Here is a 72089-nt window from a genome sequence, read left to right on the forward strand (position 1 = left end):
ATGTACTGTCTATAATTATGTAATTTCCTTGATAATTATTCTTTGCAACATCAATGTGCAGGCAGGATGATATAAATACACTGAACATACCATGCTAATGTCAGCGGAAATCATTGTCAGCATACTGTGTGCTCATTTTAGAATATGTCTTCTGCCTGACCCTGAAAGAGTTTACCATCTGTTTTGAAATAACGTGTTCCTTTGCAGCATGTTAGGTCATTATATTTCTAAATTGTATTTTTGCAATGGCAGAGAAAGGGAAGGGGAGAGAGACAATACAGGCCACTGTCCATGTAAAGACGAATACTTGCCATAACAAGTTCACCAGAAGAAGTCGATGTAACTAGCATGATACAAGAAAACGTCACTCCCACGGTGATTTAGTCGGTGCACATGTTTGTGATAATGAAACAATTTCAATAACGAGGTTTGCGAAATGTTGAAAACTCAGTAGCGTTTCAATCCTTGGTATACCAAATTGGTCAATATCAATCTGTAAGGGCAGAAAATAGTGGGTTCATTGAGGAGCTGACGATAGGCTATGCAGCCTGCTGTTATGACAACTGTGCATGCTTTTTTGACTGAAAATCTAAAACTGAGAAACCCGGCAATAGCAGTGTTTTCGCAGATGAATTCTTCTGATCAATTTTCACATACAGTCATACAGTGCCTGAATCTACGACAAATGTTTGCACAAAGCACTAATCACACATTAACCATATCGTAATGGTTGTTTCAATGGGGCAGAAAGTAAAGCAGGTTTACGGGGATTGAATTCAAATTTTGAATTCCTCTCTCTCTCTCTCTCTCTCTCTCTCTCTCCTCTCTCTCTCTCTCTCTCTCTCTCTCTCTCTCTCTCTCTCTCATATTTGCATTGAAAACGTTGCATGTGAAAAAGAATTGTCTTCTTTTTCGTGCATTCTGCTGCTCTGCGGATAGACCTGTTTGTTGTTCCCACTCGGATATTTTAGTTTAGCCTATATTCAAAAAAATTCAACATGTAATGGAATCTCTGGAAATGTAGTAATGTAGCTGTTATGGTCATTCTCCACCATGACCTAGAGTTTAATTAGTCATGTTTAGAACTTTCTAGAAGGTCATGTTCACTGCAAGTGAAGATATTTTAGAACAGTAATTAGAATATTAATAGAAAGTCTAGATTGTTCTGATATCTTCTGGGGAGAATCACTTCAGTATAAATACGGGATGGTACAGATTTTTAGTTAGACTGTTGAGGATCACTTCAGTGATAACTTCAAGAGTAGTTTGGGACCTTCACACTCATATTTGATTTGTTCTGTGAACTCTGAAAGGTTCTGACCAACCTCAAGCCTGCAAGCCGTAAGACTTCCTCACGCATCGGTGTGTCTGGCCTCAACTGTATGGAGCCTAGTTTAGGAATTTGTGAAATCCCAGCTGAGATAAGAATTTTTTTCTCTGCATTGTAATTTTAACCTAATTTACTCCCTAAGTTTAGTTGTTAGTTTTCATAGTTTATTCTAAACAAAATCTCTGACTTCACCGCCTTCTTCTGTTGTGACATAGTGAGAAGTCTCAACTCTACGGCAAGAAATACACTGGTAGATTACTAGGAGATGTCTATAAAAGGCAATAACTTTATGGCAAGAAATGCACAGATAGGCTACTAGGATGTACCTGGTAAGGCAATCACCAGTCCCTGTTACAAGATATGTTAATAACGCCAGTCACACGGCTTGCATATTGAAATGTATGAATATATTCAATTTACCAAAATCATAATACATGTAAAGCTTCAAGTGATAAAATATTTTCTGCTGCATCGGCAGAAATGTTTTAGTTATGTTACATTTACTTATATGCTACTTACATATGTGTAGCATACAGATAAGTCGTTTTGATTTCAGGTGGAGCTTTAGGTGCATTTTTTATTTGAAAAGAACATTGATCGTAAGATATGCCAGTCAGCAATCGAAATGTGAACAAAAACACATTCGCATTCCATCTCGTATTTACAGTAGATCAAAAGTCCCTGGATCAAACTTTTAGTGAATCTGTAATAAAGTTTTGGCTGAATTCCATTAATTTTCAAAGGAGTACATTTACTACAAATGAACGTTAATGTTAATAACAAGTATGGTATCTCCCTAGCTAGCATAAGTTATTGTTTTAGATTTAAAAACAGAAATTTAAAGAAATTGAGACATGACAATATATTGTTCATTGAACGAGGGAATTTATCCATCGATGTGTCCACAAACGAAGACCTGTTTTATCTGTAATATTTGATTCACATGCATATCAATCTAAAATCAAATAACAAAACAAGTCGCCTTTTCTGTCAGTGTGATTTGGGATGAATATCGTCCAACAAAATGCGAACATTAGAGAAAAATCTGAATTGCATTATCATTGTGTTGTGTTCACTTTTATATTCACATATATTGTGATGTGCAGGCTTATGTGAATGTACACTAGTAGGCCGAATGCATGATCATAAAATATGTTCAATCGGGTATGAGCGACCCCATAGGCATTGCAATAAAACATTTAAGGCAGACATACGACTTAAAGTTTTACTTTTGATGGAAAGGATAACGAATTTAATTTCCAGATGTCAAAGTGTGAGTAGGGTACGTTCAGAGCTGTTGATATCAGTACGATCGTTTAACATGCGGTTTCTCAACCTTGCCCGTGTTCTTCTCATGCCCCGTCACTTGTATCTGTTTGCATTTTTTATAACATGGAATATGGAGTTCACGGTTTTCAAAGCAGTGTCACATTTTCAACGCTTGGTCCTGGATGCCCTGTCTTGAATTCTACAAGGCCTTACATTGGGAGTTTCATCTTTCTGAAGTTACACAATTTCAAATAGAAAAATGCACAACAATGTAATAAACGTGTCTACTGCGCAAATATCCGTGAGGGCGCCGTGCTCTGGCTCTTTCATAATCAACAGCATGAAATTAATCGATCAATAAACAAAGTCAACGATTTACAGTCCATCGTGTCAGGTTTCTAGATATGTTCATAAGTTGGGAAAATGCTGCTATTCGCTCAATTTTCCACAAAATGGGAAAAGAAATGAAAAACAAATGGGTAAAATAAAGGTCAAATTACTGTCAATATGGGTATGAGGCGTTTGTGGCCAGACCACATCTATTTCCCTTATTCCTTGCTATTTGGATGTAACCTTCCATTCCCCACGATGGTCCTGAAATAAAACGAGCATGAATAAATTAACAAATATTGCTCTGGAAACCCAACAACGAGCATTCTGCTGGCTGGCTGTTCTTTCTTGCACTCGCCCCCCTCCCCATTCAAACACAAAACCGAAATTAATGAAGTTAATTTGGGGCTTTTCAGAAGGATAAATGGAAATTTCACCGAACAACAGCATATTGTTTGTAGTAGCTCGCGAAATTGGCTTACGGGTACGCTAGCGCCACTACTAGGACGATATAACTTTTACTTGTCGCCGCCATTGCGATCTCTCTAGCTTGTTCTTTCTTGGTGTGACCCATCACTGTCCTAACTTCCTTTTTTCCCAATTTTATCAGTGTTTGCAAGCAATAAAGTTATAAAGCTACTGAGATGATTTTGAGATGTAAACAATATTAAAGGCACAATATTTTTGTGTGGGGTGAAATATATAACAGCAGTCGTTATGACATGTGTCATCGGTCACCGTCCCTGTTGAATACTATGCTTGATAGCTTGTGCTTACGTCAGGGATTCTTTATGCGTAGCCAGCGAGGCCATCAGCGCATTTCAAAACTTACTCTGCGCGAGCTTTGGGCTCAACTCTATGAATATATTATTACGACTACAATAAAAATAATTTTCCTCGCAAATTTCACAGAGTTTATCGCGAAAGAACGCCAAAGCTATTTCCAATAAATAGTATCATCGAATCTTAGAATTTATCGTCAAATGTAGTGCATTTAACGATGCAATACGCTTGAAACAGTAAACCTACCACTGGTGTCTTATTTTCGAATCCACATTCATTTTATGCTGTCGATCGTATAAAAGTAAGCTGTTCGTCTTTACCAGCGAGTATGGTCGTTCACTTTACTGTTGTGAATGTCCCACAGAGCACAAATCTAGAATTCTGGAATTTAAATGTAAAAGGAATGTCGCATACCCCATGAATTTTTACATATCCAATAGTCTACACCTTGTGGCGTGGTTCCGTATCCAACCAAAAGCAATGCATGGTCCAACAACGTTGGTGAACACTCTGGATCATCGTAGACACCGGAGACGTAAAATTGAAATGATGCGAGACTGGCATCTACATACACAAACAGTGGTGTGATGGCTACCGCAGCCGCTAGTGCAACCTCGTCGCCAGAGGGCGTTACAAACTTAGTACCATGAGGAACCTAAAATATAAAGAACCTCATTTAGCTTATCTAATTTAGCTTACTAATCAAACAAAGTTTGTCTAATGCCAGCACTGATATTTCTTAAAAACATCCGTGCTGGAAACATTTTAAAAAAACGAAAGTTTTTCAGTACAATTATATAATTGTATCCTCAATCCTTGCATGTTTTATCAACTATGGTCAAGTCCTTGAAGTTTAATGTCCCTAATTCAAGAACAAGCTTCCGTGAAAATGAGTGCCAAAGCTTAATTTTTGTCACCTTTATAAAATATAACACAGACGATATTTTTTCAGGTCCAAACATTTTTTTCAGATTTTCCCAAAATGTTGACCCAAAACTGGAGTCTGTGTAATATGCTATCCATTTGGTCCAAAATTTTTAAAAGAAATACAGAAAAATTCATAAAATTTGGTAAAAATGTTGCACTAAAATTTTGATCGGAAAGATTACAGCACTCAAAGGGTTAAACTTCTATTTGACCGTGAATGCTGCCACTCAGTTCCTTGATGAATTTTTAAGCAAACGATTATGCAAATTTGTGTTAATTTTTCCGGCTACAGCCAAAAAAATTGCTCAGGTCTTGTCATTCCAACACAAACTATATGTACCAGATTTGATTCCAATCCAACAAGGACATCTTGAGATATCGATTCAACAGTCCGACAGACACACAAATAGACACACAGATAGACATTGGCACGACATTATCCTACGTGTGTGAAGACATGAGCTAAAAAGGCGTTGCTGCAAGTTAACAACAATAAGCGTACTAAATTGCTCTGAAAAAGAGATAAACTAGAGACATGTTGTAAATTGTTTAAAACTGTACCATTATACATTTCTGACGAGTATTGTAACTCTTCATTACTGTTACCTATAAAACATCGCTAAATACCAAACACGGAATGGAGACTCTTTTGTTTGCATCAATAATTCAAAAGTAAGCTGTTTATTTTTGCTATCCCCCGTAGCATGGTGTTCACTACACTATCGGAGGCTGTGCAGTCTTAAAACAACTCTGAGTCAGGGGAAATACCTGTGCCACCGCTGGACAGCTGGCGTTGTTGCAGATTCCCGGGCTTGGATCGTAGGTTGCCTGTTCACAGAGGCCATTAATGTTGTGAACGCAGCGAAAAGCGTTGTTGGTTACTTGTGTTTCATTTGAACAACACTGATAAACTTCATCGACGCTAAGCAAGTGTAGGTCACCTGTTCGTATGGCCTGAAAACTAGCTACAGCGTCTGTCAAAAATATGAGTTAAAAGAAAAGTACTTACTCACTTGCTTTAATACCCTTCACAAAGCAACGTCCGTAACTTTCAAATGTTTATGAATGACAAGAATGGACACATTTGTTTCGGGTAAGATCCTTTTTCGGTGAGTTATGAAATGTGACAGAAAACAAAGGAAGATGACGTGACTAAATGTAAAACTAATGACAAAAAAAGCAACTGATCAGGGTAGAGAGGCGAAGGCCTTGAATCGAGTGTTGATACCGGCTGATATCAGTGAAATTGAAAGAGATATTCGGATTCAAAATAAACAAAGAAGTACAACCCCTTTTCAATAATCTTCACTAGAAACAAGCTTTGACGATATCGACTTTTCCATTGATCACAGTATTTTAATCTTTATAAGTTGCTCCTCCGCTCATTCAATGAAAGTGTGATCAAACTCAATAGCTACCTGTGTTGAGGCTGATATAGGGAGAGAAATATTATCTTTTGTAGTGAAACTTTCCTGCTATACATGATGAAATGCACAAAAGTCACACTTCTCATCGCTCAAATTACGATACCGAAAATCACATGAAACGGATGATGACAAATTTAAACTAATAGATAAAGAATTCGAAAGACTTTGCGAAAAGACGAAATATGTTAAAGGTAATTATAATTTGAGTAAAAAAGGAATTTCTAAAAGAAATTTGAGTAATGACGGAAAAATGCTTCCGGTAACATTTGGATTACAATAGACGTCTAAAAGTATCATACGCTTAATAATAAGCACTTGATGTTTTCAGGGGTTACACAACCTTCATGTATGCAAAGCAAGTAAGTTATGTTATCTAATAGTTATTTTTATTTAAAATTTATTTTATAACTCATCCAACAGGATAAGGTACCCATAACCCTCTATCCAATGGAGCAGTAAGGAGTAAAGTGCCTTGCTCAAGGTACAACTCCTTGTGTGCTGGAGTCTCAAACTCACCATCCTCCGATAGTGAATCCGGTACCCTAACCATTGCCCCACGATGCCTTCCTGACGGTGTTGACAATTGACATTTCCTTACCTGCAATGACGAACGAGCCAACAGATCCGATCATGCCCTGGTTTCTCACCTGGTTCACGACACCTTTTGTCCTCCAATCAACACTCTCTGGTATGATTACATCAACTATTTGGTTTTTCAGAATCTTGTCTTGTTTAAATTCCGACAAGACGACTCTCGGCCTTTCATTATTCTGTGCAAAGTAGGTGAAAGTTCGTGTATTTCCAAGGTACCATGGACTCGTTTACTAATAATTGTCAGTATATGGAACATAAGCTCACTGTAAATTAAATACCTGAAGGTCGCTAACATTTTTTACAAATAGTCCTTCTGGCTCCGAATGACGCATATTATTTAACTTGAATATTTAATAAAGGTGAACAAACAAATTCTCTTCCATTTGTGTTTGTGTAACAGAGCAAGGAAACGCCCCTCGTTGATGTTATCGACCCTCGTAAAGCTAAAGCCGACAGTCTACAAAGATGAAGTAGGCATAACAACTTTCTCCAAAAGGTAAATATATGTCTGCGGGTTGAAATAGGCTGTTGGTATAACATTCCGATAAATTACACTTAATGATTTAGTGATGTCACGTGATGCTACCAAAAAGTTTAGTAATGTTGGTTTGACCGTCAAGGAAGTAAATACAACCTACGAGAACACATTACAATCTTATGACATCTCCGATAACTTACCATGTCACCAAATTTGTTCATAGCCATTACAAAGCCATTTTGACCTCCTACGCTGTCAAACCTCGAGTTATGCTTCACAATTAAATCCATATTTCTATTCCAAATTCGTCTTCTCGCTTTTTCTTCCGCAATTCCATACCGCTTACTGTGTACGTGTTTCCAAAGTTCCCACTGGATTTCACGATCAGACATGAGTTCCATCCGCGACTGTGACCGGTTGATATGACCTTGACCCATGGTCAGCAGAACAGCGGCAATAGCTAGATGTACTATTCCTAGTAACATTTGCATTATGCTAAGTTTTGGGTAATTACTGTGAAAGTAACAAATTTGTTTTTCTAGTCTGAATGGCGGCTTTGTTGTACACTATAGAGCACATACAGAGTAAACTGATTGTGACACGAATGACATTTCATGTGAGAAACATGTGACTTGGTTTAATGACCTCAGATCTACACAGTAAACAACTCAGGTAGGTGTAGATGGCAGCAGAGGTCATGCAAGTGGACGCTTGTACTCAATATTTCACCGTTGAGGGCGCCCCAAGGTTCTGAGTCGAGCGCCTGCTAATCCGCTACAAATGATAGCCCTGCCCTTCACATAGAGCAGACACACATTGGCCAGTAAGTAACGGTTGTTCCAAAATGCTAAGAGCCTTCGGTTGTATGTTTTATGTAAATGAATCTCTCTCTCTCTCTCTCTCTCTCTCTCTCTCTCTCTCTCTCTCTCTCTCTCATATCAGTGTACTTCTCGATATCAATCCCTGTTCGGAAATAAAATGTGATGATATGAAACGTATATTTGTGATGATATGGAACATAGATATTCCAGTTTGACATCACTCTGCCAACAGCAGCATTGTGTTGAGCATTATGTAACGGTTACAGTTAAGGCATTACAAAACACTCGCTCATTGGTCAGTCATACTGATAATGTCCTCATATTTAAATACCATTCGTTCGCCACAATGAAAAATCATGTTTATATCAATGAGAAATAAAAAAATCAAGTAAGTTTAATGGAATCTCTGGAAGCACCTTGCACATCAGAAAATGATACATTGCACACTTTTCAATTTTAACGAAAGCATCAAACTACATATGTAAATCTCTGACCAAATGCAAATATAAATGTCATTTTATACAAGAACTGGGAAACAAGGTAGGACCCGAACACAGGCTTGCATAGGTTTTGCAATAGTAATGATGCATACATCCGCCGTCAACACTAAACAAGTTTTCTATTTACTTTTTTATAAAACATTCGATGAAATTATGTACATGTACATGATTTCATGACATACATGTTAAAGCGTAGTATAAAAGTGTACCGTTCAACACGTCGGTAACGAAATATTAGGAACGTCTTTAGGCGGAGTTCGAGCCAGGTGACATATGTTGCAAAGTGTTCATTCCTCGAGGCTTATAAAGTCTCGGTGAGACTTTCGACTATGAAATACATGGCACAATCCACACACACATGTATCATCACAGAGGTGCATGCCGGGTATCAGCAGTACAACATTTCTGTTTCTCGTGGCCAACACACAGTGCGAGGTTTTAATAAGTCCTACGATGACAACTATACAGAAAAAAAACGTGCAGGTAAGGGATGATTACGTACACTTCCTAATTACAACCCCATCTCCATTATTCATTTTACAGGGGCCAACGAAAGAGACGGGGCTATTCAAAATTTGGTACACACAAACAAATGCTTAAAGAAGAGAAAAGTACGGCCAGAGCTTTCCTCTAGGGCAGGGCTGCTCCAACTCTTTTCACAGAAATCTGTGAATGTTCTTACGATCAAGGATTTTGTATTTTTACTGTTTTAATATTTATCAAAAAACTTATTCTATATCTGACAGTTCGATATCTGTTCTTTCATCTCCGTCAAGCTCTGTCCTCAAACCATCTTTGGGCAATATGGTGACAAATGTAAAAACCAACAATGCCAGGGCCGCAAAGGGCAGGACGACACTGATGGCGCTCAAAAATAGGTGGGCAATATTGTACCATAACTGTATGCATCTGACGAAATGCTCCCAGCACCAAAATAGCGGTATCAGGCACTGTCTGCAGAACCAGAATGCAAACGTTAAGAGCCACATGACTGGGGCCTTGAACAAGACTAACGCCCATGATACAAGGGTTCCTACGACGGAGAGCAGAAGATTCACCGGCCACAGCAGAATCACCAGGCATGTCTGTACGGCCTTGACAACTAGAATCCAACACAGCATGACAAGCCACGTAAGGATCAGCATCACCGTTGCTATCATCCCGAGAAGTAGCAACATCATCTGAAAAAAGGATGGTGGGAGTAGGGTAAATATCGCTGTGCTTTCAACAAAAATGACATGAAAACCAAACAAATGGTTTTGTATAAAATTGTACCACGAAATTGTTCTGACAGGGTGGATAGATGTTTAGCGACTCTGCCTAGTTGAACATTTAGAGCACACGCTCATGAAATAATAAGCGCTGTACACCCAAATATACAACAAAATAAAATGTTAGGCCACAAAAGAAAAGGTTTTGCTTGTCATTCTCGCTCGCGCTGGTCTCCCTTTGCCGCGACGGCCTTTTCCTTTTCATTTTCAAATGAAAAACTTACTTGTTAAAATATGATAGTGTGTTACGCACGGCAAAAAATGTAATATTTATTATCTGTTGGATCACATGAGTTCATTGTACAGTTCTGTAGAGTTATGTTATTCACGCCGGATATCAGAATTACCTATTCGCTTTTGTTTTGTTTTCGTTTTATGTTGTTTTTCAAGCTAGGAACTGGAACCTATGAGCTTAGAAATGAAAATGAAATATAAAAGTGCGTCGCTACATAATTTGTAAGAGACTTAGGATGAGAGACTAACTTATCATTTTAATTTTGCTTTCTTAAATAACGTTCCTGATTCCAGGGCCTATAGTGACGCATATCTCAGTCAAATGTAGAGCAAACCTGTGAATGTTCTGTGTGCTAGTTATCATTGATAAACAACAGAAATTGGAACTTGACCTACAAAATGGCGATGTCTTGTAATAGCCATTAGACATATATTTCTACATCATGGAAAAAGATAAGCTCGACATGACTATCATCAAAACTGTTTTACAACGAAAATTGGTTGAAGTAGCTAGCCTGATAGATCACGATATAATAAAGGTCATTGTTCTTTACCTTCAAGATCGCAATAATATCTTCTGGTATTCTCAGACATATATCTCCGAACCAAAGCTTTCTCGGAAGGCTACCCATATCATTGAAGTCATGTTCTAGACGCCAGCTCGTGTCTCTGTTTGTTGTTGAATTCACAAACTGTGTCAAATCTTTGGCAAGGTAACTGTCCGGTAACTCGTGCACCATATCCTCGTCCAAGGCGATCTCCTGCCTGCACATTGGACAGTTCATGTGCTTTCTGATGCTGGATTTGCTACTTGTTGACTCTATGCATTCTTTGCAGAAGACGTGTCCGCACGGTAACAGTTTAGGTTCTTGGTAAAGCTCCAAGCAAACAGAACAGATCAGAAAACGGTCCTTGATAGTTTCTCTTGAAACGATCGGAGTCCAGTCCGCGAGGGTCTACACATAAACACATAAACAAATGAACGACAAGATCATGATCGGTCATAAATATCAGCCGTGAATTTTAATGTAACCAAGTTTCATCATTTCATGACAAGTGAATATTATAAAATTGAATAAATTCATTCTAAGCAGCCGACATTAAAATGATGCCATATCAAATGAATAATTGATATTCATTAAAATTTTCCATTATCCATATAGTTCTGTTGCACGCATGCAAGCCAACCTGCCGTTGGCCTTTGTGTGTTTAAATTTAGATTTCAAAGCGACATCTGTGTTTTACTACATGGTCAACTAAATAGTGGCTAATAAATATGAGTTACAAAGGAAAATAATTTTATTCTAAATGGCCGATATTAAAATGATGCCATATCATATGCAGCACTCTTTGTAAATAGAGTGACATTTTAGATTCTCTCAAAGCCCGTGGTTTGCTTCTGAATCACAGTGTGGCTTCCTCTTGTTATCATTCTAAGCTAAGTCTGCCCAGCCAAGCAAGCTGGTGATGGACCCAGTGAGATGGTGGCGGGTCGCTACCCCATTGAACGTGCATACAGTAGTGCGGGTCAGACGATAGCGGGCTCGTAGTAAAGCAAGCAACGTGAGAGAATTTTGAGACATAATTAAATTATTTAAATTCACATAGCCTTGCTAATAATATCAACAAGCAGTTGTGCACAAATGTTACCACCAACATGCTCGTAATAATGCTAAACAATTGACAAAAATTACCTCCCATAAGGGCTTAGTCTTCAGAATGATGTCATAGAACAGTTCTTTCATCTTTGTCTTGGAAAACATCGTGGCAATTCCTGAAACGCTGGCCTTCTACTGGATAGACAAGATCGAATAACAATGAATATATTTAATGCAAGGGTCAACGCCTTTCTTGTCCCAATTTCTTCATCATGATTCTCTTGTCCACGCTTGGCTGCAAAAAAGAACACAGTATTTTCAAACGCTGCGTAGTTTATAACCAGGCTTGCTGAAAACGGTGAATGCTCTTAAAATTGAGCTGTAAAAACGATCCAGCGAGCAAAATATGGGAAAAAAAACGTCAAAAACATCATTTGAACTTAAGGTGACTCGGCATGTTGCAAAAACGTCAACCATGATGGAAGACTATTTGAAGAAACCTGCAAGCAATATGATCAGTTCGTTTCAGCTGATCTCAGGCTTAGCCTAACAACCTCGGATGGCGATGTATTCAACTTAATGGATGGCTTCCATTTTACGCGTCCCTAGAAAAACACGTATCATCACAAACCTTCATTTATGAGAAACTGTATTATGTCCCATTGTTTGCATGCCTAATTATACGCGCATGATACAAATAAAATAGATAATGCATGTATCTACGTGTACACACACAAATTCATACATATGGACAAATGGAATGTGAATGGTATACATATTCAGAACGGACTGGACAAACAGAAGGGATAGACGAAGAGAAAGACATACAAGAATTTAATAACGAGGGCTTGCATGCTCGATCAAATTATTACATAAATAAATATCAACACGATTGGAAATAATTCGGGAGTAGGATCTTTTAAATAGATAAAATTGAGCAAAAGTGTTAGGTGCCCTATGGCTGAAAGTTCAATATTACAAATTACCTATAAGAAAGTGAATTGTAAAAGAAAAGAAAAGTAGATGTGCTTAAATTTGCTGACAAAACCAGCATTACTACATTATCCTATTCTTCCAAATTAGTTCCAATTGTGTAAAAACTTTAAAATAAACCACCCTTGCGTGATTGAAGGTATAAAGTCACCTGTAATCTAAATATGCCCATATATAGTCAAAGGGGCGTTCCTTGGTATTCAAAATGCCCATGTGAGGGCGCTGTTTTTAAAAAGCGGCCACCCGCTTAAAATCTGTGATTGGTTAGATTTTCTCTTTCCATGGTAACTGTGGCAAAATTGGAACAGGTGACAGTATACCTTTAAAACCCCGATAGATATCAGCGCAAACAGGTAAACTAAACAGACTTCTTTTTTAGAATGACATGTTTGTTCCATTGCAAACTATTGAATGTACTCTGTACTCTATCAATACTGCACAGCTGATAAGTCTATAATTAACCCTGAAAGACGTTGACAGCAACCAGCAACGTTTCTGTCACCCACGTACTGGAAAACATATTACACTGATGTCATCTTTGTATCTTGTCCATTGCATCGTCCTGATGACTGGATTACTCAGAGTTTATTATGCCTGGCATTAAATCGCCAGGAAATTTCGGTTTTTTATGCACCACAGCCCAAGCGATGACACGTTGTCACAGTAAGTCCATTGTGTGAACCTTTGAGTGTCCTTGTGTAGCTCATTAAAGCCTGTATATTAATAGTCCTATTATGGAATGCTGTAGCTATGCGTAACGCCTGTCAAATGCCGGTTTGTAGGGTAGGGGGTATAGAAGTCATTTCCAATCATACACGCAGTTGTATCAGCTTATCAGAGAGATATGACATGCTGGCCGAGAGGTCAACAGTGAGAGGACGGTTATTATACTAACCTCAATATCCTTGACCTGCTAAAGTGGTCCACCGGGCCCTGTGCACATTTACGACCATGTATGTTGCCGTTATCACTACGCTATCTTGGTCCAATAACGGTGTGTCCGTTAAGAATGGGGCCTCGCTCCCGTTGTCCTTGGACGGTTGTGTCCTGTTTTCGTACCGATAGCCAGGCGATGTTTCTGTATGGGCGCAGCATTCAGACAGACAGATCGTCGTCAAACGGGCGACGCTTTTGCTATGTTGCGCAGGGCTAGCTTTCGAGAATGCGCAGAACTTGGTGAGACATGCCTGGCATGGCATGCGAGTCACAATAGGTTAATCGTCATGCGGTCGTTATTATAGTCAGGATGTTTTGCGTTTGATCCATGCTATTCAACGGTATCCATGCCCCATACAATTAATCGTCAAGGGAAGCCATATAAATTATATGTACGGCGATAAGTTTATTCAGCCTTTGGCAACGTAAACTTAAAGCATATTGTTGCTCGGATCAATGCTTACGCTTTGTTGGTTATGACTTATTTTTTATATAAGGGAGCCTTCATAATTTATGGGGAGGGGGTGCAATTTAAGGAACGTAAGAAGTGTAAAAGTTTCCCCAGCCCCTTCAAATTATTCATTCTAAAATATGACCCCTCTCGATTCATCCATTGTAAAATGCTACTCTCGGTCAAAATTGTTAATCTGATGCATTCATAAAAAGTATAATTATGTAATGTAACAATTATGTGCCATAAAGATGTGACGCTAAAGTTTAACAGCACAACCACACTATATGCAAAAAAGTCGAGTTTCAAACGCATGCGCATATTGCATCCACAAAGAGACGATGAATCACTGTAGTAATCAGGTGAAACAAGGCATTAACCCTTTGAGTGCTCTAATTTTCCCACCAAAATTTTGCTGCAACATTTCACCAATCTTTTGTGAATTTTTCTGATTTTTTTTGATAATTTTAGACCAAATGGACATTATATTTTATTGGCTACAGATTTTTATCAAAATTTGGGCAAAAATCTGAGAAAAAATTGACATTGGTATATTTACAAAGGTGACAAAAATTGACGTTGGCGCTCAAAGGGTTAAATGCAATCTTGTATAATGTTGATTGGCCTGCTCTATGATGTACATTGATATTTCACTCTAAAGTGAAGACGCATTCGAAGAAGTATCAGGGGCTCCTTTAGAGTTGCAATGTAAATGTTTAGACAACCAGCCAGACTATTGCGAGATTTTGAAACCAGGGGTAAGTCGATGGGGACGGCAAATCATGACCGTGAGCATTTGACATGACAGTAATATGGTTGTATGTAAAGTGTATCGGGAGGGGGCTCAAGGGTGATCGTTCCAGGTGGAGAGTGGGGAAAGGGGGCAACTGGTTGTTGGAAGGGAATTTTCGTAAATCTAAGCGGAAGTGCAGTTTCGAACAGCGTCACTTAACCCACTGAATTTAAATTATTTTAAATGAAATAGCCTACAATAGTAAATTTGCACAAACCGAATCTGCCCTCCAGGTAGGCCTTCTTTAAATACCGCCCGCTGACTCGGAGGATAAGAGTTGCAATGCCCCCTCCCCAGGACACTCAAAACATTTTCACACGGGTGTGTGCCATCCAAGTTGAAAACATCAACCCAAGAATATTCCAAATGAGTCATATTCCCAAGAATATGACTCATTGTTAGGGATTTTCTTGACAAACTGAAGGAATTTTTACCGTTACTCTACCGCAGGCGAAGTATGGGAACATTTTCTTTGTCAGTGACCCATATTTAGGTATTTTGGATGAAAAGTGACCTATGTTTAGAGATCTTTCATTGTGAAAAAGTGACCAATGCAGGTGTAACATACCCGTACACCGTTCTTTGGGAGTACCCCTTGGGCCTTTACTCTGCCAACTGATATGACAAACACTTACTTGCCTGCCAAGAAACTGCTTGCAACCAGCTCCTTATCAAAAATTTATTTTCTGATCTGGAAAAAAGGGAACTTTGTTCTGCTTTATGACAACATGCACGCTTAAAGGTATACTCTCACCTGTTCCAATTTTGCCACAGTTACCATGGAAAGAGAAAATCTAACCAATCACAGATTTTAAGCGGGTGGCCGCTTTTTTAAAACAGCGCCCTCACATGGGCATTTTGAATACCAAGGAACGCTCCTTTTACCAGATATGGGCATATTTATAGATTACAGATGACTGTATACCTTTACTTTTCCTCTGAGAAAGCGAGTCTCAAATCACAATGAAGATTTACTATTTTTACTCCTAAGAAAGGACGGAATGACGGTATTGTAGCCGATCTGTGCCAACGATGTTGGAAGTATGTGTCATCCTTCATGATGTGAGAAATCGGAATTAAAACTTTTAGTTTATGAAAGAGGAAGTGACGTAATTGAAACAAGATGACGTCACGCTGGAAAGGTCATTCTTTCTGCCACAGATGGGCGTACATATATGTGTCAGTTTCGAAGTTAATTTCACTCTTGAAAGGCAATGAGATTGACACTAACCAAAACCGCACAATCGACGTTTTATTCAATGTATTTTCATTGAACACGACATAACCTGAAATAATAACGAAACAACTTACAAAGTGTATATAAACAAGCACGCGTGTGCATTCATGTAAACTGCTACAGTGCCATGTAACAATTTTACATCAGGCATTGAATATATGATATCTGGAAAGTACAACTAAAATACGATACAATAACAAAAATACAAAGGAACAAAACTACTATGGTATTTCTGTTTAGTTTGCTTTCAGCATTTAACAAAATTTACGATTTCATAATGGTTTTTTAAATGATAGAAACTTAAAGGGATCTGCTATGACAATACTACATTGAAATCACATCATGTACATCATCACCAACACATAGTATAGCTATTTGTACCGTTGCTAGCTTTGATGTCAGTAAAATGTACTGTGAAGGTATACGAAGTAGTTTCCAAACTTCAACCCTACACTTTTGTATTTAAACGTGTAACTTATATATTCCATTTAGGTGCACTTGACGAAATGGTGAATATTTAATGGAGTTCAGCGTCATTCCTGGAAAAGTGGCGATATATTTCGGTGATGTAAAATTTAAACGATGATAGTTGACGTTTTAGTTGATGACAGACGGTGATTGTTGGCCTCATTAGGGTACGTATGTGTCAGCCGCTTCGTATACATGTGCTGCACTGTACTACTAAACCACTGCTCTGCAGATCGATTGATCGAAGTGTCAACAATGTCCATGTTATGTTACAGCATATCACATTTGCACACAATATAATCTTCCATGGTCGATAATGACACCTGGGGAAGAAGAATACAGAATGATAAATATTACTTCACGTAAAAGTGATTACATATGTTACTTAAATTTCATGCTTCTTGCAATCAAAGGACAGATCTATCAAGATCATGCTTTTCACGCTCATTAGACAAATTAATTTTACTGCATTAGCGCTGCCTCATATCAATCTCTGGATCGTTCCATTACGGTCCTAGGTAGTTTATACAATTTTATTTAGGTGGTTATATTTTGTGAAGAACTGAAAAACGTTTATTTAACAGTATTGCTTTGATAGCATTAGTTATTTGTAGTCTTATTGTACGGAAAGAATGCACCTCTTGCTTATCCTGTAGTATCTCTGCGCCCTTGAAATAATCGACCATGACGCATCATATGTCAGGGGGAGAGAGAGAGAGAGAGAGAGAGAGAGAGAGAGAGAGAGAGAGAGAGAGAGAGAGAGAGAGAGAGAGAGAGAGAGAGAGAGAGAGAGAGAGAGAGAGAGAGAACACCATGGACCTGGGTCCAGCGAAACAATGCAAAAACCAAATCCACTGTTTTTGACTTTGTATAACGATTGTCAGCTGACATTCTGGGTGTGAATTCGTAATAGAAGTCTCGCAAAGTTGAGACAACTTACGTTGTAGAAATAGATGTAGTTTAATTTTTAGTGTTGAAAGAAAAGCAATTCATTGAAAACGGAGAATACATCGGTAGAATAACCAGAACAACTGATGTAGTATGCTTTAAACGTTGGTACTATCATAGACCCTCGAGGGTCTATGGTACTATTAAGTGAATGGAAGTGGAACATGACGTAGAGGGCGCTGCAGACTTTACTGAGCCAAAGTAAATGTCTGTTACCTTGCAGCCATCAGACGCCCACTTATCACGTAACAAATCGTAGTATCTACACACTTGTAGAGACACAGCAACTTTCCCTCTGAAAACGTGATTTGCATTTGCCGTCATGTCTTGGCTTACCACTCCTGCACAGAAGGAAATTCAAGGTCGCATGTAAATTTCGAACAGCTTACAGATATAGCATTTAGGGTCCCGAAATAACATAGATTTTATTTTTGGTCATCCTGCGCACCTATTTCAAAATGCGCATTATGTCCTTTTTTTTTCTTATTTTGGTGTGTTAAAAATCCTAACAATAGTTTTGCCAAACAAACAGCTAACACTTGATCTAAATTATTCACAACGTCGGACCAGAAAAAAAATTTAGATACACTAGACTCACTTTATGTGACGCTGACTTCTCTTTCTATCCGTAAATTGTTAAAGAGTTAAAGAAAGCATTTTGCTTGCTATTCATTATCATTGCTGTGGTACAGTGGTTCGGGGAAAGAGACGAAAAATTAAAATCGCATAATACATCACTTTTGCTGACCAAAAACAAATCTTTCTTTACCTAAGGAGAACATGCACTCGGAATTGTAATGTCAGTCCTTTTACTAGCATATTATTGTCACTTTCTTGAAATTTCTACGCAAGAATAAGTTATAGAAAACACGTCATCGTTCTGGTCGGCATCTAATCCTACCATCTTTTTTGTTGAAAACAATTAATTTCCCTCGATGACAAAAATCCAAGAAAACCAAGATTTATGGACGATTTCATGTCATTATTTTACTTGATCCGTATCCCTTTTATATCTTCGTATAGTTGAAAGGCAAGAACAGCACTTTTCAGAAAAATACTTTTTTAATGGAATGCAGTCACTTTCCCGCGTCTCTGAAACCTCAACTTTGTCAAAGAGTAATATAACCTGCGTAAGATTAAAGCATTTCGAACAGTGTGAGAAGAGCACTAAATATTTGCAGTATTTTCTTGACTAATGCGCGACATGATTATGTAACAAACTGTCATGTCTTCCGTTTTTATAGAAAATTACATTCATATTTTATATTTGCCACTTAAGAAAAACTATGACATTAGTGTACCACAGTATTCTGACAATTTCTATTAATCAAATGAGATGAAATTAGCCTTAACGTTAAATCAGCTGATAGCGTAAAGCGCTCTTCGCTTTTGATGGCTGCCATGAACTTGATAAAACATAATACAATTATGAAACATAATGCGTGCATTTCAATAGGAAACTGCATCATCGCTAAGTAATATAAACTAATTGCGCAGTTGTAGAATATCTGTCTGAACCTTTAAAGTTGCTTGATAAACGCCAACGACATCCATTTTTGTTCAACTGTATACTTTTTCCAGGTAGAGATTGTTTGCAAATAAAGAAGAAATAAAACATATGCAATAATAAAAGTTGACAGAACTCAGAATCAGTTAGGAATCAATTTGCTAAAAGCGCATGTTCAGTTTCGAAGATACACGATTCAATGTAAGGTATAGAAGCAATCACTTGTCTGTCCAAACAACAATTTAATGTGATTCAGAAAACCAAATATTTAAGCTTCACAATTAGGCCATTCAAAGAAAATTCTTTGTTTGCCGTCCTTTGATTTTTGAAAAACCTACCAGCTAGCCAGGAAAGAAACAAACAACACAGGTGTATAAACATAAGCTCAATTTTTATTCGGTTTCCTTTGGAAAAATAATATTTTTATTTGTAATGGTGTTCACATTTTGTTTGTTTACTTAATTTTCTCTGAAAACCTACCAGCATGCGGACGGCAAACAAATAATTTTATTTACATCGCCTTACTTTAAAATGTTACAATATTATTACCACATGGCATTGAAAGTGTATATCAACCTTGTCGCTCAATCTTACCTAACTCCATGGCTAAAGTGTAACTTGCAGCGTCTCCCAAGGGTCCAATTACAACTTGTCTCATTCCATCATCGATGTTGAGCGACTCGTTCCAAGCCAATGATGTGTTGAACTGGTAGTTATCCGAATGGATGTAAAGTAGCAGTGCAGCCGTTGTTTCATTGGTAGCCACCGAAATCAGCATGACCGAGTTGTCGGCTGGGACGTTTACTTCCAACATGTAGGTCTGGGTCCCTGCTATTTCAAAGTCGTGAAAATTCGCCCATGATTTTTTGCTTGGCTCCCTTGAATCGGTTGTGTCGATTGGAGATTCCTTTGCTATGGCAACTTCAAGGAGACTATCGGGATCTGTAGTTTGAACTGCTGACACAGATTGACCAGACTCGTACAACATTTCCAGGTAGAATATCGGCGATTCCAGAAAGTAACTTTCACTTGACCACACAAACGGGTTTCTTGCCAAGGCAACGAACTGAAAGTGTACAATAACTATATAAATGTCGATCTCAACAATCGCATATTAAATGTTGACTGTTGTCACAGACAAATAGAGAAACAGACTAGCATCGGGTATTGTTCAAGGCGTGAAGCGGTTACGTAACCCACCATGTTCGCCTCGCCTCTGGTAGCTCTCGCCTCACTTTTCCGAAGAGTGCCGACCAAGCATCCTTCGGTAATTTTCGGATTTTCGCCAATTGTTACGCGAAGTATGTTCGGCAAAGTTGTGTGTTGTTGTTCTTGTCGTGTGTTGCTGAGCGGAATTTGCGTGCTGGCGAAAACGGGAGTGTTTTGATCTTCGGGAAAGTGAGTTTTACCATTTAAAAAATTCCTCTCATATTTTTATGAATATATAATGAGTGTGTTTGAATCAAATTTGGAAGTCTTTTATCGATACTGGCTGGTTTTGTTCAATAGTTTACGGTCAGACATACCGTCTTTTACACGTTCGTCGTGGAAGGACATGTTTATGAAACTGCTGGCGTGTTATGTTTTGATTGGCGTGAAGCAGTGTTTCTGCCCTGAGAGCTCACAAAGTAACTATGGTTGCTACGCGACTGGCAGCACGATGCCATCTCGTCGTATTTTTCGCATAATCTCGTGCAATTATCAATCACAAACAAAGTCTCCAAAAAGTTTAACACCTTTGAAGCTCATTTTAATATGAAAAGTCCATAGTCTACCGAGACGACCATGGAACAAAAGGCATGCCGCGTTGCTAGTCTGTTTCTCTATTTGTCAGTGCTGTTGTACTCCATGTCCAAAGATATGAATCCGTGAATGTAATACTAATATTGCAAGTACTTCTGGCACGATATCTTAAATTATCTGAAATGGCTATTTCCTGACAGCATCAACACATTGTATAATTTCCTGGTTGTCAAATCAAATGTCATCGTTGCATAAACTAACGGTTTGTTTTTGAATGAAGGAGTAAAAAATTGACTGGGGTCTAAAATACAAATCATTACGATGTTTTCAGACGTTGGTAGGAACTTGTACTCTTAACACGATTGGAACTAAATTGGGATAATTGGATTGGCAGAATTTCTCAAGAATTTTAGAAATTTCTCTAATTTTACACCATATTTGCTTACCATCTTTAAAATTTTATACACAATTTGCGATGCTGTTGAAATCTTATGTGTAAGAATCAGTGCATGATAGTATCTAATGCAATTTTGTTCAAAACATATGAACAATATTCACATTTGGATGAAAATATGAGAGTTTGTCTGTAGTTTCTTCATTACTGAAACACTAGTAATAATGTCAGTTTGTCATTTTTCCTCGACCAAAATGAAGCTTTTCGATTAATTTACAGTTAAGTCAGTCAGGGTCTTTTAAAATGTGCCCTGACTCAATTTTATGTTTATGAAGCCTTAAATTCATGAAAAAGTCAGGGGCATTTCAAAAGTGCCCTGACTCAAAATTCGTCAATTAGAGAAATTTTAAGCATTTTGCCTCGTTTCTTCAGTACATTTACACAAAAATGAACTTATTTTCATAAAAATGAATCCGATCATAAGAGGTATGCAATAATCGTTGTGTTTTCGTTGTTTTGTCCGATGAGAACAATATTTCAAATTTTACACTATTCTATCATTTTGTAAAATTTCAGCTGTAAAAATTTCGATTTCGTTACATTTTCGTAATAATTACTCTCATCCAATTTTCCCAAATTAGTTCCAATCGTGTTTCTTGCATTAAATATGCTTGTAGGAAATCATCCAACCGTTGAACAGATCAAGGAAGGTCCATGATATTGGAACTTTCATTCTCTATGCATCAGTCCAGATCATAGTGAGCGTGTATCATAAATGAGGAGTTACCTACTCGACAAAACCGAACAGAGCTGACATTAGAGGCCCAATAAAAATAAGGCCTGTAGTCAGAAGAGAACCTGTAAGTACCTGTAAGTACCTGTAAGTGTATCGAATAAAATATGACGAATCACATGGGAAGATGAATGCCAGACTGCGAATGCGTTGAATTAAAAGTTGCTGCAGCGAGAATGCGTATAAAAGCGCAGACTGAAAAATGGATTTGATTGCACAACAAACACGTATAAATATTTTACCTTTGTTGACATTGGCCTTAACTTATCTTCAATATCTAATAAACTCTCGGGAACTTTCAAGGTGCCATATTTCGATACGACCTGTGTTTCAGCATGTATGGATGTTTCAAACTTTATAAGTTGAACTTCTATGATATCTGTCTGATAGGTTATTCGAGATTGTCCCGGTAACACGGTGTTCAGTGCAGAGGAGAGGGTTGAATTCAGAGCGATGAAGGTTTTCCAGACAACGAACTTAGCTTCTTGGCCGGACTCTGTCTCTTTGGAAATCATTTCAGACTTCATTGCAGCGTCAAGGGCCGAGAAAATATTGTCAGCTGATTGGATTAATTCTGCAACAGATAGAAAAGACAACTTACTACAGTGATTAGAGGATGACCCGCCTTGTATGCACTCTACACAACTATTGAATAACTTTTATATGAAGTGATATCACCAATTTATACTTTTTCACACATAATACAGACTTGTACCCGTATTCACCCATGCATGTCTTTGCATATATAGATAGATCGACATGCATGCAGACAGACAGACAGACAGAACACATACATACATGCATGCATGCATGCATGCATGCATGCAATACATACATACATACATACATACATACATACATACATACATACATACACGCATACACGCATACATGCAAACATACATACATACATACATACATACATACATACATACATACATACATACATACATACATACATACATACATACATACATACATACATACATACATACATACATACATACATACATACATACATACATACATAGTGAAAGAATGACATTTTGGGAATAATTGAAATCTTAATGTTGGTCATCAGCACTAAGCGCCTGTTTATTACTCAGAGAGACCTTGTGATCTAAAACTATATTGCTATTTTACCGAAACTGTAGGCCGAGGGAATAAAAATTGTCTCCAGCATACAAAATTATGTATATCTATGGTTGCACCTGAGCCTTTGTTGTCTATTGGCTCGTCAATTCAGTTCATGCGCTCAGATGCTGTCTGTTTCTGAGAGGCTTGTCATATCGCCCAGACCACCTGCAAGCCGTTTCAAAGCTGCAGACGCATCTCTGAACATAGTCACGTGACCGGGCCCTCGATTGTGAACTATTAGCCCAGAAAGACTGGGAAAACTTTCCTCTGCCGTCACTTTTTCGAGCCAATGGGCACCAGATATATTATATTTCCTTGTCACGTGACTTTTGGCGAATCAAGGCACAGAATGTGCATGCAACGTGTTACAATGATACGTATTGTGGCACTAGTAATGGCACCAACATGATCGATTATTACATACTTACCCTTTACTATCGACGTTGCTGTTTCTATGGTGACTTCATCTTGCTTTTCTTCAAATGCAGATGCGATCTTAATCAATGTATCGGCAATTTTTATCTGCAAAGTCGTTTGAATATGATGACAATTGTCAGTGAATGATCGAACAAAACATAAAAAAGTAAATTGATTTTGACAACTTTTATCTTTAATTAATCTTAATGATTCACACTTTTACCGGGCCTTCCTAACCAACATAGAAATGACCTTCAATACCCAGGAACGATATTCAATACCGGTAAAGATCGCGCAGTTTCATCCGTTGGCACATTTAAGCTTTGGAGTGCTGTGATTTTTTCCCACCAAAAGCAACATATTTACAAATTTTTATGATTTTTTCCCTAATATTTTTGACAATTTTAAACCAAATGGACATCTTTTTTGAAATTCATTGCCTATAGTTGTTGATCAAAATTTTGGGAAAAAATTGAAAAAAAAAGACTGTCTGAGTTATATTTGATACAGGTGAGAAAAACTAACAAGGGCGCTCAAAGGGTTACTGTCAAAGAGGGTGAACTTCATAATACCCTTTACTATATCTTAGGCCACACAACACCGACTGAGGTACCAATAAGCTGTCAAAGTTTCGATGATATGTTGTCAAAACGAGTCTTAGATACCTGTGTTGTTAAAGACAATTCTCTTGGGTGATTGTAGGATGATACCGACTTTGTGGCGATGGCTCTCTGCAGTATGCCCATTCCGTTGATGTCAACGTCGTGTGACGTCGCCTCGAGAAGTCCCTCGGTTAGAATTTCACGTATCTGTTCAGAAAGCGCTGCATCATTAGTACAATTTACACCGGGGAAACATCTCACATTGTGCGTAATGATTCATCTTAGCCTTCCACTAATATTACCCGCTGTTTTATCATAGTCTGCACTGTACAACACAAACCAAGATACCATTACGCAAATTGACCTTAAGGAAGTTATTGATAAGTTTTTTTACGAATTGAAGTTATAATATTATCTTTATAATAGTATCGTAACTCTGATCTATGAACAACCATTAAGCTTATACAGTTACTAAAGGGTTGTCCACTAACTCTGTGGAGTAGTATGATTGGACATAAATTGCATTTTCGACTCTTTTTGAACTCTAGCTGCAGATATACTTGTTTAACATGCGAGTTTTACTTCCTTAAGAGTTATACAGTGTCAAGTTGTATTGGTTCTGGCTAGAGTTAATCCATAATATTCAAATGTTATTGAGAAATATTTAAAGATGTCTAGCATCAGTCAGCAACAACGAGAAAGTTACTTTAAAACTGTTTTCTGAATTAATAATCACCTCCGCTATTTTAGTAATGCCTTCTTCAGAGATTATCTGGAAACATATAGAGAGATGAAATAATGTTGGTAATGAGCAAAGAGACGGGACAGCTCCACTAGCTGTAACTCTTGAAATTTGTTGACCTCAAAATATCTTCCCATTCTCTCCTGATTTTCTCTGAATTTTACCCTCTGAAAGGATAACGGGACTTTACAGCATTAGGAAACCTTTCCTTATAAACATTTGACAAGTAAATTCAAATTTGAACGGTCATTTTGTTTTCCCGCCATTTTCAGAAATTGGTAATATTGCTAAAGAAACAGAACACAAAATGTCACAGTTGAAAACATTCACCCATACGCATTAGTATCCACGGTATTTCCTTTTCCGCACGGGCTGCGATTTAACGTTTGGACAAACATTTAATCGCGGTGTACACTTATCGTCTTCAAAATTGCACATACACTCCCAGCAGGTAGTTAATAATAAGTGTATACACAAAACTAAATTAGTACACTATCACAACTTATTTTCGCTTGAAAGTAAAAATCATAAAAATAATGCCAGAAGATACAGCTAGTGCGGCTTTAAAGGAGCCCTCTGCATTATTATATCAAATAACTTTTCCAGCGCGTCGTTGAACAACAGTTAACCCAGAGGTATGGCCACCATTACCGTCGTCATAACACTCTGTAGGTACAACGGTAATGTAGCCAAAAAAACCATATTTTCGGTAGTTTTTTACGGGAATGAGTACGGATAACGAAAAATATGTTTTCGCCAAACCCTACATTTCACATTTATAGTTTTCAATGGTGTGCACTTAGACGAAACACCTTATAAATAGCCTTACCTTGTCAGATGTCATTTGATTGACATTATTTGACACAAGGAAGATAAAGCCGACGGCTTGGGAGGGGTCTTCTTCCAGAATACGTTTCAAGGTAGAATCATCCGATTCCAGATTCTCATGAACTGTCACGACGTTTACTGGGCTTTCAACCTGGACCTAAAAGAGTATGCAAATTATGACGTTGTTGTGTATGTCAATGTTTAGAGTGTCGCAAATTTCCCTGGAACTGTAACTATGCATTGACCTTTAGAACAAACCTGAGTCCCTTTGTACACTTTTCAGCAATATCTAGACAATATATTTTCCAACTCGCTGAGATACTTTTACTAATACGCTGAATGGTCTTACATTATTGCTAGCGCTAGTCTCATAAAATTTCGTTTAAATTAAAATCCCTTTGTAAGAGAATATTCATGTTTATCTTATCCTATCGAAGCACCCCTGAAATAACTGCAATATATTTTTATACATTATATAATCCGTCATTTCTTCAAAAAAGTCAATCTATTTATATCGGACCATACTTTGATATTGTAGTGTTGCGCAGTACACTCTCCTGTGTCATCGCATATCTTAACCATTACATCAATTAGATAGTTGTTGGAAGGATTCCCAAGTATTAAGTGCAAAGCTGGAGTTGTAGCATCCTCCCCTACGTGGATGATTTCATACGAGCCGATTGGGATCGTAACATTGTCTCGAATCCACACTTCATAAGTCATACTTTTGCATATTGGGCTAATTCGCCAGCCAGCGCACTCAACGATGAAAGAAGTCTCAAGAGCGATTCCTGGAGAGACATCGAAAGAGAATATTTATTTGTCAGTTGTGAAATTTTGAAAAACCGTAGTTCTGCAGAGATTTTCCTGTTTGTAAACATCGTTTAGCAACAACTCACAAGATCAGTTTTTTTATTGGTGTAGACTCTCGCACATATGAAGGTGGGGGAATCGCAAGCGTAGCGCCGAAGGTGCAAGCTGGGTCCCCCACCGTCATGTATGTGAGATACTGCACCAAATAAAAACAGAAAAGACACAAGGGACTGTCGACAATCCAATCTGAATGGTGCATTCTTTGTACTTAGCAAAACTAAAGTAAAATTTATCCGCAGCGTTATTCAACCAAACATTTGGCCAATTTGAATATTGTATATCCGCTAAAGGTGCTATAGTATCAAGTCATTCCTTCAGTCTGAAGATACGTATCAATCGGTTTAGTTCTTGTATGGACTATTTGTTTTCAGATTTCTGAGTGAGGCAGAGCAAACAGAAAAAAAACTTGTTTCTCATTACGTGCGTCAATCTAGATCAGGAGTACTATAATATTTTGAAGCGTTCGTGCTTGGAAAAATTGTAAAAATTGCAATACGCTAACACATAATGACATGTCCATAGAATCATATACACACAGCTCTGAATGGTGAAATTATTGACGTTACCTTGTGCAGCAGAAAATGTCAATAAAATTCCTCAAAGGCTGCATGCCATACCTTCAGAGGGCGATATACTACAATTGCCGCCGTATGGTGGGTACTCTGTTATGAACTGGTACCCAGAAATCCCCACTGTGCCGTCTGGCGTTTCCGTTTTACCAGTCAATACGAAATCCGTTGACATGGGTAACGTATTCGCAGCGAGTTTTATTCCTACGCCCGTCACTCCTGAAATAAAATAAAAGCCTACATAATTCCTTGTAATTGTGTGGTATCAAGGACAGTACAGAATACTCGCGGGAAAGGAAGACCCTTGCAATTCTTGTTCAAACCTCGGTATCGGGATGGTTACTCCCTTGGCATAAACCGGACATTTCCAATGCGTTAATGGGTGAAACCCGGAATTCGAATGGATCAAGGCAGTAACAAACTACGTACACAAATGCACACAGAATATGTGTATTTTCACACTGGTTTGTTTGTACCGCCATCACGCGATCTCTTGGGCGTACTTAGTCAGTAGAAGACTACGCGAGTCCTTTAAATTACTCCGGAGCAGAATCATTGGGCCAAGGGTTACATAGAGGATTAGCTTAATGTCCGGTGAACTGTCCAATAATGCCAATAGTAAACCCCAATGCCATAGGGTTTGGGACGGGATAGGGTAAGGGAAAATGTATAAGGGTCACCGTTTACTCAACTACGCTCAAACTGAAGTATTGAAGGAAATGTTGTTTGTATCTGAGGGCAGATCATATTAGTTGCATTATTGGCCCATGATGAATAAAAATCTAATGTTTTATTCCACAATAGAGTCTTAACATTACTGAAGAACCCAGTATCTGAACGCAGGGTCACAAATTGTTTATAGTGGGGATTTTTTGTTTAGGTAGTATGCGCCTCGACAGTGAAACTTAAACTTTTGATAAAACTTTCCTCAGGGAACATTTCAACCATTCTCTTTCAAAATCAAGAATAACAATCGGGGTCACGATGCAAATTTTGGTATTAAAGAAACAAATAACCCAAGGATTTACCAATATTTAAAATTCAAAATGGCCGCCATCCCTATGTTAAGTATATGAAGAAAAATACAATTTTCAAAATTCGAAAAACTAACCCTATAGAAAAGTTTTCTTACACCAAAGCTTTAAAATGAACCCCCACAAGTGGTAGATCAGAAAATAATTGTAAACGTTTGAGAGTCCTATATTATCTGTACCTGAGACGCGTTCTACCTCAATACTTACCAGTTTCTGTCTTTCCTGGGAGGTCGTCGATTTCACCATTCGATGACGACAATGTCCATCTGTAAGACGGACTTTCCTCTCCCTTGCAATCCAAACATCTTATGTAGACTGAAAGTGACGCCGAGAGAACAACCTTTGGACCGCAGTTTGAAACACAGCTACAGGTCAAACAAAGAGTAGATATTTGAGCAGTATTTTCCGAGGTACACCGTGGCAATACCAAGAATATGATGTATACAAACGTAAACATCTTCGATTTTTTTTCTAGGTTCAATATCAGAGGAAAACAATGTCAAATATGCGAGTATTACATAGGAATAGTCTCGATCGCGCTGAGGCAGAAATAGTTGGCAAAGTATCGAGAGGCGACCGTTCTACACTGTAAAGTTAAGTGTTAAAGGATAGAACACCAATTAAACGCCTTTTTGTAACACTTTTTGAACGCCTCTAGACGTTCAGAAATTTAACACAACGTGTTCAACCAACGTTCAATTTTTGAACATGCGTGTGCAGATTTTGAACGCTACGTGTTCATCAGACTTTATATTGAACACCATAGTGTTCCATATCTGAACACACGTTGCACAGGAAATGTGTTCAAAAAATTGAACGCTTTTACGCGTTCAAAGGGCTGTAACACTTTTTGAACGCATGGACGCCGTTCAACGATAAGTGTGTTAAAGGCTAGAACACATGATGCGCGCTTGTTGAACACCTTTAATTTTGGGCGTTCACAGTGTGTTCAAGCCTTGAAATAACATTACAGACCATTGATATCCAGTAAAATTATTTTATTCTAAAAATACACGAAACATTTCTAGAGTAAAATACAATAATTTACTGTAAAATGGGCAAATAAACATTGCAACTTTGTGTGTAAAGTTTGTCACAGGAAAAATCCAACAGTGTTAACACCCTCCTATCAAAAACATAAGCAATAAAAATCACCATATTGTGGATGACGTTTTATGTTCATACTTGTTTAAAATGTACAAAAATAATCTGAAAAAGCTCAAAATTTGGCATATTTATTGTGTTGAAAAGTATATGTATGAGATGCATACTCCACTTTTGTAAGATGGTTTCTTAAAGACATTTCCTCTTGTATAGACAATTGTAAATTTTGAAGAAAAAAGAAGTTAGTCAAGGCTTCTCTGGTGCACATGGTATAGTTGTCCACACTAAAGTAAACACAACATGTCAAGTTGTCAAAGTGTCACAGTAAGGCACAACATGCAGAAAGTGGGGAAAGTGGGTCCTTGGCAGGGTAAAACCTATTTCCTAGTCCAACAAAGTCCTTCATAAACAAAAAGGTTTGTTTGTTTGTAATATCTTTAAATAAACCCTGAAATAAATGGGTGACATTTCAAAAATATACTTCTCAGAAATTTAAAACATATTCATAAAGACCTTTCAAATTCTGGTGTACCCTGCTATTAATTTTTATAAAATATTTTTACCAAAAATGGTAAAAATCACCCTTAAAATGAAAAAATATACATTTCATCATAACTTGCATATATCACATTCTGGAAATCCCTAATGTCTTAAAAATGTCTGAAATATCTTTAATGTCCTAAAATAACAAAGTTGCAAATTTCTGCATAATTTGAACAATCTGAAAAAGACTATCAGTAGAGATCTTTGTCCTAAATATCAAAACTATTCGATTAGCAGTTTTGAAATAGATTTTTTAAAGATTTTTTGACCAAAAAAATGACAAAAATTGCCATGAAATATAAAAATTTGAATATTTCATCACAACTAGCACAAATTTGACTAAGGTCATTTTTAGGGACATGTTTACCAAATATTGAAGACGGCAGAAAAGTAGGAGAAGATTTTTGCCAAAGAATAGCAAAATTAGCCTCAATAATATAAATTTGCATCTTTCATCACAATTTGAACATATCTGATTAGGGTAATCCCTTGGGACCTGTAATCCAAATATTAAAGGATTCGTACAGGCTGTTTTGAAGAAAAACCTTTGGATGTACAAATTGGAGGACATTGCTGCACATCCACCTATTTAGCTGATAGCAAAGCTAAAAACCAGTGTTGAGAGACGTGTTGAGCTACAATACAAAATAATCTACGGTTTGGTAGCACGCTATGATCAACTAAATGTTACAAGGGCATAAGCTTTAAGAGACGTGAATTCTCCTTCATCAGATGCAAGGGGGGATGAAAAATTGAAGCAGAAAGTGACAGAAAATTCAGGGTGAAAATTTCAGAAAAATCAGTAATTCAGAGTGGACATTTTTACTCTGAATGGTCTGTCGCTTTCAGTTTTAATTTAAATAAGGGAGACTACACGTCTGTGAAAGCTTATTCTCCGACAACATTTAGTTGATCATAGCATGCTACCAAAGCTTGGATTAGCTCAGAACAAAAATACAGAAATTTATCAACATTCAGTTACTGACCCTTGGAAGTTTAAATCTACATTGGAGATGAACTGAGGTTCTCAAGCTTGTTTCCAGACAGCTACCTGTACACTCATCTTCTTCGTTATCTGTACCACCAGCTTCTATAACAACTCTTCGATTTTCAGTGAAATCGAACTTTTTACATCCTGAAAAATGCAACAATAGGTAATATGGCGAGATGAAACTTTAAATGAAAGATAAGGGGCTGATTAGGTTAAGGAAAAGGGGAGACTTTCATATACAGTGCTTCTCTTCAATACTGTTACAAAATATTTGCTGCTTCTTGTCATCAACTGATTAAAATAAAAAAGCCAAACTCCCATATGCTGAAACAATACATTGTATACTCTACGATGTTCAACTGATGTTTTACATGCGATTGTGTCTTCTAAAAGACATGTGTTAGCAGTGATACGCAGCAGTACTATGCAAAGCGTATCGATCGCGCTCAGGTCAAGGGTTATCGCTACAGATGTGTTTTGATGACCCTTGACCCGAGTGAGACCGATCGATTGGGTATGGCCTAAAGCACAGTACTGTAGATTTCCCATAATTCATTGCGATTTGTATCATCGGAGATACCTGAGTGAAGTCTACCATGTCTCCCATGTGTAGACAAATTCACAGACTATTTATCAAAATTTTGAAAACGTACTTTTATGCACACCATTCTTCTCAATTCTCATTTTAAATAATTTGGAAAATTATGCATAATTGAGAGAGGAGATAGCATTTTTGTGAAATTTGCCAGAGATTGTGTCCTCAGCCATACAGAATAATGTGATGGAAAGTAGGGAGACTAGTTGCACCTGTTTTATGAAACAAAAGGATATTGATTTTTGCAATGGAAGTGACAAAAGAAATTTGCATGCTAAGTTTTCTCAGAGAATGACCCCTTCAGTTCGTCATAACTTGCTGCCCAAAAAGCAAGGCATTTGTAGTACCTACAGAATGTGACTTTTATGGTTGTTTAGTGGTTATTTTGAAACTTTCACTGAAATATCTAAACGTACTTTTACTAGATATTATTTATCAATTATTCTGATGCTGCACACTAGTGCTTACATGCAGAACTGAAAAAGTTTTTAGAAAAGTAACCTTCATGGGTACAAATCAAAGAGAATTGTGGGTAATTTATTGTACTGTGTAAAGTACCACTGCGTAGTCACAGCTAATTGTTGGTATAGCAGCCATGAAAGAAAAAAAGGTTTCCTCACGTAGTTAAGCTATTTCAAGGTACAATACAATTAATTTCAAAGGACGATAATAAAGATGCTTCAAAAATCTAATACCTATTACTATTTTGGAGAGGAAACTTACCCTTTCTGGTCTTGCTTCGCACGATCACGACTTCAGGGTGCGCTTACAAGAAAAATGTCGCAACTTCCGTTTTGATGCATCATGGGATAGGAAAAGGCACCAAACTTGAACACCAAGTGTTTAGAAGTAGAACGCCTCTTGCACGCCGATGTTAAAATTAAAACATTCATGGTGGTTTTCTGATTTTCTTTTCTAATTTTTGAACTTTCAACCCGTAATAAACGTGTAAAATTATTTTGTATACTTCCTTTTTTAGAAAAAACATGCTTTCAGCAATTGTAGGCCGGAAATATTTTTCACTTAGTGTGAAATTCGTTACACCAAAATCCGTGTACGTTTACCGGACAGTGAAGCAATAGTAAATTTCATATAGCCACTGTAAAGCAAAAAGCACAAAAGACTGTCAATTGTTTCACAGTATTGTAAAATTTCTGTGATGCAGAGTTTTTGAACACTTGAAGGAGATCGTTGTTAACACATAGTGTTCAGATTTAGAACATCAATGTTAATATTATGAACACTGGTGTTAACAATATGAACACTAGCCGTTCAAATTTGAACACCGACATGTACATTTTGAACGCGTAAAGACGCGTCTAGCGTCCGCTATTTTTACAGTGTACAATTTGATTTATCGAACTACCGGCCATTAATTACCGCGGAGTCGTTCATTAATGACAGTCCTCCAACAATGCAATTCCCCTTGTAGGTTACTGCACGCAAAACTACTTTACTTTGTTTCGGATGTTTGCCTAGAATATAATGTGCGCCATTATATCTTTGCATAGAATGTTCAGATTTCATCTCTTGTTCTTGTAATGAGAGTCTGAAACACCATTCTCAAGATCATCTGGCTTTCATTCAACTATCACTCATCATCATCTTACGTCTGCTCTCTCTCTCTCCCTCCCTCCCTCCCTCCCTCTCTCTCTCTCTCCCCTCCCTCCCTCCCTCCCTCTCTCTCTCTCTCTCTCTCTCTCTCTCTCTCTCTCTCTCTCTCTCTCTCTCTCTCTCTCTCTCTCTCTCTCTCTCTCTTATATCACTTACCGTACTTCCAGGTGTAATTTAGGTATTTCTGTATGTGGGGGAAACGGAAACACTGTTCGTAAACATTGTTTTCCTGGCATTTTTTTCGCTTTATTTTAAAAGTTATCATCTTAAGATGGCCATGAGAAATGTGCTAGTAAGAACACGTAGATCAAATTTGTCTTTAACATTCAAGCTCAAGTACTTCTTTTTAATCTAAAATAAGCCAAGTTCGGACTGACTACTAACATCGAAGTGACACGGAAAGCAAACCTCGACATTACTTCGCAAAGATCTTTGCTAAGAATTGATGAGCAAAATAACGTCACAATATTCTTGTGACTCCACTCAACTGCTGCAAATCCGTCATTTCATTTCCCAATATATGGCATTAGCGGCTGAAACAAATATAAGTTGCGGTTTAATTTCTCTGAAAACAACTTGGTAAAGAGTTCTCACCGATGCACGTAGGTGGACCATCAGTCCAACTGCCATTGTGACACGTGACACTCATTGGACCAATCAGATCCAGTCCGTCGTCGCAACTGAATACAACTACCTCTCCATCCACATATGGTGCAGAGCCGGTAATACTTACATTCATCGGGACTTCTACTGCGGAGCATAACCCTGAAATATTAACCCGATAAATTTGCTTGTACAATATGCTGCACTTAATAAGATTTTGAAAATACGAATAATCTTAATTAATTTTCAGGTGGGCATGTCTTTCTCGACTGATTAAACAAACTTGCACTATCGATCGTTAGGCCTAATGTGTCGCACTATTGCTGTCAACCAAGCATAAAGGAATTAATCGGTTTAAGAGTTAACGCTATGGTCCATTTTGCATATTTCCTTTGTTTACGAATTTTCCAACATGATGACTATACATATCTAATAACAAAACAAATTTTTAAAAGGCTTGAAGAGGGGAAATCCACGCGCTCTTACCCTTACACGTAGGTGTATTTTCACTCCAAACACCATTATGACACGTGATGTTCTTTGGGCCAATCAGATGCAGTCCGCCGTAACAGCTGAAGACAACATTGTGCCCATCCAAATATGGCGCGGAGCCGGTACTGTGAACATTGTCTGGAACTTCTATGGCAGGGCATACCACTGAAACATGACATAAAATGATTGTGCTTTCCTAATTGGATTAATTTCAGCTATAAATGTATAAAAAGCACAATATCAGTGAAGGTTGTTTCGCTTCGAAATTCATGTAGTTATTAATTGTTTATGCAAATTTAGAAAAGCGGGTTAACATGTGTCCACACCGAACGAAGCCATTCAGATTTATATAAAACTGTCGACTCCTACCTAGACACTCCGGTGGCTTGGCTGTCCAACTGCCATTTACACATGTAGAATTTTGAAATCCAACCAATGAGAATCCAGAATCACAGTCATACGTCACGATAACGCCGTCGTCATAAGGTGGTGAACCATTTACTCTTCCGTTCACTGGACTGGCTGGCTGTTGACAGGTTGCTAAAAATTAAAACGTGAAGTCTGTCGCTATTTCGCATTTACTTCCATGCTATTGATCGCCACCATAGTTATAAATGTGACGTTTATTTCCAAACTGAATTATTCATTTATGCTGCTACATTTGGAGCTTGCCCCTCACAAAATGTGAGTTAGACAGTTTCTCATCACATAACTGTACACTTCCTAACTTCTAAATTCTTAACAAACTATCTTAAACACGTCATAGAAAGATTCTAACTTTCGATCGTGATCTTCATATTATGAGAGTGCTGCAGTGTAAAGCTCAGCGGATGATTCGGGCTTCATTGAACTTTACCCTTTCGCAAGTTTGAAGAAAAGTAAATTGGCCTAAAGTTTACAAGATGATCTCATGGAGACAATCAACAGAATGCACGACCATTGTCCTGAATGGCTTCCAAATCGTTCTTTTGAAAGATCGCAATGTATCAGAGTAGAGAACAATTATGAAACGTTAAGTTTATTCAAAGATATAGAAAAATATGAAATCGAAAATTTCGAAATGATAGACATGTTGACAACCATTTTGACAAAGCACATGTTTTATTGTCGATTTTGATTATTCAAAATGTATAATTGGACACTGATATTGTAAATCTGCACATCAAACTATTCTTTACAGGATAACTCTTAGATAGTTTGAAAGATTATAAAACAAGATTTATTATTTGTAAAAAGTGGATTTTCTATCCTCGTTAACTTTGCGGTGAGAATTAAGCTTAGATTTGACAACGTGAAAAGCAACTAATCTCCATTATACCAGCAGATAGTGGGCTGTATTATACAAACCTGTGTATAATTATATATGTACGAAAGAAACGAAGCATATGCAATCGAGCCATTTATGCAAATGTATACTGTCAGAATATTTGATCAGAAACTTGTAAATTTCTGACAAAAAACCCTTATCGCTACGAAAAATGAGAGAAAAAAATCTCTCGTTACTGAAAATTAACCACGATTAAATCTTACAAAATTACTGGTGGTTGAGTTTGCTCACAACAGCGTACTTTCTAACAGTTTGACAAACGCGTTTTTAACAATAAATTTTACCTTTTCAAATAAACAAGATGGTGACTGTACTTTTCTTCTTCGCAATAAAATTTTCTCCTCAGGATAATTCTTACAATATGACAATGAGAAGGAATACCTGCTGACTCGGAAAGAAGAAACTCTTTTTTTTTTTCGTTCTTACCTCCGCATTGTGGTGAATCATCACTCCAACTCCCATTATGACACGTGATAATTACTGAACCAATCAGCTGCAATCCGTCCATACAGCTGAACGTTATGGTTTCGTCATTAAAATATGGCGCCGAGCCGACGCTATTACCATTGATAGGGTCTTCAACATCGGGACATACAACTGAAAATAAAATTTATCGAGCTGTTTAAGTTAAAGGGACATTAGCTGTAACTTTTGACTAATTTTTCACTACTCTGTTTCAATGTATCAACTAAAGAATTTTACTATAATCTGATCATCATGCCTAATGCCCGGTGTCCTGCTTGCCAACACAGCCTGTGTATGTGAAATGACCATAGTTATTGTTGATAAATGTATTCTAGTCCCGACCTGCATACAAAATTTAAGCAATAACAATACAGATTATACTCATATAGAGTATATTTATGAGCTAAATATTTCTCCATGGTAAAGGGATTCAAACCAGAAACTGCAGATGATACACAGAACAAACAAAATAAAAAAAATGACCATAGTTACAGCTAATGGATCTTTAAGCAAGGGGAATTCAAAGACTTTTAATTTGATCATGTGCATTACGAGTCGTTTAAATACCTTTAGTAAATTAGTAATTGGATGAATTATTAAATCATTCATTCATTCATTCATTCATTTTTTCATTCATTCATTCGTTGATTCATTCATCTATTCATTCATTTATAGACCAATAAAATGTGAAGACGGCCATCAGGAGAAAGGCTTCATCGACCATACTTTTGATGTTTTTTCGAAAGGCTTGCTGACTGCAACACCTTCTCTGAAGTTTCCAGTGCGAATCCCAGTTTAATCTTTCGACATAATGCAATATTGTTTTTAAATCACTTAGCATTATGTGTGTTTTAAACAAAATGATCTGTAGTCGTATTTTCCTGCTTTCAAAAATATTCCAAAGATTCTCAAATCGTAGCAAATCGACTCTATATATTTTACATCGTGTGGATTGCATCATACAAGTGAAATATGTCGTTTCCTACCAAAGCACTGTGGTGGGATGTTGCTCCATTCGCCATCACCGCAGGAGATTTCCTCGACACCAACTAATGAAAATCCAGAGTCACAAACGAACGTGACTGTAGCATCATCGAAATATGGAGGCGAGCCAATTACACTACCGTTAAAAGGGGTCATCGGTTCTGCACACGTGACTGTAAAAAAGGAAGACGGAACGTCCAAGTCAAACCACCTTAGAATATGTTTGTGTTGATCGGAATCTCGAAACATGCTGAAGAAGTTTTTCAGAGTGTGTAGCTTGATTTTCGCTAACAAACAATCAAGAAAGATAGTGATGACATCATTTTCGGTAGCTACGGTAACGATATATGCTAGAGAGCTCAGGTTTCCTCTATCGAACTGCACCCTACATGCAATATCAAAATTTTATCATTCTAGAATAATTCCACTGTGTGTTGGAATTGCTTGGCTTCATGCATGATTTGGTGAAAGTATTTCGTTTATTTTGTGACACGAAACAAAAACGCCAAAACAAAGAGATCCAGTCCCTTAAAAACTGTTTTATTAGTAGCAAACAACAAAATGCTTGATAAAGCACTTGGCCTTATGTTGGGATAATTAGGAGCGCATTTTCTATTACATAAATATGAATTTGTTAAAGATATTTGTGGGCGAACCAAACAAACAACCGATTCGCACTTGTCTTTTTTCGAACTATTAGGAAATATTTGGGAAATAAAGAGAAAAGAAAAAGGGGCAGATTTCTTTCTTTATTTCCCAATATGTGTTCATATGATAACTAACCGTGTTCAACGGAAATATGTAGCCACTGTCTTGTGCATATGATAGGGCCAGTAATGCCAACTTTTGACGATTTTTTCATTAATTTTATTTTGTACATCGATTGCAACTTCTTCTAACTCTACTCTCCAAAGAATGTTGAAACACGCACTATTTAGCTTGTCAACTTAGTGTCTATATGTGTGAAATTTTATTTTATTTTATTTTTTTATTTTTTATTTTATTAATCTCGAACCAACAGGTTGCCCCAATAACAGGTTCGTTTGAAAATAAAAATATAATACAAAAACGAAAAATATATAACAGTTACAACGTAAACAAACAGACAGGAGAATTCACATAAGAAATAACCAAAAAACAGCAACACAGCGAAAGACACACAGAAAAACATCCAGATAAAAGTAATCATTCAGAAAAAAGGATCTTACATAATCCATGACGAAAATTACTGAAGTTATTAAAAATATCTAAATTTTGCTTGTTACAGATAGAATTAAAATATGTCTGAGATCGTGATAAAAATGAGTGTTTCAAGATATTCGTACGTGCTGACACTGGTCTAAAAAGACCAGCACGACGCAATGTAAAAGCAGGAACGTTAAAATGAATCTGTGCAAGGACATCTGGTACACTATAAACTGAGTGAAGGATTTTATAAAGAAAAAGAGTGTCTAAAAATTTTCGCTTGTTCTCCAATGTGGGAAGGCGAAATTCATAACATAGGTTACTATACAGAGTCCTTGAGTAAGCCATCGATGAACGGAAACAAAGATACTTGATAAATTTTATTTGGACTCTTTCTAATTTCCTTATTAAATATAATTGATGAGGGGACCAGATGGGTGAGCAGTATTCAACGTGGCTTCTGACGTAGGAGACATACAATGTTTTTAAAACTTTGATGCTATTAAAATATTTACAAGAACGCTTGATAAATCCAAGCATTTTAAAAGCCTTTGAAACAACATGGTTAATGTGCATACTCCAGTTAAGTTTACTTGTTAAAAATACACCAAGGTCTTTTACAAAGTTGGTGCGAGTCAAGATAGTTTGCTTAGCACATCTGTAAGGAAATATTTTGACGTTTTTTTTCAAAGTGAATGAAATACATGAACATTTTTTAACATTTAATGACAACTTCCATTTGCTCGTCCACTTCACAACCTGGTTGATATCTTGTTGTAGTTTGATGCAATCGGACATATCAGTAATGGCCATAAATAACTTGGAATCGTCAGCATACAAAGATAAATTTGCATTTGCAAAAATGCATTGTTATTGTTTACATTTGAATTCTAGTCTGGATTAGAATTCACTTTTTCAACAATAACAATGCAGTTTACAAACATGCAGACTGAGTTTACAAGCTGAATCCTGTGTATATCAACATACTTTGGAAGGTAGAACAAGGAATTATGGTTGACATTAAAAACAAAAATAGTGAAAAAATTATCAAAAGTTAGCTTACTGGCCCATTAATTAACATAGTACTTACTACACATTGACTGCATTTCGTAAACTTTGGGAATCTCCTGGTCAAGAAACACTACGTCACTCCACATTATCACGTTCCCTTGTTCCCTAGTAACGCCCAGTGAACAGTCCGCCATCTTTCGCATATCAGGTTTCGAATAGATGATGTAGTTCCAAATATTGAATTCGCTTAGCATAAAATGGCCGCCTTGACCGCTAGGCTGTACGTGAGCAAAACTATCCTGTCTTTGACCAATAATTAGCGACCCTTCGCCAGAAAATGTTTGATTATAGGAGAAACCCCATTCCGTCAGCTCTGTCTCACCTCCGACCAATAGCTTCAAGTTACCGGTCGCGTGAAAATACTTCATGCAAAGGTGTTGCCATTGTGTATCGAATGGAAGTCCCAGAGAGGGCGCTTGTTTGCCTTTCAACCAAATTTCAAATGGTGTGCTAACATATAATTCTTCTTCTGATGTTGGTGACATGTACGAGAAAATCGTCACATCTAAGCTATCAAGTCTCTTTAACCAAAAACACACAGTCAGATTGAAAATGAATTCTTCTTGCAACTGAAAATTTGCCATCCCGAAATCGTTCTCCCAAAATTCGACTTGCTTCTCTGATGTTGGAGTTTCAACTGAGTATTCTGAAAAGAAAGAAAATGCAGAGGTTTGACGAAAGTGATAGATTAGTTTTCCTGTGACATCACGTTTCTTTAGGTCAACTTGTGTACGGTTTCCTACTAACGACATCGTGGGAACAGTAAGGAATATTTGGCAAATACAAAAAGAAGATACAAAAGCGGTTTTTGGACAGATGAAAACCTTCCCGTCCTGGACTTAAGTGAAAATGACGTCACAATAGTTTCTTATCGTGGTTCATTCTCTAAAAAAGCAAAGCTAACAGTTTGCCAGTGTAGCGATATTGACTGACGTCAGGAACGCACCTACAGATATGGTGTCTTACCTGTGATGGCAATTGATAACTCTACATGTTTTAAAACATTACAATCTTTATATGAGTTTGTGATTGCCAGGTATATTCTCATATTTTGGTCTCTTTTCTGAAATGAAACAACTACCAACAAGTTACACATCTCCATCTTGAGATGCTTTTGTATTGCCTAAAAGGTATCGAAGACTTTAATTCAAAAAGTGGCCGGTGATCGTGCCTCACAATACGCTCCTGTCTTTTACGACACCTTATCACCGTCAACTCCACCCACGGACTGTGACCTTATTGATAACTGACTGAAGGGGTTGAAATTGCACTGTCTCATGTAAAACATACACTATGCGACATCCTCACTTGTTAAAGTCATAATACATGATATCAGTGGCGTGAAAGACCAACCAATCAATACTGACTTTGATGAATGTGTTCATTATTTTCTGTGCCCTGCAGCTCGTCAGACTGCTTTGTTCATAGTGCATGATTCCAAGCAATAAAATAAAATTTACAAAGAGTTTGAACAACTGATTTTTAATCATAGTTTCTCTAATTATGGCCAGCTTATTAGAAGTCTTGTATTAGTACTTCGATTGTTTAATATTCTTCATATTAACGTTCGCATTGTCAGGTCTCAGCAAGTAAAACTAATATTAAAATATGTTATTTTAATTTCTCATACTATTTTTCGCTGTCGATGAATTCATTAATGTCATGAGATGGTGCGCAATTTGAATATTAAGGCCTATTTAGTGATGCTGTCATTTTCGCTTGAGTTAACACGCAGTGTTTAATTAAGCATTCGAAAAGCGAACCCTTGGCCCCAATGTACTTTTAATCCCTTTGACTTGCTGTCTATCGTAAACATAAATGGAATACTCCTTCGAACGGTGTTTAATGGTTATACGGTGATCTCAGTCTGGTGCAGCCTTCCAATTGGCAGGGAATTTTACATGAAAAGTCAAATTACATGTCGAGCAAGAATGAGTTCACGAGAACAAAGCTGAAGCAGATGTCTACCTTTGTGCAGTTTACAAACAGCATTTCTCAAGGACGTGATATCACGAACGTGGCATGTCTTTGAAATTAAGTCTCCGATAATTACCGAATGCTCACTGTCTAAACGCTAATGTAAGAGGCGTTTTACTCTAATCAGCCCACTTTTCATATATGAATCGACGATACACAGTGCCCTGATAAACAATGCTCTTTATTTCTACAACGTCATCATTCGTTGAGACAAACTTCACAAAAGCGCACATTTATGGAAGTACAGCCACCACGCTGTAAAATGGTTGGATCTAGAGATTTTGTCTCCATGTGATGGTGTGTCCTACAGATTTTAGGTGCAACACTGTAACCTTGTCAATGTCAAGAATTAATTGCAAAAATGCATTGAAAGACGATACAGTGAATTTCAATTTAACGTTTCAATTGACAGTTGCGAACATAATCTGCGTGGCTCTTGTTCCGACACAACTCACTGCGTTGCAGCACAAACACAAGGTCAAACTCGCGAGAAAATTAAAATTGACGATTTCCATACGAAAGGTCTTTTGAAGAGTCACCGACTTTACAAAAACGCCTTGAGTAAATTGAAAATTAATCACTAACCTATACTGATAAACGTGTTCATTCGTTCGCTTGTTTGTATGTTTGTTTGTTTGTTTGTTTGTTTGCTTGCTTGTTCACTTACTCACTCACGGTCTTTAAGTTCTCATGTAAGTTCTTAGGTTTCTGTTTATGAAATACTTTCAACAATTATCGTTTTCAGATGGCGCCTAAAAGCAGTAAACTTGCATAGTAAATTTTAGAATGGTTCTACTCCGGAATAAAAAGGATGCGATACGTTCTACAGACTCAGTACGCCCAAATAATCACGTGATGCCGGTACAAACAAGCCCACATGTGTACTAACGCGTATGGAAATACACGTACGTCTATGCGCGTTTGCGCACATGGCTTTGTTTGTACCGTGGTCGATTCGAATTCCGGGTTTGGCCTATTGCCGTACGAGAGGGGGCAACCCCCTCTGCTGCACTTTATCAGTAAACGCTCGTTTTCAATTTTCGTTTTCGTTTCAAAATTATTTGTGAAAAAACTTCTTGTCAGCAAACGCATCCGCAGAATGCACCTCGGGGCATCAACATTTGACTTTTTCGACAATTGTAAAATAACGAGCATCTTTTCGGCCTGAAAAAATCTGCAGAGAATTCTGAGAAGTTGTAGAGGTGATAGTACAAGCTTCTTCACTACTTTCAACTACTTTCACATAAACTAGAAAAGTAAGTCTCTCTCGGTTATTCGTACAACTGCAAGGGATTTTTACAAAACACTTTACACCCCGAATGAGATCGACTCCGACAGTGTGCATAAAATTTTGTCGGATATTCCAAAACTTTCTGATGAGACCAAGCAAGCCCTTGATCAGCCTTTCACATTTGATGATTTTGCCAAATCAGTTGGAATGTTGCGCAATAATAAATCACCTGGAATTGACGGCATTCCTTCAGAGTTTTATAAATGCTTTTGGGGTGTTATTGGAAGAGATCTTTACGATGTTTTCAGTGATTCTATTCAGACCGGTTATCTTCCCTTGTCGTGTCGTCGAGCTTTGATTACTCTTTTGCCAAAGAAGGGAGATAACGGTCTTCTTAAAAATTGGCGACCTGTCTCACTTTTGTGTTCAGACTACAAAATTTTTACGAAGGCTCTCTCATTAAGACTCAAGTTTGCTCTCAAGGAAATTATTCACGAGGACCAGACGTACTGTCTCCCTGGCAGGTCAATTTTTAATAACATTCAGTGTATTCGTGACACTCTTTTTTATGCTAATGATCAACATAAGCCACTTGCTATCGTTGCACTCGATCAAGAAAAGGCTTTTGATCGAGTGCATCATAGCTATATGTTTAAGACTTTGCAAGCCTTTGGCTTTGGTGAAGGTTTCATAAATTACATCAGACTTATTTATAATGGCACTCAGAGTATTTTGAAGGTGAATCACGATCTTGCTGCTCCATTTACGTTTGGTCGCGGTATTCGTCAAGGGTGTGCTCTTTCAGGGCAACTATATGCTATTTGCATCGAACCATTGTTACATAAATTGCGGACGAGTGGTGCTTTGCAAGGGTTTTCAGCACCGGGTCCGGAGCTGAAGAAACAGTTCCTTTCTGGTTATGCTGACGATATTAATGTCTTTGTCACCTGTGATCAGGATTTTGAAGGTCTGTCACACTGGTGAGTGTGTATCAAGGTGCTTCAAACGCAAAAATCAACTTCCAGAAATCCAAAGGTCTCTGGGCCGGTAGTTGGCGACAAAGAAATGATACTCCTCTTAATTTAGTTTGGAACAGTGAAGGGCTGAAATTCTTAGGTGTCTATTTAGGCAATGACAGTAACTACACTGCCAAAAACTGGGAAGGTTTACTGGATTCAGTTGAACAGACCTTGAAAAAATGGAAGCCATATGCAAGTGCTATCTCGTATCGAGGAAGGGCGCTGATAATTAACCAATTAGCTGCATCAAAGCTGTGGCATAAGTTTTTATGTTTGCCACCTCCCGGTGGCCTTGTCAGTAATATTCAAATTCTCTTTGTCAACTTTTTCTGGCAAGGAAGACATTGGCTCCCTCATGAGCTATTGTATTTACCAGTTAATGAAGGAGGACATGCTCTCGTTCACGTCCAAAGTAAAATCGATAGCTTCCGTTTGATGCATATACGCAAACTGCTGTACGATGATCATGTATATTTACTTCATCATTATGCAAATTACTTTTTGAGCAAAGTTGGCAATCTAAATTATGGTACTAAAATTTTTGCTCTTGAATTATCGTCTACTTTGGATATGAATATTAGCAGTCCCTCTTTCTATAAGCAATTAATTAGTACATGGTTTTCACTTAATACGAAACGATGTGAGATTTCATCCAATGTCGTTGACATTCTTTCAGAACCTCTTTTTTATAATCCCTTGATTCTGCACCCTATGCAAAGACGTCCACTAAATTTAAAACATTTTTGAGGCTGGCATTGTAACTATTAGCGATCTTGTTGTTTTAGATGAGAAACGAAAGAAGACTTTACATGAATTACAGAGAAATGTTCAGATTTATTCCAGTAGAATTATGGAAAAAGCAATTCAGCTCATTTGGAATTCTATTCCACAAAATTGGAAAACTAAACTTGATCTCTTTTTCACAGATCAAAATACTGATTTAGGGGTAAAAACGTCATTTCATTTCAATATTTCAATTCCTGGTATTGATCTTGAACCGATTTCTTTTAGTAAGTTATGTAGAAAACAGACTTATTGCTTATTTGTAAATAATGTGTACAGCAAGAAGCATTTAGAAAGGCTGCCAACTCCATGGCATGATCTGTTGTCTTTATCTAATGATACTAAAGTCAATTTTGACACAGTTTATTCAGAACCTCTTAGCAGACGTGACAGTGATGTTCAATGGAGAACTATTCATGGTTGCTTGGCAACGGGACGCTACCTGTATCTTAGCAACCAACGACAGAATGCCGAGTGTCAACACTGTGGTGAAATAGAAACATTGCTTCATCTGATTGTTGATTGTCCTGAGATACAGCCATTGCATGGATATCTACATCAATTGCTGCAGGTCAATTTTAGACACTGACACAATTCCGTTGAGTTGGTATGTCATTGGGATGCCAAAAGGACCAAAAATACTCCGGCTCAACTATCAACTTTGCAATTTCCTTATGGTGACAGCAAAGATTGCAACTATTTATTGCCGCCTGGATGAAGCCTTGCCTCAACCACTACACATGTTTAAACGACGAGTCCGCCGTAGAATTACCATAGACTATAACTACTACAAAATGAATGGGAATTTAGAACTGTTCAAGGACATATGGTGCATTAACAATACTATCTGTGAAATAAACTCAGACAACAATTTGTGTTTCCAGATATGAAAGTCGTTGATTTGCTTAATTCTCTTGTCTCTTTTGATACTTGTCACCGATGTACACACGAATTTTAACTAGTTGCTGTGATGGTTTGTTTTATCTTTATTGTTTTTTCTTGACATTTTTCTGATGTCCTACTTGTGATTGTATGTAAAATTCAGTTGATTTGCTGTAAATAATTTGATTTTATATTAAAGTCATTGTGAAAAACTCAAAAACTCTCTCTCTCTCTCTCTCTCTCTCTCTCTCTCTCTCTCTCTCTCTCTCTCTCTCTCTCTCTCTCTCTCTCTCTCTCTCTCTCTCATGATATCGGGACATTTAGTACTAAGCGATGCATAAAAACAGAAACACAAATCAGAAATGATATACAGAGAACACTGTTCCTAACTGGTTAAAGAACGAGCTGTGCTGTTGATATTCGTCGAATACGAAACTTACCTATGCAATAAGGCATACGCGGCATCCACTGTGACCCTACACATCGTACAGTTTTCGGTCCCAGCAACGCGTAATTTCCAGTGCATGCGTACGTTATCCTGGACCCTTCAGCGTATGGAAAATCAGGCTGCTTGATTGGTATTCCCATGGATGGTGGTGCGGGAACAGGGCAGAAGTTTTCTAGGGAGAGACATCAAATCTTGAACAATGACCTCTGAACATCTTGTAAAAAGTGAACGCTCCCGCAGAGCTTAACCTCAATATCGAAGGATAACAGGCCATTTTTTTAAAGTTGTATTAAAATATACGTCAACAAGATAAAAAGTAGTAGCTGAAGATATTGATGAGAAGTCAATGTGTAAATGAACCACTTTTCTCATTTGCATATGATTACAATGTCACCTGTTTTGCTAGGCAACGTCGCGAGCACCCGTACGTATCTTAGATACTCCGCTCAATAACGCTTCGAAACCACATATTCCCCGAACGAATTGCGTAAAATTTAGTATCAATGAATTGTGTTGAGGCAATTTTAGGTCTAATCAGACTTATCTCCCTATCGAAGCTTTTCATTTTTTAAAAATATAAATTCTCTCTCTCTCTCTCTCTCTCTCTCTCTCTCTCTCTCTCTCTCTCTCTCTCTCTCTCTCTCTCTCTCTCTCTCCAGGGCTCGAAATTAACTTTTTACCCTGGTAGTCCACTTGGGCTACCATTTTCTGAAGTTGGTAGCCCAGAGACAATGGCTGGTAGTCCATGCATAGTTTAGTTTAGGGATACTGTACTCGTCCGAGTATAAGCCCCGGTTCAGCAACACAAAATAGCAGTTAAACTAGGGGCTTCAACTCGAGAAACCCCATGTTATGTGTCACGAACGCTTAATTTATGCTAATTTATGTACATTTTAACACTTTCTATCACTTTCAAAACGGCTTACACATCCAACGAAATTGTAAGTTGAGTAAAGAAAAACAGGAAAAAAATATTCTCATGATCTTTATGAACTGGCATGCCTTGTTACACCCGAGTCTCTCTATACAGAACGTAATACATTGATACTGATCGACAACCATAGATAAAAGACAGCGAAACTCAGCCAAGCTTAACTGACAGAACGTTTTGTATTACTATTTCAAATCAAACTGATTACACAATCTCTTGATATAGAAGTGACAGTTTTGTGAAATTTCAGCATCAAAACCCCAAAACTTGACACAAGCACGTCTTGTATGCTGCCGATCAACAGCACAGTGTGAACTGGCATGCAAAGACTGCACACGGAAAAGCAACTCAACATTCTAGTATCAAACGCTCTGCATCTTGTGAAAACAACAACATAGCAGTGAAAATTGTAATAGTCACCAGAAAAAAACTCTTCACAGATGAAAGGATAATTGCTTCAAACAAATGAAACTGCATGTTGACTGCATTTAGCTCGTCCCAAAGTGACGGACATCGCACGCCAAGTATTTCATGTCCCAGGCTTTGGTAGTCCGTGTGGGCTACCATTTCATGGACTTTGGTAGCCCCAGGCAAAAGTTGGTAGTCTGTGGACGCGGGACTACCGCTAATTTGGAGCCCTGCTCTCTCTCTCTCTCTCTCTCTCTCTCTCTCTCTCTCTCTCTCTCTCTCTCTCTCAGAACTCTTTGGGAATAAAGAGCAGAGCATTTCAACTAAATTGGTAACATTATTCACATATCGTCTAGTATGCCTGATGTGGCAGAAGTGAAGAAGAAAGTGCCTACCTGACGCTTCACAAAATAAGACGTAACAAATCCCGCAAGAGTCGTTGACAGCAAGCCCTCGAAATGAAACCGACTGTTGGGCTGTGAAGGTAAGAATTGGGTCAACTTCTCCTCCTCGTCCGACGGAAATAAGGTCACCAGATTGAGATACCCAGAGTTTCTGCCATGCATCTCCTGAAAGAATGTCCGGGGTTTCTTCCGACGCGATTGATTGTTGAGCCCCAGATTCGTGCACTGAAGTAGTGAGTCCAAAGGTGATACTATACAGTGTCTCTAAAGTTGTTCCAAAATAGATGTCAAAGCCACAACCGCATTTGTAGATTAACTGTAGTTGAAAAATCGGTGGCTGGGTCGCGGATTGTGACTGGGTAAACGGAGATGTGAACTGTGTCATAACTTGCCAATTGAGACATTCCGAATCTAAAAGAGACGAACAATATCATTTAACGCTATCATTTTGAAAGTCTCATGAGATGTCATAGGAGGCACGAGGGAAGAGTAAACAAAAAGGTAGGCACTGAGAAGAAATAGACAGGCAGTATCACAGATGCAGATTTGAATGACGTTTTGTTAATAATCTGACAACGCACAAATAAATACGATAATCGGGACCGACTGGCACACAAAAGGAATGATAGAGAAGCCAAGCCGATTGATTACGAGACTGATTATATAACTTCCTGAAAAGGATAAAACGTGGGATAAGATTTGTTCGGGCTGTGACTGGAGATGTCAGTGGTTTGACTACACCATCGCCAATTGTGATAAATGTACAAAAATTGGACAACAACCTGATGTGAGCGGAGTCATCGGGTAATCCCGCCCTCTTCTATCGACAACAGAACTCGACAGGTCGATCTGAGTCGTTGTTGTAACGGAAGGGTATGCTGTGGAAAAGCTTGACAAAGTTTTAACTTGCGGTCCATCGATGCTGTAGAGTAGTATCGAGTGGTATGACCTCAATCCGATAACATCACCTTCACGAAAATGTATCCTAGAGATATCCGAATCAATGAAGATACTAGAGACGCCGACAGCGATGCTTGTACTGGTTGACACTTCTACTTCACCGACGAAGCTATACCTCGGTCCATCAGCGTTGCGCCAAACACTTAAAAAGAATGTCCCGAATGTACTCGGCTGGAACTCCAAGGCGACGATGTTGCCGGCACACTGGAAAGAGCAACCGGCAACCACGTCTAAATAATCCCCTGCTTCGGAGTCTTCGCTGTACGACAGCGTCCAATCTATATCGTTCATTATCGCCGGGCAATTTGCACCTGTTTTAAGATTATCAGACAAATGGCATGCCAGTTAAAGCGTCATGGTTAGGGAAAGGATATTTTTGGTTTATTGCTTGGAGAAAATATCGAATCTTGCCAAATGTTTATAGGAACTGTTATCGAGGATCTAGAACGCTGGTCAAAGCGTTCCAAAATTACCGAGATTGTTGAATTTTCTGTATGAATCAATTTTACTCTTGCACAAACACTTGAGTTTTCAAGTATCGTTCCGTGACTAATTCATGTCAATGTAATAATGTAAACTATAATGTAAACTTTTCATTGTTATTCATCATTATTCCATCAATATTGGCAATTGCGTGTTTTTAGAGCCACGAACTTTACACTATATATGGTCATATACCTACAGTGTACTCGTTTCCTTAATTGCGGAAAGATAAATCGAGAGAAACCAAGGCTCTCTGTATATTGATGTTAATTTGTTTGATTTTATTTGCTCCGTCATCTGAGAAGCCATACATTTTTTTTCTATTTTTAATCGATCAAATTTGAGAAACACTAATTGTTATTAGACTTTGATGGGTAATTGCTACGTTCCTTATCAGTTCAAAAGTAAAGAATATTGATTCGTATTTTGTTTCTTATTTCTTAAAAACATTGTTCAATTTGCGCCCAAAATCAAACTAAAACGCCTGCTTTTGACTTACCATATGTAAAGTTTCAACAATGGGGAGATATGAAACAAAATAAACATCACATATCAAGACAAGATATCTGTGAAATACCGCATAGTAATGGATTAACGACATGAACACGCATAGGCTCGCTAGTGCTAAAACATTCAACATTTGTGATTTCTGTTTATGAAATTTAGCCGTATGGTGTTCAAATTTAACTGGAATGGAATATTCGTAATGGTTTATGCTTGTAACGGCTCACATAAATTCAATATTCTTATCAATTGAGTCCCTGATGATGTGTAACGTTAATTATTTTGCATATTGCTTTCAAAAACTCGAAAACTGACGGGGCAGATTTTCCCACGTAAGAATAGATACTCACCGCAGTGCCTAATGACAAGGACCAACGCGAATATCAAGAAGACGGCCATTGTTGCTTTCGCTTATAGCTTCCCAGCTATAAAAGTCAACAGGTTGGCATGGTAGCGAAGACTTACATCCGGGAACGTGAAAATGACTATTTCTACTGGATCTAGTGGTGTATCATTGAGATAGACATTGTTTCAGAGATGAAACAGTCCCATGGGATTTTCAATGATTAAAGTAGGATAAGCTATGAATTATTTATCAATAAAAGTCACGGTTTGAAGCATTAATCACATGAAATATTATTAGATTAGTAAGAACGACACACTGACCCATGCTCTTTTACTTGTCAGTGAATATATATCTTGTTGACGAGTTGCAAGAATAACCTGAGCAGCGATAACGATAAAATTATCAATTTTCTTTGTAACTACATCAGGGACCGCGAATAATGACAAAAACAGTTCGTTCAAATTCAGTCTTTGTCGAGGTAACATCCCATATCACAAAATGACTTTTTTTCGTATTGTGGCTGAAAAATACCATCTTTGATACCATTAAAAGAGCATAACAATTATCCCGCTAACATTTCAGTAGCTCCACGCACTGAGGAACAAACAACAACTAACCAGACCGTACAGATACTCAAGGTGATACTTTGGGAATTGATTACAGATCATTCTAAACCAATGATGAAGGCAAATATGCACTTCTCATGGCCGAACTTGGTGAACATTGGTTGTGCAAGCGAAAGGCATGTCTTGGGTTTAAGCTTAAAGGTACACGCTCACCGTAAATTTGCATAATGCATATATGGTAAATGGCGCGGGGCTTAGCGTACTAGCCCGTAATACCTGTAGCTGTCGGTCCTCCATATTTGATACGTCAAAGAACATGCAGACGACTCTGCTAAGTATGTCATGGCTGGTCGTGTGGAGGCGCCCTTTTTAAAAAGCGGCCACCCGCGTAAAATCTGTGATCGGCTATTAAAAAAACAGGTGACCGAATACCTTTAAGGTAGAACGAGCCTCGGGGACAGTAGTCAGACTCTCAAATTTCTACAATTCTTTTCGTACCTACCACTTTTGGGGGCTCATTTTAAAGCTCTTAGAGAAATAAAAACTTTCACCGTCTCGGTTTTTCCAAAATCCAAAATATAATTTTCCCCATAGAGTAAATACAGAAATGGCGGCCAATTTGAATTCCAAATATCGGAACATGTTGGGTAATTTGTTTCACTAGTTCCAAAATTTGAACGGTGACCCCCGATTTTTTATTATTGATTTGGTAAGAGAATGGTTGAATGTTTCATTGAGGAAAGTCTGAGCAAAAGTTTAAGTCTTTCACTTTCCGAGGCGCATACTTCCTTTAGTGATGAGAGCACGTCAGCAGATTCCACATATCTACACAGGTGCTTATTCAGAAAGTAAGAAGTGCATTTGGTATGTCTGACTTGGTCCAGATTGGGCAGGGAATACTGGTTCTTGTTGGATGGGCAGAACGATGTATAAAGAATGTGCAACCTTGGCATTTACTGAACAACCCCAGTAACTCATGCGAGTGTTTACGAAGTACTTGTGCAAATACTTATTCAGTTCTCTCGCCAGTAGCCTACTAGTGCAGCTATTTACGAAAGTCTCGGAACGATTTCCTCAGACTTTTCGGATACATTTCCAGGTACATGGATACATGAATGAGGTGAATTTGATTTACATACATTAAGGTTGAATGCGCCTCGGGGACAGATATTCGGACTCTCACACTTTTTCCATTCTTTTCTGATCTACCACTTGTTGGGTGTTTATTTTAAAGCTCTTGGTGTCAGAAACCCTTTTACCGTCTTAGTTTTTTCGGAAATCAAAAATTTTATTTTTCTCGATAGAGAAACAGAGGGATGGCGGTCATTTTGAATTTCAAATATGGGTAAATCTCGGGTAATTTGTTTCTCCAGTACCAAAATTTGCATAGTGACCCCCGATTTTTATTCTTGATTTTGAAAGAGAGTGGTTGAAAGATCTCTTGAGAAAGTTTGAACAAAAGTCTTTCACTTTCGAGCCAAATACTATCTTAAATATATATAAATGTTTATATATTCGTGTATTGATAGTTCATTTTACCCATGATGGCTAATTTACATTAACGGAATTAAACTTTTATAAAAGAGCTTTTTACCAATTATTTATAAACAAATACTTATTTACTAACAAAAAATATACATGTCACTCACACACATATAGTATGTGCGTAAGGGGATTTGTTAACAAACAGTGGTGAAGTAAACCACTGAATGTTAATTACCGACGATGACACACATTATATCTATTTTAACAGAACTCTTTACTAATAATAAGTATGTGCATACAAATGCTTGTTCATAAGTTGTGCCTCTAATAAGCAAAAGTGCTTGAATTGTTTACGTACAATATATACCACAGGACTGACTTTAAACAAATAAAATTAGTGTATTGTTTCATTGCTTTGTAAATAAATTTGTACTTTTATTTTTATATGATTAAACAGTACATGGTTTATCTATAAATACATGATTCATATTTGAATTATTTTTTAAAAGTTTGATAAAGCTTAAAACTGACTAAATAATGAATTTTCAATGAAATACCTCATAACCAAATAACGAGAATATGACGGTGATCTAAACGTTCTGTTCCAATGATGTTGAAATCATACATTTGTCAATAATCCTTCACGCCGGTGTAAGCGGCCGGAAGTGCAACTCATTGTGGTTTCTGACAGAGGAAGTGACGTACTGGTAATAAGACTACCTCACACTGGAATGTTCATTCTTTCTACCGTAGACGGCTGTACATGAATCAGACAGTCTCGAAATTCATTAAGTATCACTGTAAAATGACTCTCTAAACTTTTAAAATTCGATGAAGTTCATCAAAGGGACAATACAGCCTTAAACAATTACGGAACAACTAACGACGTGTATATGAAAAAGTACATAAGAAAATTGATGACGTTAACGACATTACCTAACATTCAAGAAAAGGGATTTAAAATACAGTATATGAACACTTATTGACCATATCACAATTAAAATATGTAAGTACGAATCACTGACTTTTTAAGTGTCTGTCTAGTGTGCAATAAGTTTAATAAGTAAGTGTATAATTATGTGACTGAATTATCTGTAAGTAAAAGAAGTTAAAAGAAACATTTGATCATGGTATTATAGTGATATCTTATCTATATATATATCATTAAAAACTACATCTGCAAATATGAATAATATCAATAACTTCTAGTTCATGTATTGTAAGTAGAAATTGATAAATTCAAAGCAACACTTTGCGCGTAAAAATAACCTTCCTGTTTGCTGCATGTGAAATAATGGTTTGTATTTTTTGCGTAAAGTTATTGCAATGAGACTATCACATTTGACACTGAATTTCAATTGAATTTCATCAAAGAGGCAGTAGCAGGGACGTTTGATAATATTTTCATTACTGTTCTTGCTTAATCACATCAAAACAATGCCTCGTTCTTCCCCTTAACATGCTGAACCTCACATTGAAATCTATCACGAAGGGACTGTGACCTAGCAATAGCAATGCATTGTGTAGTTATAATTGCAATGAGATTGCAAACCACGTCAAGGTCATCTGAACGATAATCTAGCAAAATTGATGTTTCTGATGACGACGAGCCCATCTTTTCTTGTTTTCTGTTCTAATTGTCTGCTGATCGCCCTTCTAGACAGGGAGGCATAATCGAGTCATCTAGTCATCTGATTGTAATTACATTCTCAATAAGCATTGCCTGACACCACAGTGGTACGGTTCGATATACTTCAAACAAAAAATTGTTTCGGAGACATGGTAAAACTAATAAAATATTCTGAATGCGAAAATGCAAGATCATCTCCTCAAAAATTAGCGCCTGTACCATTTAGAGTGAAATTCAACGTTTAAGTCAGAGTCGACTGCTGTCGTGAAATATAATAAACTTCTCGCATACTCTTCAAACAGTAAGCTGAATGTAAATCAATGAATTAAGGTCTATAAACGACAGAACGATGGTACTTTATCATTATTTGGGTCATCGGCTTCTTTCATCTTACAGACGATCGCATTTGCATACAATACGATCCTTTGTGGCCGATAATGACACCTGGAAAAATGCAAAAGACATTAAATCCTTAAGAATACGTATATACCGTAATTCAATGAATCGAGGGCGGCTATAAAGGACAACACGGTGCTACTTTGCCATTACCACGCTAACCTGTGTCACCAACTTCCTGCAAGTTACAAACTGCACACCCACACACACCCACATACAAACACACACACAGATATATATATATATATATATTCCAGTGTAATAGTGTGATTACAGGTGCCATAGTAGCAAAAGTGAATTTGCAGTGAACACCATAGAATTTAATGAATCGAAACAGTAAGGATAAAAACGGTTCTTGAATTTTTGATATTAAGTAATTATTGTCAGCTTGCATATTCTGTAGCAACTAAAAACCTGATAGTTTACTTTAAGGTAAGAAGAAACACCCGCTCATGTATATTGGGTCTCTCATTTAGTTTTTGCAGAGTAATTTAAAGTTAAGTTTGATTAAAAACAATGTAAAATAGCTAGCGCTATATTTACTTGACTTATTGGTAGACGTGCCCGTACTGCAATATATTTGTAAGCTCTTCTGAAATTGATCGAATTTTGTAATGACGCAGGAAAAACTCCATACGCAAAAACCCAAAATAAATGAGGTGTTCAGAGACTTTCGAAATTGTGAGAGGCAGCTAGAAATTAAGTTTTTTGAAATATCGTAATACTATCATTATGAAAGAATAGTTAGAATAGCGTATTGGTGTGTTAACATACTTATAGTACAGATAAGACCGTATAGAAGTAGAAGTGTCAACGTAACGTAGAGGGCGTTGTCTTTACTGGGCGAAACTTAGTCCAAGGAAAATAAAAAAATTGTTTCTCATCCTCGCTACTACAACTAAGAAGAAAAAAACCGCGTCAATGCATTATTTTTGCAATATGTCTAGGATGAGAAACAAAAATTTTATTTTTCTTGGACTTTAGTTCTTTACCTTGCAGCCTTCAGATGCCCACATCTCGCGCGTGGTATCGTAGTATCTACACACTTGTATGGACACGGCAATTTTCCCCATGAAAACGTTAGTTTGATTTGCTGCCCTCTCTTTGCTCACGGCTCCTGCAAGGAAAGAAATAAAGTTTTCCTGTATGACGTTCGAACATATTACTGACAAGCATCTAATTCCATTTTTGACCATTGCGCATTTAAGTTGCGCGTTGTGGTTTATACAGTTTGATGAGCTAAAAAAACTAGCTATAGTTTTTCAAAAATAACCACTGTCACATAAAATAAGTTATCAGATAAAGAAATAGACTAAAACAGACATAATGCATGAAGCTGCCTCCAACACGATTGGAACTAATTAGGGATAATTGGATCTTCATATTTTTCAAATTTCTCAAAAGTGTTGGGTACCTTATACTGAATGTTGCAATATTACAAATTACTAATAAAAAAGCAAGTGTGCCACTTAAAAAGAAAAGCAGATGAGCTTACATTTCCAGATTAAAATGACACTACTTCATCACTCAATTATTCCAAATTAGTTCCGATCGTGTTCTCCATTTTTCTCCCATTAAGAGAAAGTATGTCTGACTTTTTAAAACACTACTGTTGTGGTGAAGTGGTTCAGGGGAAAACGAAAAGAATATAAAAGGATAATCGCATCACTTTTATTAAATGTCAAGGACCATGGAAGAAAAACAATAAACATTTCTTTCTTCTTGAGCCTCTAAGACGGACACTCACTGACGTAATCTGTTATGGGTGTTGAAGTGTAAGATCAGTCCTTTGATTTGCATATAGAAGATGATTCCATTGCAGTATTGCACTCTTTCCTGAAACTTCACAAACAACTTAGTATCAATTTCAAGGGACTCCCTATCTTGAAAAGAAATTCGTTCGGTAAACTTTCAATGTGTCTAAGCAATGTTAACACGATTGGAACTAATTTGGGAGAATTGGATCTTTATATTTTTCCAATTTCTCAAAAGTGTTGGGAGCCCTATAGCCGAATGTTGCAATATTGCAAAGTACCCATAAAAGCAAGTGCATTGTTTGAAGAGAAAAACAGATGAGCTTATAATTGATTAAACTGACATTAGTTCACAATACAATTATCCCAATTTAGTTCAAATCCTGTTTTTTTCGTTTTCTATCAGTTTATCTCAAGGTTTCACGAAATGATGCAGTCACCACTTCGCATAATTGAAAGAAAACGTTTGGAAATGTACAACTGAAGGGAAACGAATGTGCTTCATTCAATGAATGTCACTTTTCTACCGCTTCGAAATCGTAACAAAACGTAAACCAAAATATGATCTGCGTACGATCAAAGTCCAAGAAACACGATTAGAACTAATTTGGTATAATTGGATGGTGAACTAATGTCGATTTAATCTTTAAATATAAGCTCATCTGCTTTTCCCTTTAACAATACACTTGCTTTTATGATTAATTTGTAATATTGCAACATTCAGCTATAGGGTACTCAACGCTTTTGAGAAAGATGAACAATATAAAGATCCAATTCTCCTAAATTAGTTCCAATCGCGTTAAGATGTTTCAGTGCACCGCAGTACTGGTCTTTGCGTCATTCTCTTGATAGCTGATGAACATGACAACATTACCATATGATGTGTCTTCAATCCCTAACGACGGGGAAATTTATATTTTTAGTGGTTATGACATTTTTTGTATCAAATGTAACAAAGAGATGTCACAGGCTAACCGGGTCATCGACTCAAGGCGATTTTGAAAATCGGCAATACAATCCTCACAAAGTAATACAAAGTAATGGAGAGTTGTTAGAATATCCGTATCTACTACAAACGTCAAATGAAGGAGAACAAAATTTTTTTCTGGGAACGGGCTGTGAGATTTTCGATGATTCAATACTTCACTCTGGTTAAGAAATCCAAATTATAGCGAAATTAACTGCTCATCGAGATAAAAATATCTTACTATTTATTTGTAAATGTAATTGTTATTTTATTACTCAAAGTCAATGCATCCAAAGATGGATTTTCATACGTTGAATAAATACAATATAGAAATAAATAAATAAAAGAACTGTGGCTATATAAATATAGAACGTCACTACAAACGATAAGCATAAGTGACAGTGGGTGAGCACCAAAAAATTCTATGAAGACACAAAAGGAAGTCGATATTGATCAACCAATGACTCAGAAAAGAACAAACAGGCACAGTGAATTGTTCTATGGGAGCGGTGATTGGAAAAGGTTGCAATCCAATTCCGGTTTAAATTATAGCATTGGTAATGATGGATGAACGATATTTGAATGAACGACCGTGAATGTTATAGACATGATATTTACTTCTTGTGTTATACTGGTGAATTGTTGAATATTTGATGAGAAGGTCAGAAAAGTAGACGGTAATTTTGTTATTGATACACTTCTTGACAAGGTTTAAAAGATGTCGGTCGTGACTTTCCTGGATGGTTGGCCAGTTGGAACATGGTCTGAATTTTGAGTCCACACTGAACGAGAACTGCAAAATTAATTAGGCGTTTTGGGTTCCTTTAAGAGTGGTGTTACAGTTAAAACGATTGGAACTAATTCGGGAGAACTGGATCCTAAAAGTTTTCGAATTTATCAAAAAAGTAAGGTGCCCAAAAGCTCTAAGTTGCAACATTACAAATTCCCGATATAAACAGGTGTATTGCATAAGAATATATTAGCAGATGAGCTTACATTTGCAGATTAAGCCAACGTTGCCACACGATACCATTATCCAAAAATTAGTTCCAATCGTGTTAGCTGGAACAGACAGTGTCGCAGTAGCCTAACAAAGAGATAATTGTAGCAGAGATAATATCATTGCGAACTTTTTATGAAATACACCGTCTGACATGGACAACTTTCGTCAGACGATAGCCTTATGCCCGGCGGAGGTAAGCGAATTTTTGGACCAGCTGATTTCTTGGTCAAGTCTGAACCCTAATTTAAAACAAGGAGCGAAAGGAGATGCTTTGATTACAGTAGTTTGATTAGAAAGACGTTTTATGACTATTTGAAGGCATAGCTTTAGGGAGTTATAAACAAATTTTAACTTACTCTTACCTAACTCCATTGCTAAAGTGTATCTTGCAGCGTCTCCAAAGGGTCCAATTACAACTTGTCTCATTCCTTCATCGATGTTGAGCGTTTCGTTCCAAGCCAATGATGTGTTGAACTGGTAGTTATCCGAATGGATGTAAAGTAGCAGTGCAGCCGTCGTTTGATTGGTAGCCACCGAAATCAGCATAACTGAGTTGTCGGCTGGAACGTTTACTTCCAACATGTAGGTCTGGGTCCCTGCTATTTCAAAATCGTGAAAATTCGCCCATGATTTGTTGCTTGGCTCCCTTGAATCGGTTGTGTCGATTGGAGATTCCTTTACAATCGCAACTTCAAGGTGGCTATCGGAATCTGTAGTTTGAACGGTTGACACAGACTGACCAGACTCATACAACATTTCCAACAAGAATATCGGTGAATCCAGAAGATAACTTTCACTTGACCAGAAAAATGGGTTTCTTGCCAAGGCAATGAACTGAAAATGTACAATAAATATTGATTTCAGTGATCGCATATTTAAATGTTAAATACTGCATTTTTTTCCAACAAAATGCTTCTCCGTTGCAGTACTTATAAATTGATCTTTTATTTTGTCAATCTAAATTCATCGTTACCTGGACTAAAGGGTTGTTTCGAAATTAACAAGGGAGCATTTTCGATGGGATCTAAAATATAAACCACGAACAGTGTTATGATTACTTGTCTTCTGATGTGATTTGGTGAGTAGAGTCTTGCAGGGAATCAGTTGATGCAATAATTTCAAAACTTTTTGGAAGTCATATGAATGATATTAGAACATGAAAAATCTGTAAATTCGGTATTAAGGAAATTTTGCGTATATATTGAATAAAACCTAAGTATGAGGAGTCACGCTAACAAGGAGTCAAACGAGTAACACTAACAAGGAGTGACTGGCCGAGAATATGTTGAATTATTGCTATTACAAATGATAGGCAGGAATATGACTTCAAACCCATAGACTAAACACGGCTTTTGTCATATGCCTGATACATGTAAAGTGTGTTACCTTTGTCGAGATTGGCTTTAAGTTATCCTCGATATCTAGCAAACCCATTGGAACTTTCAATGTGCCATACTTCGATATAAACTGTGTTTCTACGTGCATAGATGATTCAGATTTCATAAGCTGAACTTCTATGATATCTGTTTGATAGGTCCTTCGAGGTTGTCCAGGCAACATGGTGTTGAGAGCGGTGGAGAGGGTTGAATTCAAAGCGGCAAGTGTTTTCTCAACGATCAATTTAGCTTCTTGGGAAAACTCCGGCACTTCGAAGATTATTTTGGACTTCACTGCAGCGTCAAGGGCCGAGAGTATATTGTCTGCTGCCTGGATCAATTCTGAACAGGTACACATGGCACTTTGTCAGTGATATGTTGTCCTCTCCACTATAGTATGGATTACTGGTCGCTATGAAGCTGATATTATCTACGAATACTAATTCCCACACAATTCAAACATTTCGACGCCACCAATGTTCATCTGTTCAGTCTACACACAACACACACACACACACACACACACACACACACACACACACACACTGACAGAAATAGTTACTGACCAAAGTGTTTCACATCCTGATACAACTGACCTCTGACATACCTACCCTCTACTATTGACGTTGCTGTTTCCGCTTGGATTTCACCTTGACCTTGTTTTCCTTCAAATGCAGACGCGATGTTCATCCATGTATCAGCAACTTTTATCTACAAAGTTGTGAATATTTACAGCTTGTAAGACCAAATGTAAACTGAATGTGCTCACGTGTTTTACAACAGGTTCATTAATAGTGGTACGCTTCACAGAACAATCAGATATCTGTTATATCACTATATGTAGCAGGGTTTATCAACTTCGCACAGTACTCTCAGAGTTTAATCACTGATTACAAAACTTTATTTAATATGCAAATGAGCTATTATTTAATTTGACACTGCTCAATGCTTCGTGGGACAATTAGATATCCACCAGATCAACATTTGTAGCAAATTTCATTAAATTTAATGCTGTAATTTTAGAGTAATAACACTAATTAAGGAGTTCATTAAATGTAAAAATGAACCCTTAATTAACTTGACACTTTTCAATATTTCATAGCACAATTAGATATTTATCAGATCAGTATCTGTAGCAGGTTTTACTAATTTGTTGCCGTAATTTCAGAGTTATATATCTAATTACAAAGTTTATAAATATGCAAATGAGTTCAGAGTTATGTCACTAATAACAAAAGGTCATTAAATATGCAAAAGAACAGATAATTGACATGACACTCACACTATAATCATAATGTTCTGAGATTGTCATCTGTGAAAACTTTCATGAAATTTTGTGCAGTATTTCTTGATGTCTACAATGTCATTACCGTCTCCATAGGGAAACCATTGCACGGAAAAAATGATATTGCATAACTTCATTAATATGCAAGCCACACTAACAAAAATCTAATCAGTTCTTGCAAGTAGCATATGGTACCTGTCTACCAAATCTGACTTGAATCTGTTCAGGCGTTTTTGAGTTATCGTGTAAATAAACAGACAGACACACACACACACAAACACACACTCACGGACAGACAGACAGACAGACATCGCTATGACATTAGCCCATGTGTTTGAACACGTGGGCTAAAAATGATAGACTGAAAAATGCACATTTATTCAATTAATTTTGATCAGTATTTCTTTGATTCATTCTATGACTTATACCCTTAGAGACATAAAATGGCTTTCTTTACCAAAACTATTAAAAATACCTCTCATGCAATGAATGTAAATTATTTTCATCGAAACGCCATAGTGTCAAAGAACGTGTGCACTATAAAGATTGAGAGCGCCATAAACTTTAAAGTCGGCCGTATACCCCGACTGAGGTATCTCTTAATTCTCATTTCATCAATATGTCGACCAGAGTTCTCATTTTAACAATCTGTCGATCAAAACAGAGGGCAGATACCTGCGTTGTCAGTGACAGTTCCTTCGGGTTACTATAAGATGATACTGATTTTAGTGCGATGGCTCTCTGCAGTATACTCATTCCATTGATATCAACCTCGGTTGACGTCGCCTCAAGAAGACCATCAGTGAGAGTTTCACGTATCTGCTCAGAGAATTTCGAATGTCGCATATTAGGCCAATGTATACGTTGAAAACAGTTTATCTTCTCCTCACTGTATGATGTACTTTCTTCCACTAAGAAATATTACATTCGGCTTTATCGTACGTTTCACTGTGTATCATAAATCAAGGTACTATATACACAAACAAGATGAAAAACGTGTTCTGCAATATCATAATTACCTCCGCTACAGCAGCAATCTCTGCCTCGGACATTGTCTGGGAAAATACGAGATCAAGAATCATTTTCAATGGTTCAAAGAGGAATAATAAAAGAATACCCTGCAATAATATGTCACTATGACTTGGCGTGCGTATTTGTTAACAGCAATAAATTCAGAAACATTGCCCCTACGACAGTTGTCATCACGCCTAGTAGATGTAATGGTATTGTAGCTTCAATACTCCTTGTAGTGTAAGGTAGAACACGCCTCGGGGACAGATATTCGGACTCTCTAACTTTTAAAATTCCTTTCTGATCTACCACTTGTGGGGGGGACTCATTTTGAAGCTCATAGTTTTTCGAAAATCGAGAATTTTAATATTTCTCCATAGAGTTAACAATTTTGAATTTCAAATATTGGTAAATCTTGGGTTATTTGTTTCTCTACTACCAAACTTGCACGGTGACCCCCGATTTTTATGAAAGAGAACGGTTGAAAAATTCCTTGCGAATAGTTTGAGCAAAAGTTACGTCTTTCACTGTCGAGGCGCATACTACCTTTAGTATTGTTGCCGTGTGTGATTGAAGTTTATGAATAATCTATTTCTACCGGAGCCTCAATAGTTTTCACGTAGCGGGAGTGCATTATGGACATCCTTACCTTATCAGATGTCATTTGATTGACATTATTTGACATGAGGAAGATAAACCCGATGGCTTCAGTAGGGTCTTCTTCAAGGATACATTTCAAGCAAGAATCGTCTGACTCTAGCTTTCCATGAATTGTCATGACGTTAAATGGGCTTTCAACCTGGGCCTAAACAGAATATGCATTTAGTCTAATTGTACAACGTTAGTGAGTATGCTATTGTTAATACATTCATAAAGTCCCTGAGACACTCATAAATTCCCTGTATAACTTACACATTTAACTGATGGTCAATATCATTTGCACACCGCTAAGATCCTTCTGCCTATGCGCTAAATTGTCCTGTTGTACCCTTCTTGCAAATAGAACTTGCGAATTCTCTTAACACTTTATTTATTTATTTATTTATTTATTTATTTATTTATTTATTTATTTATTTATTTATTTATTTATTTATTTATTTATTTATTTATTTATTTATTTATTTATTTATTTATACTGGTTAGCTCGCTCAGTCAAAATATACTGACTTCCAGAGAGGACCAGTGCAAAAAAATATTGTAATAAATAAAAGTCAAAATACTTTAAATGGATTTGAAGGCAAAATACAAAACATGATTAAAATGAAAATCACGTGGCAAACAAAAGGCGAGACACATACAATAAAAACAACACTGCAAAATCTAACACACAAAATCACATAGGAGGATGTGTCTTAAGTATCTGTTTAAATTGCCGTCAAGAAGTGATCTCGTGAAAAACATCAGGTAACCTATTAAAATAATTAATTGCACGAAAAATAAAGGAGCTATGCGCTGTTAAATGAGAAGGTAGAGTCTGATATTGATGTATGAAACAATCGAACATGGTTTCTAAATATGGAGGAATAACATCCTTTAGGTTATATTTTAAACACTTGAACGTGACACACATGGCCTCGACGTCTCGATTCAATCGTATTCCAGCCAAACGTAGGCAGTAGCTGCGGCCCAACTTTAACAATGAAATCCAATATTGATGCATATCTTATTAATATGAAACGCTTCTAAATAATTATAATGTATTTAATATAATTTATAATCTGTGACTCTTTTTTATAACATGATGCTTTCATTAAGCCCTCTATGTCAGTGAAAACATTGAGGCACAGTTCGGCCATGACAAAAGTGGAACCAAACAACAGATCAGTACTGAGAACGTTACAAGTTCTACAACTTTATACTAAGATACGGATAAAAATCTAATTACACTCTAAGGAGATCAAGTTCAACTGAAAACATGGGGACAACTTTGAGGTCAGGGGCACCTTTGAGGTCACTACATACATTGACATTGACATTTTATGTAAACATATGTAAACATGTGTTGCATATACATATACAAGAAAATCTGTTATAAATACATTTACTTTGATATTGTAATGTTGTGCAGTGCACTCTCCTGTGTCATCACATATTCTAACCATTACATCAATTAGATAATTTTTAGAAGGATCCCCAGGTACTAAGTAAAAAGCCGGGGTCGAAGCACGGGCCCCAACGTGTATAATTTCATATGAGTCGGACGGGATTGTAACATTGTCTCGAATCCACACTTCATAGCTCAAACTGCTGCATGTTGGGCTAACACGCCAGCCAGAGCAGTCAACGAAGAAGGGTGTCTGCAGAGCGTTCCCTGTAGGCAAAGAGAAAGAGTAACTGTCATTCACATAATTATTCTGACAAACCATAATTTATACCACAGGTATTTTCCTTTACTTTATGATGGAAGCAAACATACTCTGTTTGCACCACGCTACCGAAATTCAACAGACACAAAGGGTTGCACAGTAAGGTCAGGAGTGCCTCAAGCCTCAATTGTAGGACCAATGTTGTTCATGCCCTACATCATCGTTTTCTAAGACTTGGTTTGTCTTAACACCACAGTTACTATGATGTTTCCGGTGCAGCCAACGAACAATGCACTTTTAAAGGGGTCCTTATTATGATGAGATATATTGTGCATGACAAGTAATGTGATCTGACTAATTTTAAGTCCAGAGGGTAATTAATTTGCCGTTCATAATTTGCCTTTCAACTGAAAATTTTTCGACTTACCCTCCCGCACTAATTATACCACTCTCTATATATTTTTGCCAAATCTAATTCACTTCCCCACTGTGAATTTTTAAAGCTCCCTTGCCCTCTGGCGAAAAAACTTGTCGATTTCCCCTGCCATGGAAAAAATTTCCCCTTAAAATTTTATCATTCCCTGCAGACATGAAGCTCCCCTTCCTTGTGATCAAAAAACCTGTCTATTTTCCCCTGCCCCCGTTTTACAAATAACTCCCCCTCTTCTTGTTTTCCCCCAATCCTGGTCCTCAGGCCAATTAACCAACCCAACAAAAAAAAAACCTAAAATCCGCTCCCTGCTAGCTAAAAATTTGTCTCCGCCCAAGCAAAATTAAAATTTCTCCTGCTCTCAAAAATTGCTTCCGGAGTAGCTTTTACGACGAATAGATCCGTTGGCTGCACCTGTTGTTAGCACGTGATTCAAAATGTATGAAGACTATCAACCATAAATGCTGTTTTTTTTCACAAGGCCAAGGTGAAGTGAAATTTAGACTTTTTCACAAGTTGCTTTCATAGTTCAAATGTGTGTAGTGACAGTGTCAGTGTACGAATGGCTCTGTCTTACCTTCAGAGGGCGATATACTACAATTGCCTCCGCTTGGTGGGTATTCTGTTATGAACTGGTACTGTGAAATAATCACATTGCCTTCTGCAGTTTCTATTATAGCAGTCAATACAAAATTCGTCGACATAGGTAATGTATTCGCAGCGATTTCTATTCCTACGCCCGTTACTCCTGAAATTCAACCCAATTGGCGGAAACAGATTCAATCAAGTATTAAAGCTATCATTCTGCTACATATTAAATGTTATTAAATGGTTCGATTGTCTGGTGAAACAGGCAGTACTGACTACTCACAGAAAGAGAAGACATGGTTGTCATGGGCATTTACCATTTGGACATATTCAATGCGTCAGATGGGGCATGCATAACAGCAGCATCCGTGCAAGTGTCCAGTTGGTAACTGTCAGGTAGAACTCTCCTAGAACGCCATAAGGTAACCAAGTCCATTGTAAGGTATGTGGACGGTTACCAATGAACATGCCCAGCCATACTTTAAAAGCTAGAATTGGGGTAGAATGCGGTCTGTGTTCGTTGCGTGTTCCTTTCGTGTTGGGGTGCCTTAATGTCAAGGGGCGATTGTTGTCGAACGGTTTACCCAAAGTCATTGCTCAACTGAAAGGAATTTATCAGCTTATTAGCAATAGACAGTAACTTCGCATATTTACTTTATATCATACTTTAAGTAGAACCAATAAAAATCTTTTAGTACAGTAACTGCAGAACTCAACATACCATCAAGTACTCGACATAAGGTAGTATGCGCCTCGTAAGTGAAATAATAAATGTGAGAGTACGAATATCTGTCTAGGAGGTGCATTCTACTTTAAAGGTATACAGTCATCTGTAATCTAAATATGCCCATATAAGGTCAAAGGGGCGTTCCTTGGTATTCAAAATGTCCATGTGAGGGTGCTGTTTTTAAAAAGCGGTCACCCGCTTAAAATCTGTGATTGGTTAGATTTTCCCTATTCATGGTAACTGTGGCAAAATTGGAACAGGTGACAGTATACCTTTAACGGCCGGTAAACTTTTTAAAAATAGGCGTATTGGTATCTACTTACCAGTTTCTGTCTTTTCTGGGAGGTTGTCGATTTTACCATTCGATGACGACAATGTCCATCTGTAAGACGGACTTTCATCTCCCCTGCAATCCAAACATCTAATGTAGACTGAGAGTGACGCCGAGAAAACAACCTTGGGACCACAGTTCGAAACACAGCTACAGGGTCAAACAAAGTGCAAATAGTAGGGTTGTGAAAAGAGCCAGTCCAACTGCAACCTTTGAAGTTATGAGTGGAGTTCGGAGCGCCCGGATCAAAGCAGAAGGCTGAAGTGTTAGGCCCCATTCCAGCCAAACCCTTCAGCCTCACCAGCACCAACACGCTGAACAAGAGTTTACCCTGAAAGAAGGCGACTTGTGTGTCGCCGAAACGTTGGTATAATTCAATAAAATTTACTGAAGATTGGAGACCAGTTGAACGGCCTCGCTCTTTAATCTACACAAAGAGCCAATATTTGAGAAGTATTTTCCTAGCAAGAATAATGTATGTAAACATTTGTCGAATTTGCTTCTGTACGTTCAATTTAACAGAATGACATTATGATTGCAAATAAAACAAGGCAGTATTGCTGAAGGCAATGAGTACTTGGGCCGTGATAGAGTAATTTTGATGACAATATTTACTACTATTCAAATATGGTCTTGAATTTCCTCCTGTCAATTAGGCATTTGATTAACTGGTTATTAAACGAAGCAATGGCATGACCACGGCAAAATATGTCTAGCAACTTTTGTGGAGTTTGAGGCAGGGGTTCTTTATTTATAGTGGAAATTGCTTAAACTCCTTAAATATTCAATTACAGCAAATTTCTTTTGTTCTCGATGGTAGATGTCTAATATTTAGATGGGCATATTTAGATTTCTACCCTATAGTTATCCCTATATACCAAAAATTGGACATCCAGCTCTATTGGCTTGCTCAGAATTAGATATGCGCATAATTAATGAGGTACAATATGTGGTGTCATAAGGTGTCCCATCATACCAAATATGAAGCGTGTAGCACTTGTGGTTACTGAGTTGTGGACAAATATATATATTTGAGGTCAAAGGTCATTGAGGTCACGTGATATTTTGTCAAAATAATTGTATTGCTAAGTTATTCCTATATACCAAAAATCAGACCTCTAGCTCTATTGGCTCGCTCAAAATTAGATATGCGCATAATTAATGAGGTACAATATGTGGTGTCATAAGGTGTCTTATCATACCAAATATGAATGATGTAGCACTTGTGGTTACTGAGTTGTGGAAAAATATATATATTTGAGGTCAAAGGTCATTGAGGTCACGTCACATTTTGTCATAATAATTGTATTGCTAGGTTATTCCTATATACCAAAAATCAGACCTCTAGCTCTATTGGCTCGCTCAAAATAAGATATGCGCATAATTAATGAGGTACAATATATGGTGTTATAAGGTGTCCTATCATACCAAATATGAAGGGTGTAGGGTGCGGAGTATTCAGTTTCAAACGTATTACATTGTGTGATGTTGTCAAAAAAAGGTAATGTTACTGCAGTGGTATAAATTACACAACACAAAAGTTCAAATCAGTTTATTTTGGACTGGCTTTACCCAACATTTCATATTGTTTCTTATGCCAGATTTGACCACGTGCTTACTGGCGACCCCTTTACATGCAAATTTTGTGTCAAATAGTGTGTTCTCCTGGAAAAACAAACGTACGATTTCTATATGAAGGAGGCGAAATTTGCCCTCAAAACTCGAAACCACCCCTTTATGGGGTGTACCTAGCTATTTTGAACGAGCTTCTCGAATCTGCAGCTCTATTTCGAAATGATGGTCTGGTTTTCTCAGCTCAAGGATAAGTGTTCTCCATCGCTGTGGGCATTACTATTCTCAACTGGGGGTACAGTTTCCAGTCGTAATGTTTTTCATTGTGTCCGGGATATAAAACCTTCCCTTTTTACACTTTTACTTTGATTAACACTAGTCCACATCTTGTCAGCGATTAAACATGTTTCAAGTTTAAATGTTAAATTCTGGTCTCGAGCCCTCTTGTTCGACCAAACTGAAATTACCCCTCCCACTTTGGCTCGTCCAGTGGGTGTAGCAAGGGTCGTGCCATCGCCTAGGAAACGGAGGGTGCATTAATTGTTGCATTTCGATGCACATTTTGATTATATTCAGAAGATTTTGTGGCAAAAACTCAGATAGAGAAGCATTAATATTCACATCTCACTTATTCAAGACTGGCTGAGAGCAGCACTTCCATTCAGTAAACATCATTACGCCATTTATTATGCCAAGAAAGATGAAGCCAAGACATTTTGCCCTCCCTGGTCTCAGCCAGAAATGGTTATACCTTACAGAGTTTTTTCCCACGGAATGAAAACAAATGTACTTGGGCTGAGGCCCAAGTACAACAAGCCAGAAACGGGAATAATCTCGATCGCTGTGACTCAGGAAATAATTGCAAAGAAGTACTACTTACTATAACAACATGAAATGGCTATGAATTATGTTGAAATACTAGTAGTGCAATAATGACAGGTGATGAGTGTTCTTTGGAGGTCACTGCACTTAAAACAATTGTATTTCACTTAACGCCCTAATTGTACTGTGTGTATCAGAATCTTTTAAAGAGAGTCTTGTCAGTGTCTAAATGAGACATGTTCTTGAGATTTAAGACTGCAAAGACAGCTCTAGCGTCTTGATTCTCAATCCTATAACTATTAAATATCACATCGATGTAAACTGTCTCTCTCTCTCTCTCTCTCTCTCTCTCTCTCTCTCTCTCTCTCTCTCTCTCTCTCTCTCTCTCTCTCCTTCACGTTACTTACCGTATTTCCAGCTGTAATTCAGGCATTGCTACATCAAATTAAACGAGAACAGATATATTTATAAGTGTCAGGCTAATCCAAAAACTTAGCGGCCGAGTCCCTAACGACCTTTCAACTATTAAAATTATCGAAATAATGATCTTGGGCCTACTATTGGATAAGTGTGTGAAATAATTTGTACACGAAATGTTTACATCTTGCTCCATTTGTCATCATGCCTTGATGTAAAAAAAAATCTTGTTCGACCGAAAATGTGATATGTAGCCACCCTACCACGATAAGTAAAATGCAGTACTTACTACACATTGACCGCATTTCGTAAACTTTGGGAATTTCCTGGCTAAGAAAAATGACATCATTCCACATTATAAAGTTTCCTTGTTCTCTATCAACGCCCAGTGAACAGTCAGCCATCTTTTTCATCACAGAACTTAAGTAGATTACATCATTCCATATATTGAATTCACTTAGCATAAAATGGCCTCCTTGGCTGCCAGGCTCTATGTGAGCAAACCTATCCTGTCTTTGACCAATAATTAGCGACCCTTCACCAGAAAATGTTTGTTTATAGGAAAAACCCCATTCCGTCAGCCTTGTTTTACCTCCGACCAATAACTTCAAGTTACCGGTCACGTGAAAATACTTCATGCAAAGGTGTCGCCATTGTGTATCGAATGGTAGTTCAAGAGAGGGTGCACGTTTGCCCTTCATCCAAATTTCAAATGGCGTTGTAACATGTAGTTCTTCTTCTGATGTTGGTGACATGTACGAGAAAATCGTTGCATCCGATCTATCGAGTCTCTTCAACCAAAAACACATAGTCATATTGAAAATGAATTCGTCTTGCAACTGAAAATTTGCAATCCCGAAATCTTTCTCCCCAAATCCGACTTGTTTTGTTGATGTTGGAGTCTCGACTGAATATTCTGAAAGGAAAGAAGAAATGTGTGCAACTATGATATCACGTCCCTTTTCGTGCGCTGCGGTTGAACAATCAGGAATTTTTAGTACACGGGAAAAGAAGGGAAGAAATCGGGTTTGGGCAGAAGTAAGCTTTACCGCCCCGAACTGAAATGAAAATGACGTCACAATGTAATCTTGTCGTGATTCAAACTCAAGGAGCAAAAGTATACAATTTGCTAGGAGAGCGATCGATAATGATGGACGTCAGGAACGCGTTCACGCATTTCATCTGTGACGGTATTTGGAGACTCCACGCTTAATGGGCAAAACAACCATTATTGACATTGGTTATTGTGAGCTACGTACTATTCATGTCGTTTTGCTAACTGCAACACGCTAAATTGCCAGCAATTAGATCTCTGCTCCCTTAATTCTTGTCCACGTAAAAATGAATTATTCAATGACATAATTTATGGTTACAAACATGAAACAGTGTGACTTTACCGCCAGATGTGAACAGAGCTCTGACGTTTAATAATTCAACATGCTTCAGTGAGCAGAAGAACATTTTTCACGTTTAACAAAACAAAGTAAACAATACTATATTGTTGGATACTGGTTTTTGTGAGCTGTTACATCTACATTTTCTTGCGACTTGAAATATCATTTTGTTGATTTTCTCTTTTTCAACTGTACTGAAATAACCAATGATAAGCTAGCAGGGTACAACAAGATTTGAAAGATCTTTACTATTGCTATATTTTTGTAAATTTTACAAATACATGTATCGATATTCAACTTTTCTAAGTTGGGGGTCAGTCAAAATGTCTGTGTTCAGAGAGGGAGGTTACTCAAATTCATCACGGTTGGCAGACAGGTTACTCGAAATTTCAAAGTTTCCGACGAAACTCCTCCGAGCCCCCCCCCCCGACTGTAAATAATGACAGCTCCCTAATTCATGCGTCGCGCAGGTGCCAAGTTTCATGGGCCATGATTCATGTATTGCAGTTTAAGCATGGTGTGGACACAGCAGCGCTTGTGGTCCGATACACGGCGATGGCCGCTGTGGTATGGATGTTTCTAATACATACCACTGCGCCCATCGCCTTGTACGCCTATGGGTATGGAATGACCATGGTTTAGACTTCAATCGGTAATTACTAGGTCCTGTGTTTATTTCAACATGAAACATTTGGCGGTTGTGGTGTCTCTCGCTTGATGGGCAACATGTGTTTATTAATTAATCCTGAAAATTAATCTTGGGTAAGCGATTATTTTTTTAAACATTGTATAACCCTGTCGCATCAAATTATTTAGGCCTAGATCAGATAAAAATAAACCCTTACTTTGAAGCCTTTAAAACCTGCTTGAAAAGGCTATCTGTGAGCCATGAAATTCGCAAAACGTTTCGCAAACTTATCCAATCTGCTTTTTTTATCAAAGATCTTCGAAAGCATTATTGCTGCTGAATTGATCAGCTACATTGTTAGGCTATGCAACCTGTCTACAACCCATGGCAGTAAAGAGGTTGGCTTTTGTAAGTGCTCTATGATATTTTACTCGCCCTTGATCAAAACTTTATGTTTCTTTTCATAGTTTTTCTTGGTGTTTCTGCAACTTTTCAGAATGCGGACTTCTACCAGATCGTTTATGAGACTATTTCGGTCTTGCAAGTTCGAGTGGTTTTAGTAATGTCTTTCTACATCTACTGTCACTTGTGTATACCTACTCGAAAGATCGGTTTATGGGCTTCTTCTATTGCATGTGTAGAGCATGATGTAATGCGTCTTTATCATGTAAATTCTTTAGCATGTACAGCGCCACCAATGGTACTTTGATACTTTATCTGTGTATTCATTCAATGTGTGTAGTAACAAGATGGCGGATGCAGTGAGTGAGACATCCAGTCTCTAATCCAAGCCATCCGGCCTGAATTGATGTGCTGCTATGAAGATATGTAACTTAAGCAATTCATGCTTCAGTTTGGAACAAGTTTTTCAGTGTTTTGGTAAATTATGGTCCATAGGAAGTCTTCGACGACAGTGTTCCATATAGTGCAATTTATGCCCGTTCATGCTGTGTTGCAACTCATGAAGAAGTGTCATTTAGTTTGGTAAATATAACTGAGTTTGATATAACGGAGTTTTATTTGTAACATACCACCACTTTGAACGCTATGCTGCCGTCATTGACATTGTGAGACGTTTAGAAAGAGACTAACTTCTCCGTGTTGTGTTGTTTTGAGAATTTTTTTTTGGTTGTTTTTTTTGGGTTTTTTTTTTTTATTTTCTTTACTTATCTTTTACAAGTAGTGAGAAAGCACTTTCATGTTCTCTTAATCGCACTTCGGCGTTAAAAAATTCAAATAAATTTATACTTTGCAGCTTATTTGTATCTTTGTAAAGCATCCATGACTTATAAATGGTGAACATTGCTACTACTATAAGAAGATTAACAACTTTGTTTTGATTTGGTAGACTACATAAAAGTGTCTTCAAGGTGATCTCTACATGAAAATGAAAGTTTTGTAGTAAAAAGGATTGAAAGTCTCTCCGAAAAAGCTTAACACGCTCACACTCTATGAACATATGACAAAGGTCATTTGTTGACATACAGATCTGACAAAGACTGGTTTCCATTATTTTCCACCTGTACAGGTTTAAACCATGTGGAAGTATGTCATGTATAAATTTGTACATAAAGTTTGACAGTTTTCTTTCCTTAGTTACAGTTATAACTCTGTTATACCATAGTTCTGACCAATTAAAGTCATTCCCTAAATTTAAGACTCGATTCCACTTTTTGGAAACCCAAGGCTCGACAATTTTTTTACGAATGAAAGACCAATAGTATTCCTTTGTTGTGATTTTGTGGATAAATTTTCGTGAAGAAAAACCTGGCAGAAAAACAGAGGCTGTCAACAAGTTCAGCGGCTCTGGTTGAAAAATAGAAGTTGACTGCTCTACTTGAGCACGCCAGCCAGCTGGTATGGCAATATACAACATAAACAGCTCACATACAAAATTTGACTTGTCATGAATATAACGTTAAAGCCATCGTATACGAAAACTACCATCAGTATCAATGACGTCATTTATTAAGAAAATATTAGACTCGACCCATGATTTGAATAGTAGAACTTTACCCTTAAAC

General features: G+C 37.4%; 4 protein-coding genes and 1 long non-coding RNA gene across 6 annotated transcripts; all 5 read right to left on the reverse strand.

Annotated features, from left to right (window-relative positions):
• Window positions 1-1887: 1887 nt before the first annotated feature.
• Window positions 1888-7843, reverse strand: LOC139137544 (procathepsin L-like). The gene is made up of 5 exons (XM_070705703.1): window positions 7339-7843; window positions 6665-6836; window positions 5408-5613; window positions 4127-4367; window positions 1888-3193 (listed from the first exon to the last, which is right to left on the reverse strand). Exons 1-5 carry the CDS (start codon window positions 7627-7629, stop codon window positions 3102-3104), a joined length of 1002 nt encoding a protein of 333 aa, XP_070561804.1. The 5' UTR covers window positions 7630-7843; the 3' UTR covers window positions 1888-3101.
• A 475-nt stretch (window positions 7844-8318) lies between these two features.
• Window positions 8319-13721, reverse strand: LOC139137545 (uncharacterized). 2 transcript variants are annotated; one of them, XM_070705704.1, is made up of 4 exons: window positions 13451-13721; window positions 11659-11857; window positions 10519-10920; window positions 8319-9640 (listed from the first exon to the last, which is right to left on the reverse strand). In XM_070705704.1, exons 2-4 carry the CDS (start codon window positions 11725-11727, stop codon window positions 9188-9190), a joined length of 924 nt encoding a protein of 307 aa, XP_070561805.1. In that variant the 5' UTR covers window positions 11728-11857; window positions 13451-13721; the 3' UTR covers window positions 8319-9187. The 2 variants fall into 2 exon arrangements, with proteins under 2 accessions (XP_070561805.1, XP_070561808.1); XM_070705707.1 differs by having other exon boundaries at window positions 11659-11757; window positions 13451-13700.
• Window positions 13722-15974: 2253 nt separating this feature from the next.
• LOC139137546 (uncharacterized) lies at window positions 15975-39641 on the reverse strand. Its single transcript, XM_070705708.1, has 18 exons — window positions 39021-39641; window positions 36748-36918; window positions 35723-35893; window positions 34339-34509; window positions 33964-34134; window positions 33469-33639; window positions 33031-33058; window positions 28235-28392; window positions 27042-27212; window positions 26077-26342; window positions 25553-25708; window positions 24718-24753; window positions 24045-24188; window positions 23391-23484; window positions 22068-22399; window positions 19490-19961; window positions 17605-17729; window positions 15975-16763 (listed from the first exon to the last, which is right to left on the reverse strand). The coding sequence occupies exons 1-18, from the start codon at window positions 39583-39585 to the stop codon at window positions 16710-16712; spliced, it is 3456 nt and encodes a 1151-aa protein (XP_070561809.1). The 5' UTR covers window positions 39586-39641; the 3' UTR covers window positions 15975-16709.
• A 12050-nt stretch (window positions 39642-51691) lies between these two features.
• LOC139136232 (uncharacterized) lies at window positions 51692-58954 on the reverse strand. The gene is made up of 4 exons (XM_070703969.1): window positions 58565-58954; window positions 57541-58012; window positions 54447-54571; window positions 51692-53502 (listed from the first exon to the last, which is right to left on the reverse strand). The coding sequence occupies exons 1-4, from the start codon at window positions 58910-58912 to the stop codon at window positions 53449-53451; spliced, it is 999 nt and encodes a 332-aa protein (XP_070560070.1). The 5' UTR covers window positions 58913-58954; the 3' UTR covers window positions 51692-53448.
• Window positions 58955-64163: 5209 nt separating this feature from the next.
• LOC139136233 (uncharacterized) lies at window positions 64164-68061 on the reverse strand. Its single transcript, XR_011553161.1, has 3 exons — window positions 68034-68061; window positions 65225-65382; window positions 64164-64334 (listed from the first exon to the last, which is right to left on the reverse strand). It is a non-coding gene; the product is annotated as an uncharacterized lncRNA (long non-coding RNA).
• Window positions 68062-72089: the final 4028 nt, after the last annotated feature.

The sequence above is a fragment of the Ptychodera flava genome, chromosome 7 (genome assembly GCF_041260155.1).
Source record: "Ptychodera flava strain L36383 chromosome 7, AS_Pfla_20210202, whole genome shotgun sequence".
Classification (NCBI taxonomy): domain Eukaryota; kingdom Metazoa; phylum Hemichordata; class Enteropneusta; family Ptychoderidae; genus Ptychodera; species Ptychodera flava.

Bases quoted from the DNA above. Each gene is read 5' to 3' on its own strand.
- LOC139137544 (XM_070705703.1), bottom strand. From the start codon at position 7,629: ATGCAAATGTTACTAGGAATAGTACATCTAGCTATTGCCGCTGTTCTG. The intron at 5,614-6,664 runs GTAAGGAAATGT...TATTTTTGACAG, and splicing joins TGGCTCGTTCGTCATTGCAG to ACGCTGTAGCTAGTTTTCAG. The intron at 3,194-4,126 runs GTATGCGACATT...GTTTTATTTCAG, and splicing joins GATATGTAAAAATTCATGGG to GACCATCGTGGGGAATGGAA.
- LOC139137545 (XM_070705704.1), bottom strand. From the start codon at position 11,727: ATGTTTTCCAAGACAAAGATGAAAGAACTGTTCTATGACATCATTCTG. The intron at 10,921-11,658 runs GTAATTTTTGTC...GTTTATGTGTAG, and splicing joins AGACTAAGCCCTTATGGGAG to ACCCTCGCGGACTGGACTCC. The intron at 9,641-10,518 runs GTAAAGAACAAT...TCCTTTTTTCAG, and splicing joins ATATTATTGCGATCTTGAAG to ATGATGTTGCTACTTCTCGG.
- LOC139137546 (XM_070705708.1), bottom strand. From the start codon at position 39,585: ATGGCAAATTTTCAGTTGCAAGAAGAATTCATTTTCAATCTGACTGTG. The intron at 33,059-33,468 runs GTGAGAACTCTT...CCCCACATACAG, and splicing joins TGGTCCACCTACGTGCATCG to AAATACCTAAATTACACCTG. The intron at 28,393-33,030 runs GTAAGTGATATA...TTTGACCTGTAG, and splicing joins AAATTACACCTGGAAGTACG to CTGTGTTTCAAACTGCGGTC.
- LOC139136232 (XM_070703969.1), bottom strand. From the start codon at position 58,912: ATGTGTACCTGTTCAGAATTGATCCAGGCAGCAGACAATATACTCTCG. The intron at 58,013-58,564 runs GTAACACACTTT...GTACATTTTCAG, and splicing joins TAAAGCCAATCTCGACAAAG to TTCATTGCCTTGGCAAGAAA. The intron at 53,503-54,446 runs GTAAAGAACTAA...GCATTTTTCCAG, and splicing joins GGGCATCTGAAGGCTGCAAG to GTGTCATTATCGGCCACAAA.